General features: G+C 42.6%; 2 long non-coding RNA genes across 5 annotated transcripts; one reads left to right on the top strand and one right to left on the bottom strand.

Annotated features, from left to right (window-relative positions):
* Positions 1-20,093: 20,093 nt before the first annotated feature.
* Positions 20,094-50,941, bottom strand: LOC140617642 (uncharacterized). 4 transcript variants are annotated; one of them, XR_012017826.1, is made up of 7 exons: positions 50,843-50,941; positions 39,164-39,363; positions 31,335-31,515; positions 29,776-29,829; positions 23,060-23,165; positions 21,580-21,763; positions 20,094-20,416 (listed from the first exon to the last, which is right to left on the bottom strand). It is a non-coding gene; the product is annotated as an uncharacterized lncRNA (long non-coding RNA). The 4 variants fall into 4 exon arrangements; XR_012017825.1 differs by lacking the exon at positions 29,776-29,829 and adding an exon at positions 45,795-45,867 and having other exon boundaries at positions 20,095-20,416; positions 50,843-50,937; XR_012017824.1 differs by lacking the exon at positions 29,776-29,829 and having other exon boundaries at positions 20,107-20,416.
* Positions 50,942-52,167: 1,226 nt separating this feature from the next.
* On the top strand, positions 52,168-55,837 carry LOC140617643 (uncharacterized). The gene is made up of 2 exons (XR_012017828.1): positions 52,168-52,283; positions 54,886-55,837. It is a non-coding gene; the product is annotated as an uncharacterized lncRNA (long non-coding RNA).
* The last annotated feature ends 4,015 nt before the right edge of the window (positions 55,838-59,852 follow it).

The raw sequence follows: 59,852 nt of genomic DNA on the forward strand, positions 1-59,852 counted from the left end.
GGGGACCTGATATGAGATGTGTGGGTGGGACAGATAGGGAGACAAGCCAGTGTGGCCAAACCCCAACACTCAGCTCAATTCCTCGGCCAGTCAGAACAAGGCATGGTGCCCTCTGAATGAGCTGGTTTCAGCCCAGTCCTCCCTGACTGTGGAAGGGTGAAGTCCATCTTCTAAGGATGTCCCTTTACTCAGTGCCCCCCAGGTCTTGACCCTGCATTCCCAAACCTACTTCGAGGTCACCTTAACATGTAAAGTGTAGCCTCTAGGATCTCCCTATGGAAAGCAAGGGCTTTCCCTGTCCTCCTCATCTTCACAGCCCCAGTGCAGTGGCTTCCTAATGACTCAAGTTTTGCAAGGGCTTGTCTGGAGTCTGTATTTCCAACACACTCCCTTACATGCTGATTCTGGTACCCCACTGGCTTGTGTGAACCACTGCCCCTCAGGACCTGGCACTTGGCCTGCCATGCAGTGGGAGTTCAATCAACAACCACTGAGGGATGAGTCCTCCAGAGTCCTAGAGATGATCTTTGACCATATTAATATATGATCCTATCCAGGAGATTTTACTTCTCTCCCCTATCAGATTGTAAACTCTGAACAAGAAGGTATGGGTTTTTTGTTACTTGGTTTCATTTTCTCTGAAATGCCAGCAAAACTAACATTCTGCCCATTGATATACAGGACTCCTGAACAAATCTGACATATCTGGCCTCTCTTCCTGCCCCACCTAGAGATGCTTGCTTCTCAGGTCTTTAGGTATTTCTACAGCAGCTTCTAGGGGAGCTGGTGCTTCCCCAAAGTGACCAAGGCTATGGTGCTCATTCTCCTTTGCCCTTAGCAGTCCCCAAAATCAACCAGTTTTGCAATCCAGAGGGCTCCACCTACCTGAGAGGCCTGGCTCCAGAAGCCCAGCCCAGGGAGATAGGAGTCCTGGGAGGAGACCTGGAAAACACCAGACCCAGTTTCTAAGCCTGAGTGATGTGGGAGACCACCAGAGGGAATTGTTTGTGAAACCAGGAGTTTCCAGGCCATGCTGCTGCCCTTTACATTACAATCTCTGAAATGTGGGCTCTTCGTACCAGTGGAAGGATCAGAGTGCTGAAAGTGACCAAAAGGGCCACCTTGCCAGCCTCTGGCCCTGGCCAGGGGGATCCCAGCCCAGGGCAGCTTCCACGACACCACTCAGGATACAAGCTCTTGAATCTATCTGGTGGGGAAAATTAAAAACCAGAATGGCCAGAAATAACTTTTAAGTTCCACTTCAGACTCTTCTAAAATTTCCCAATAAGTTCTCTCCTCGTGGCGTATGAATGAAACCAAGAGGAAAAGGATAACAATTTTCTCAGGTCCACTGTCTAGAAGTCAAACAGACCTGGTACTTTCTTCTTAAAGAAAGACTGCAGGTCACAGGGAAGAGGTTTTCATCTTAGCAGTCATTAATAATTTGGACTTGGTGTTCTGCAGCATATTTATGTGGAAAAGATACATCTATCTTCTCCACTCCCCAACTGCCAGACAGAAAAATATGGCCACGGTTTTCTCATGAAATGCCAGGAGGCACTGTAGATCAACGTGACGACTGGGATAAGGAAATTAGCAACATCAGAGCAACCCAGTTAAGGCAGTTCCCATGGAAAATGTTCCAGAGGCTTCCCTTAAGTGAGCTATAGAGAGAGGCGCAAAGTGGAAATGTGGAGTCCTTAAGTAATCATATTGTGAGGTGACCTAATTGAGTGGAAAAATCCACATAGTCTCTTGGTTAACCAACCCCGTAGGGGTTCTGACTGTTAGAGCACAAAGGCATAACTAAGCACCTCTGTACACCTGGTAACCAATTAGAATAATTGTAGGTCAAGCAACTGGAGAAAACAGGCAGCCTCCCTGATGTTGGCTGAGCAAAAAAGCCCAGAAATGTAAGCCATCAGTAAATATGCCAACAGTAATACAACGTTGTTTACCCTATTAACAAGGGTCCTTTTGCAGATGGGTTTGTGCAAGACACCACTTAAGACTGTTTAATGGGGGGAAGGGGGTTGGAAGAGCACTGGACTGGGAATCAGAAGACCTGGGTTCTAGGTCTGGCTCTGTCACAACCAGCTATGGGACTCTGGGTGAGTTACTTCCCCTTTCTGGGCCAAAGTATGCTGGTCTGTAAATGGAAGGGGCTAGATTAGACCACCACTGAGGGCCCTTCCAGCCTGAAACCTTGAATCCATGACTATTTCCTTGGCAATTCATGAGCTAATCATATAACCAAAGCTCCTCCTTTCTCAAGGCTGGCTCTTGGAGTAGTTTCATTTCATGATCAAAGTAAAGCAACATCAGTTAGACTAGCAATGTGGTCTGTTTGCCCCTGAACCCCAAAACTCAGGGTCGATGAGATCAAAATTATTTTCATAATAAAACTAAGATGTTATTTGCCCCTGTCACTGTATTGACGCTTGTGCTGATGGTGCAAAAGCTGTGAGGAGTAAGCTGTGCCTTTGCACAATAGAGGCAGCGCTTGTCACCATGTTTTTCACATTTGGGGACCTACACAACAGAAAAAACAGAGTGTCACTTGGGAACGTTCTTGATGAAGCAGTAAACAATCTAGTGAAACCTCAGATTCCTGGGTACAGTTTTTAAAATATACTCTGACAAATAAGAGAGGTACATATAAAATACCTTGGTTACATATCAGAATAAGATGGTTGTCTTGAGGAAAAGCATACATGCAATTGAGTTGCAGGTTAAACTAGCCATTTCTTACATGAAACATTAGTTTTTGAAAGGACAATTTATAATCCAAATACATAGGCTTTGGTATTTGGTAGCCTTTTATTTTTTCCAAAAATAAGTAAACCAGTCACTTCAAGGAAAACAGTTGATAGTATTTTTTGCCAGTGACAAAATTTGAGCTTTCAAGAGGAAATTAGAATTTTGGAAAACTTGTACCTTTCATTGTGACCTTCATAACATCCCAGTATTTAAAACTTTACTAAGAAGAGTAATATTAACAAATGTAATTTATTTTCTATTGTGCAATGAGATATGTCAACATGTAAAAGAAGTATGTAAACATTTTCCAAGTAACTAATGGATGATGTTATAAAATCTCACATGACTGAGAGGGCCATTTAAAGCTTAAGGTCAACTAATATATTTTAATGTAACAGAGTAGGAAAAGTTCATTAATGTGGTTTCAGATTCCAAATTACAACTAACCTTTAAGAAATTACCACTTGTGGAGTTTTGGCATAGTATCAAAGAAGCCTATGCACACTTAATTTAAAAGCTATTAAAATATTTACCCTTCTCTAGCTACCTATCTGGGTACAGCTAATATTTCACCATATACTTCAACCAAAACAACATATTGTAGTGGACTGAATGCAGAAGCAGATATAAGAATCCAGCTGTCTTCTATAAATCAAGGCACTAAAAAGATTTGCAGAAATCTAATACAGTGGTTCTCAACCAGGGTGATGTTGTCCACCCACTCCCCCAGCCCCAAGGGGACATTAGGAAATGTTTTGGTTGTCATCACTAGGAGGTGAGAGTGAAGCTAACATTCAGTGGATGGAGGCCAGAGATGCTCCTAAACATCCTACAATGCACAGGACAGCATCCTACCACAAAGAATTATCTGGTCCAGGATTTCAATAGTGCCAAGGTTGAGAAACTAGTCTAAAATAATACCACTGTTCTAAATCTCTTGCTTCAGAAACATTTGTTAACATGCAATGGGTTTATTACTGTTATTTTTAAATGAGTTAATAGGGTTTTTTTAATTTTACAATTTTAATTTATAATATAACTATCAATAGATATAACCCACATAAACAAAAGCTCTTTGGTGTCCTCAATAATTTTAAGATAATAAAGAGGTTCTGAGACCAGAAAGTTCACAAATTATTGATATAGATTATTACTAAGTTTGTTGAGCATCCCTATGCATTAGCCATTCTAAAAATAAGAACATTTTATGGCAGGTATGCCCACAGACAATTTAGTTTCTTCAAAAAAAAAAAAAAAAGGAAAGTATCTAGAGTGAGGAAAAAGAGGTCAGGGAAGGAGAAGACAACAGCAATGTAAGCATCTAGTATGTGTCAGAGCTTGTGACCACTGGGAGGAATGCAACCATAACTAAAATCCATCCATTGTTCCCAAAAAGCTTACTGTCTAGAAGGGAAGAGAGACACATCAACTGAAATTTTAATTAAAATATGGGAAGGAAGAAGGAAATATATGCATGGAGTATGTGAGATCAGTACAGAGGAGCCCTAGGGTTGGGGTGGGGGTGAGGTAAGGGAGACAGGGAAGGCTCCCCAGAGAAAGTAGTGTCTGAGTTGAATCTTGAAGAATTAGTAGGAATGTGGTTACTTAGAGTGGGAGGGGCACTGAGGAGAAGGTGGTCTTACAGACTGTGGGAACAGCATTAGCAAAGGCACAGAGGTATAAAAAGAGCATGGCATATTTGGAGAAGATATGAAAGGTTGTAGAGAAAATGAAAAATACACTAGGTATGCACCCCAACAAAATTAACTTATGCCTCCAATAAAATTAAGATATTTTAAGGTCAAGAAATAACAACTCCAGTAACACCACATGTATCTCTAGTTTTGGAAGAGGATAGACTGATTCATAATTTAGGTATACTGATAAAAAGAACCCACTTTGGAAAACAAAAGTGAGACCTCACTCTCTTATCCTAATGCAACATCAAATGCTCTGCACACACTTCCCTCTCTTACACGCTCTTCTCTGTCTTTACACTATTTCTATCTCTGGCTCATGAGGGCTGCACAGGAAGCTCATTGTGGGTCAACACATTCTGCTGGAAATGGACAAGGGGAGTCCATTTCCATTTCTTGGCTTATTAGCATGAACCCTCACCCTTGAATTCACTCTACATTGTACAGAAAGGGTTTTGTGTTCAGTTCATATAAAGAGACATAATGTTTTTCCTACCAAGGAAGTTAGTCAAGGTGGTTGAATGTTTTGGTTCAGAAGCAGTTTATTAACACCATTCTGGAAAGCTGGGGCCAGTATGCTATACTAAAGCATACTGGAGTGGGAGGAGGCCCTCCTGAGTTACATAAAATAAAAGGAAGAGAGAAGACACATTTTCTAACAGTAATCACTGTCCATCTATTCCTACCAACAGCCTTCATCAGAGGTTGAACTAATCCGAAGGACACTCTGGCATTTGCCCAGGATCCCCAGGGAAAGCCTGCCCTTTCCATTGTTAGACTGCAGAAGAAGCCTGTTTAACACACATTTGGGGCTCTGCTTTCAAGTAGAAGTCTGATTGACTGATATTCCACGCATTAAGGAGGGCCAGTCAAGTCCCCAGCCTGGGGCCTTGGCTCTCAGAGTCCCCTCAGAGGGCCTGTGCAAGCTGGCATTCAATCAGGATGAGTGTTCTACCAGAATAACATGCAGCTAAAGCAGCACAGCCAGAGTGAGACAGTGCACAGTGGTCAGGATGGGGGGCTAAGATAGTGGGCAGGAGAGCTGGTGGTGCCCATGAAAGTGATTGTATAAACAGGAGAAGGAAACTATCTGGAGAAGCAGGAGGCCCAGGGGCATGTTGAGTTGGAGTTCTTAGAGCAGACCAGGGGCAAACAGCAAAGGAGTGAGGATACCAGCAAGTGAGTGGGTGCGTAGATCCTTAAACCTACCTACCTGTTCAGGGGCAGGTAACCTAAGCTAAAAGGAGCTTACCTTAGGGACCTTGGCTTGTACCCCTCCTGCCAGTAAGCCGGTGGTTGAGAATCACTCCTGAACTTCATGAACGTCTCTGGGCCAAGGCTCAGGAGGGCAGTGCGTGTGCCTGAGGAGGTGAGCATGGTGAGAAGTGTGCCATATGTCCTCAGGATGGACTTGGTCTTCCCCTCCCTCCTGGTCCAGGATGCAGGCCTGGAGGGAAGGCTTACCAGTCAAGTCTTTAAACCCAAGTGGAGTTATGGGGGACCCCTATTGGTGGGGCCAGGAGGTAGATGACTCTAAGTAGGCACTGACCCCAATAAATGCTGCCCTGGTGTGTTCTCCACCATTGCAAACCAGTAGGCTCCAGTTTCACTGACAAGAGGTACAGCTTGCACACATCCTAGAGCATATGCATGTGGATGGAAGCCACGGCTCAAGAGAGATGGACTTGGCTGTAAAGCATGTACAGAAGACACCAGAGTCAGATAATATCAGTCAAAACAAAGATCTGTATGCACCAACCTCGACCTTCTCTCCTCTTTGCCTATTAAGCCCATCTGGCAGGCAAACTGAACCAGTCAGCACTGCCCTGATCTCCCTTTGGGGAATCGTGAAAAGTGTTTGTTGATACAGGCCATCAGCATTCAGAAGTTGAAATGTCGGAGCTGCAATAATGATTTTTTTTAAAGTACTGTACTAAGCTCTTCACAAACATTAACTCATTTAACTAGCAGGAGTTGATATAGCTTTTTACTAGCAACTGAAATCAACACAGTGACTTTATAGAAGTCAGCGTTTGGTGACCAATAATAAAGTAAAAAGGTAATGTCACTGACTCAGGATGGCTCCCTGCTCTGAGCAGCTTGCCCCGCAGCACCAAGAGGATGAGCATTCCCTCTTTCGATGCTTGTTTTGTGTCAGCAGCCATGACAATGAGAACATGTGAATGTATCTCTGGTTTTATTATTTACACTCCTGATCTGATTCAAAGCAGGACTGGGAGGTCAGCACCCATGTGGGAGTGCTCTCCACCCTATGGTACCAAATAACCCTGTTATGGTTACACTTTATGCACAGTTGCCCCTTTGCAACAATCATGCATTTTTGTGGTATAAAGCTCTCCCTCCACTATCTCCCCCAACTTTTCCCAAAAAGAATTAAGGGGTCCACTGATGGTGGCCATGCTTTTGAAGACCATGTGTTTCCTCCACCCATGGTCTTCCCTTGCAATGCCCAAGTATGAGGCAAGAGCCAGTTGCTGGGACCATCATTGAGGCAGCACGTGCAGGTCAGCTTCAACATTCCTTCTGCTCACCACGTTGATCCTCTTCACTCTTGCCTTTGGAAGAAGGCACACCCACCACTAACCTGCCTGAGTTTTCTCCTTGTTTTGTTCTCTTATCCCATGAGTTCCTGCAGCCTGCACAATTTCCCTGAAATGTGCTAGCCTGGCTCCTTTAATCAGAATTGTACTAACTGGCGTAACTGTCTGCCTTTCCCTTCCCACTCATAGAGAGTTGACCTCTAAATTGCCCCTCTGGCCCAAGGCTTTCACTCAATATTTACTGATCACACACACAAAAAAATATTGTCTAGAGGAAACTGAGAAGATGGCAGAAAAATCAGATTTTGCAAAAAAAAAAAAAAGACTGAATGTAGCTCATGTTGGAAGAAAGCTGCTTGCCTCCTGAAGACTTTGCCCTAGGGAAGCTATTTCCAGAACTGCCAGGGACAGTGGTCCCAAGATTGGTATCCAAACTCGGTATCCTTTCCCTTGTCCCCATTCCCTCAAGGCCCACAGGCCAAAATAGTACAAATAGCAAAATGACAGAGCCAGAATGGAGAAGATGTCTGGGAGGATGATTGTCAGGTATAGAGACATGAGGTCCAGAAAGGCACAGCATGCAGGGTAGGAGCATTTACCAACATCTGGGAATAGTACTTTCTTTGATCCCACATGGCTGGGAAAAGAGCTCTATAGCACATCTGATAAGAAAGGAAATTAACCCAAATCCTTGTTTGGGTTCCAGGCTAAGGAGGAATAGGACGATGAACCACTCATTATTGGCTGCTTCCATAGATGTATGGAAATGCATGGAGACTTTTAGATCTCCCTGTTCATTAATATATTGAAACTATAATAGGGAGCTGTGGTAGAGTGAGGGTGGCACCCTGAATTGAGTTCAAAGAGATGATGTTTAAGCTGAAATCACACCATTAGAAAAGATGCAATTATAAGAAGACTTGGGGGCAGGCATCACAGAAAAGGATGCTAATGCAGGTCTCTAAGGTATGAATAAAGATGGAGATCAGAAAAAAAAAAAAAGGTTATTGTGGCCAAGCATACTGTGTGAGTGGGGATAGTGACAAGCCCTGAAGAGATGGACAGGGGCCAGTTTCTGTGGAGCCTTCCAGGCAAGGAAAGGATATGATGGACAGCCTGGAAAGTTTTAACCAGGCGAGTGATGAGGTCAGTTTACACTTAGATAACTCCAGATGGTCCTTGGAGAACACCTGAAGTAGGAACAAGAAGAAGCATGAACCCCATGCTAAGAGGCTGCTGTAGCATTTCTTGTGTGCAAGAAATTATGATGGATTTGACCTGGGTGGAAGTAGTGGAGGGAGAGAGAACACTGTGTCAATTGGGGAAGAGCCTTGGAAGCAGTCTTGACTTTATATTGACTGGATGTAAGTCAGGAGGGGAGAAGAGAATCAAGGGTAACCCCTGGCATACTGGCTTGAGAAGCTGTCTGCATATGATCGGGCCATTTAGGGGGACAGAAGACGTGGTGAAGCGGGTCTGGGAGTTCTCACTAAGAGTTCTGGTTTTGGGCATGCTAAACTTGAGAATTCATAGCTTATAAAATGTAATGCTATCCTAGGACCTATAATGCCTCCTGGAGCTTGGCTTTTTCCCTGGGCTTTTAAGTTCTACTGAGAGGACCATCTGTAGAGTCTACAGGGTTATAGGTCACCTTCAAGGTCCTCAAACATTGGCTTTGTCCTTGGTCTGCTCATTCATTCATTCATTCATCCCACAAACACACACCTGTGTGTCCCAGAAGTAAAGTCTGCACTTCCCTCAATCTGCATAATAATCCAACCCATAGAGGCCTTTAAATCCAAACTGTCATTTTACTGTTTAAAAATTATATTGGATGGTAACAAGCACAGAACATTACAAACAAGGCCAAACAGAGCCAATCTTCCAGTAGAGGATTCCTCCAAGGGGTGGTGGCCCCCAGCCTGGCTTACATAGACTCAGCTCCAGGCCCAGCCCTGGGACGACAGCCACCTTGTGGTCTGGATGGGAGTTTCCTATTTCCCATCCCCAAGAAACCGGGTAGGCACACTGGAAGAGACTGGACTGTTCACATGGTGGGGTGACAGATCCTGAGTAGGAGGTTGCTCAGGAGCCCAGGCCAAAGCTGCCATCAGCTTCCTGTATCTCCATCTTCCAATATTCTGGAAGACAGGCTCTGAAAAGTCATTTCCTCTATGATCTGGGTTGCTGGCCTCTTTTCCTCATTTCTAATCTTGTATCTCTGCCTTCTCTGCTTAAAAGAAAAAAATAATAACCACCCTATAATTAGCTTTTGCATGATTTTATCAAGTCTTCAGATTTTCCAAGTTCTAAAATATTTGTTTCTATTTTATTTCCATTGTTCTGCTTTCCTTGTATTTCTTCCATTTCTAACTTTTTTAGCTAGATGTTTAATTGTCTAGTTTAATTCCACACTTTTTGTTTTAAGTGTTAAATGCTACGAATTTTCCTCTTTGTATAATCCTGGCTATCTTCCACAGATTTTGATATAAAGTGTTAGTATTTTCTAAACAATTGTGCAGTTTGGGTTTCTTCTGATTTTCTCATGCAAAATTTACTAAGGAGAGTTTTAAAATATCCACGGTTTTTTTCACTTTGATTTTTGTTACTTGTTCCTAAATTTCCTGAAATGTAGTTACAGAAAATAATCTCTATCAGATAATTTTTTCAAACAATAATGAGGTTTTCTTTGTAGTTCAAAAGGTGAATTTTGAGGAATGGTTCATGATCACCCCCATGTTGAACATTTGTTAAATATTTTTTATTATATTATGCAAATATTTTTACACCCATAGGAATTTTAAACTCCCTGTATGAAACCATCTGCTGAACCAGCAGAATATTGTGTGTGGATCTTGAGAGATGGTCAAAGATGTCTTTTTCCCTCCTTCACTTATTCATTCCACAAACATTTGGAAAACCAAACACCCACTCTGTGCCTCTGAGAACACATGAGTGATGAGACCCAATGGTATGGATGGACATGCGCTTGCCACATAGGCAGTAAGAGCAAAGGCTTTCTGGGTGGAAGAGATGGCAAATACAAAGGATGGAGTGGTTGGTTCCTCGAGGTCTGTTAAAAGAGTTCAAGTAGAGGGAAGAGGAGCCCTTGGCAGGGTTGAGGATATGTGAAGTCCTTCACTGTTTTTTTCATTCCACTTCCTTCCCCCACTTTCTCCAGGCATATTTTAGCCTGCTCACCTTGTACAGGCTTGGCTCTGGGTAGATGTGGTAGTGCAGATGGCCTGGGTGGCCAGAGGGCACTTCCTCTGTGGCAGCATGGAGCCCTGTGGCATAACTTTGCCCTGTAGGTGAACTCAGGAGACACCATATGCAAAGTTTCATGGAAAAAGTATCTTACAAGGGCATCAAGGCCTGCTCTCTGGGTATCAAGGACAGATGATGGAGTATGCCGTGATAGTTTGTGCATTTCTTGGTTGTAGGCAAAAAAGATTTGCTGTATAAAAAGACAAGGAACACATCACTAGCAGTTGAGCACTTGTTCTAGTAAAATGTAAAGCTCTCAAGTTTCATTCCATGATGAGAAAAGACTAAAACTCTGGACACACACACCCCACCCTGTGATTTGGTCCATCACATGTTTTGTAGCAAACCAGCTGGCAAAAGAGGAACCTAGATGCTCAGATCAAAAAAGGGCAGATATCTGACTCTTCAAAAAAGTTCTAAGTTCTCAAAGAAAAATCCATCAGAATAAGAAACTAAAACACTCTTAAAATTGTTACAGGCACTAAAGAAAACACAAGGTCTCCATACTGATCTCTACAACCTGTGTGGAAAGGCAGACCAAGTCCCTGCAGGAACATTCTTTAAAGATAAAAGAGCCAGCAGCTTCCCTTGGAGAGGAGACATGGGGGAGGATTTGGGATCAGGAGGTGGAGAGCATGTAAATGACATCTCCTCCTCTTGGAGCCAGAAAACTGACTGAAGTGGCAAAGTGAAGTGCACATCTAAACACCCAGGGTGAGAAGAAAAACCCACCTGTACCAACTCTGCTGAAGAAGAGGACAGAGAACTTTAAGCCTCGATTAGAAGTGCAGATCAGAATGTTCGGGAGACAGTATATGGAGTGACTGAAACTTAAGAAGAAAAAATGGAGCTTCTTGGAATGTTAGCTGTGAATGGAGACTGTGACTTAGAAAAAGAGGAGTACTCAGAACAAATGACAAGATGAAGAGCAGGAGACCTGCAGAAATTGATTCAAAGACTTTGGAGAAGCTGCAAAGAAGCATTTCTTCTTCTCAAAGCCAGATTCTGCCTCTTGAGCTGAAAAGCTCTTGCTCATGGTTGAGAGTTTGGGAGGCTGACAGAAACCTCATTGCCTCCAGACAGGAGGTTGCAGACCTGAGAATAAGAGCCACTGAAACAGTGGTTAAAGTGAAGCTTCTAGAAGTGGATTTGATAGTTTAGGCAGAGCATCCAACAGAGAACATCGCTCTCCGCTCCCTGGGCAATGGGGTGAGGCTACCTCTGAAACAGAAGGACTCAGTCCTCTCTCTTGAGAACATCCTCTTGGCCACCATGATTTCCTCTTCTTCCCTCCTTCCACTCTTCCTCCCCTCCATTCATCCCCAAATCCCGTATTTCCAGTGGAGACAAACAAGGAGTTCATGGCAAGAGGACTCCTTCCTTCCAGGAAGGCTAGGTGGACCACCACTTGCCTAGCAGCAGGCTCCTGCCCAGGCTCTGTCCTTCTCTTTGTCTTCTCTTTGGGTCCTGCTCTTTCCCTGGATATCCTCATCCAAAAATAGAGGAGTGAGTCACCTCCTGGGATCACCAAGCCTCCACATGGCCCTGCTAGTCAAAATCAAAAAATGCCAAGAAGGCCACGTGACACTTGTTTCCCAAAATATTCTTGAACTATTTACATTTATTTTTAAACAGCAATTGTACTTTTGGTCTACCTGCGTCTTGATCGTATTATAAATTTCAGGACAGTTTTAGAATATAGAGATTTAAAAGTTGCTCCCATTATAATAAGTTCTTAGAAAATGTAAACAATAAATTCTCATTTAATGATTTATCCTAGTACTCCCTGAGAAATCTATAGCATTTATCTATCACAGCTCAGCCATGAGGGACATTCAAAATAACAAAGACTGCATCATTTTGTTAATATTTCTGTGGTCCACAGTGATAAAAAGCTAGAAGTTATTTGTTGGTCTCAACGAATCATGAATGATCTTTTAAAAATTAATATTGGGGGCACTTGGGTGGCTCAATAAAATATCTGACTCTTGGTTTCAACTCAGGTCGTGATCTCAGGGTTGTGAAATCAAGCCCCAAGCCAGGCTCTGTGGTGGGTACAGAGCCTGCTTCAGGGTCTCTGCTCTCTCCCTCAGCTTGAATTCTCTCTCTCCTCTCCTCCTCCTAAAAAATAAAAATTAACATTGGATGTTAGATCCTGACATATCCCCCAAACATTTCTTCCTATAATTGTGACCTGACTTCTGAAGGAAATCCTATAGAAAACATCATGGCCAGAAGATTATTCCACAGTCACCAAATCCACATCCTTACCCTTCTTTTATTGGATATCAATAAAAATACTACAGCATACCCCCAAATGTATATCTCATTATGTATAAATCAAATGGATGTACTTCAGTACTAATATGTTCATTGTAAAGCAAACAAAAAATAGACTTTTTGAAAAGATGTCATAAAAATTTTAAAATATTCCCAATATATTTAAATCTAGTTAATTATGCAAATTTTGTTCTCATTAAAATACTGTCCGTTATATTTTTAGTGAGAGCAATGTGGTATAATTTGCATCGTTTTAAAAAAACTTTAGTATTATACTTTGAGATACCTCAATTTAAATATCTCAAATATCAAACTTTTGATACAATTCATACATTTAATGATCTTCCAAGCTTAGAAAGTTACCTCACGAAGGCACAATGGACACACCACACAAAGTGTATCATTGATAAGAAGGAGTAACTCCATGTACTGAAGGCCAAGAGAATTTGGGATTTTTAAGTCAACTTCTTTTCTGATCCAATCAGATCTTTCATTGTTTTTCATAATGATACTGATGGAAAGACTGTTCCAGGTGCAGAAGGGTGGATTCTGCTGCTTTTCTTGCTGTTGTCCTTACAGAATTGTTATCTTTATGCATTTCCTTGCAGGAATCTTTAAGTTATTCATCCTTTCTATGAGGGTTAATTTGGTTCAAACTATCTAATACATGACCATGGGGCATGGGTAGATTGCAGAACATTACAGTATGCTGACAGCTCACAAACCAATAAGGAGGCCACTGCCAATACCTCTCCATAATGAACCTGCACATTCTCTCAGTATGGTGCTGAGGACGTAAGCACCCGACATAGGGCACCAGTCACTAACCAGGTAATTTTTAAAGACTAAGTACAATGTCTAATATCTTCATTTTTATACCTCAGTGATTTGTATGGGCATTCCATGTTAGAGAACAACTTTTTTTTTTTTCCAGATGAAGAAAGGTGGGGCACAGAGGAGTGATGACTTGCTCCAGGTCACACAAGTAAACCTCACAGGATAAGTGCCTGCTGGACCAAACACCCAGTCCTCTCCCCACATTACCACAATGCCTCAAACTTCTGGCACAGCCAGCCTCTCTGTCCCTGGCCCTGTTTGTGACCCTTCATTCCCCCTAAAAACCATGAATGCTCTAAAATTTAAGCAGCAACTTTGCGCATGACAATAGATAGGTAGATGAGAGCGAGTTTATCTAGCAGAAAGGGTGTTATGGAAGGCACCATTTTTTTTTTCATTATCAGATTAATGTCAGGTCCCAGAGATTCAATCCCTTCTTTGTTTCCCATGTGAATCACTGAGTCAGTAACCACAGCCCTAGTGAAGGGAAGTTACAACAGACTGTATTAGAGTCTACTGAAAAGTGTAAATGTAGTCCCTGATGTTAAGCATGAACATAGTAACCGTGAGCTAATAATGGACTTTTATGCTAACAAGTCAACCAGGAAAACACTGAGCTGTAAGCTGAGAGGGGAATCTAAGGTTTTAGAAAAATAGAAAACTTATTAGAAAACATGTATTTTTAAAATAGATCACAGAACGGTAGACCATGAAGCCAACTGTGTCAGTGACATCTCTCAAGCTTACATGAGGTGTGCTACAAGAGGACTGCTGAGCATATTCCATTGAGACCAATGGTACCCAGGAGGAACAGGGAGAGAGACTATCTAGAATAGTGTTCTACATTCTCAGATTTTACAATAATGAAAATTCTAAAAGTTTGGGACTCCATATGGGATTGTCTATTTTTTAAATCATTCAAATAAGGACATAAAAATAATTAAGGGAGAAACCAATAAATTTAAGAAGTAATGATATTTAAATGAAAAAATCATACAAATTTGAGATAAAATTTTTTTATCTCGGCTTTTATCACCAAAATTGCAAAAAGATTTGGATATGAATACATAAAAATGTAAACTACACATGGAGAGCATGATACATAAATTAATTGACATGTGACAAGTTGTGAGTTTTTGCAAATATTTTCCTTAGGGGTTAATGTTTTTAAAATGTAGAATAAATTACAAAGCAATATAAAAAACATGAGCAGCCAGTGGAAATATGGGCAAAGTTCTTGGACAGAATAATCACAGAAACTAAAATATCACTGAAAATTAAATGTTTCCATTTATCAAAAAAAGAAAGGACTGCCATTTTGAAAAAGATGTTTTAATGCCAAAAAGGTAATCTATCTAATCTGACAGAGTAAAATGCAGTCCTTTAAGTATGCATAGATTTATGAAAACTCACCACTGTTATTTTTCTCATTTTACCATGAATCAACTACTAAAACCAGTATATGCCCCACTATTTGAGCCACTGACCTAGAAAAAGTCTGAGTACAAAGATAAGCTTGTGCAAATTGTTGGAGGGGCCTAATCTGCATAAACACCCAGTGTCAGTGGAGGCCATCAGGGATGCATTTGTCTGATGGCTCTGGAGCCTCCAGAGAGAAATAGCAAAAAGATTTTGGGACAATCTGACTGGCTTCTGGCCCCTGGAATGAAGAGACTCAACATCAAATCATGTCAACATCTTGGCGTCTGGGGAGCCAGTCTATGAACATGAGTGAGATAAGACAATGTTCCAACTTGAGACCTGATCTGCAGGATGCAGGGGGCTGACACCCAGACCCCATGTGTTCTAAGTTCTTCAACAAGGAGGACTGATAATACAAGACTAGTTTTATGGCACTCGCATGTTCTAATCACTAAAATTGAGGCCATCTAGGTAAATAATGACAATCTTTATTTATTGGAGAAATGCCAGTGGCTGCAGTCCTTCACACAGGTGGTGGTAGTGGCTACAGCAGCTGACATATGGCAGAGCACAGAGTCCCTGGCATCGTTACTGAGTCAGAGAGGATCCTTGCATGAGGACCTTGCAGAAGACCCCTCCATTTCTCTGAACACAATGTGCCCTCCGAGAACCCTTAAAGGTGTGCAGCTCACAGAGCAGAAGCAGGAGGTCCACCTCCTTCCTGGGGCTTCCCAGGGACACCCCCCCTCCCAGGCTCTACCTCTCAAAGGAGGCTGCATCTTTATCTGCAGATGTTGTACAGTTGGCATAACCTGGATCTGTATTTCTCCAATGACTTCTTCCTTAGAGCCGCGGACCATGTAGTCCTATCCTCCCATTACAGCAGTGAGAAATCTGGCAAAACAGGGAAGACTCCTGAACCTGGAGTTACTGCTTACATGTTTTAGACACTCATGTGTCAGACCCTTCATTCCATCTTCACCACGTCACCCCAAACTGTTTGCTGTCACCATATTGTAGTGGAAGACATTGACGCTGGAGTAACTTGGAGAACATCCATAAGGTCACATAGTAAATGGCAAAGCTGAGATTCAAACCTCAGTCTGTCTACTTCCTGTTTTAGGCACACTCTACTCCCAGAAAGAGTATCTGGGCAGAAAGCTAGAAATAATAGCAACGACTAAAGACACATTATGCAATACTCATAATATGTAATGGTATGCAGCTATTGATAAGAAGTGAGCTAGATTTATAGATGTGTTAGTCTAGAAACTTTCTGTGTTGTGTGGTTAAGCAAGAAAAAAAGAAGCCAAGAAAAAACACTGTATTGTGTCATTTTTATTTTGTAATACTCCTGCCTGTGTGAACATATAGCATAGAAAAGCTAAAGAAGCATATGGTGCAAACTCAACATTGGCTACTCCTGGGAGGTGGGGTTAAAAGGAGAATGACCTTCTAGCTTATCATTTGAATTGTTAGAACAAGAATATTTAATATAATTTAAAAGAAAGAAGACCCTTGCTTCTGTATACTTTGAGCACACAGTAAGAGTTGAGTAAATGTTTGCTGAATTGAATCAAACTGAACCAATTGAACCTTCCTCACCCTCTAGAACCCCACCAGCAGGGTAGGCTGTCAAGAGCAAGAATGTGGAGTCTGTACTTTAGAGATAAAAGCAAGGGCACTGGTGGGGAGATGGAGCAGCCTTGCCTGCTAAATCCAGCTCTCCTAACACCCAGGCCTCAAAGCTGGTGGGAAGGTGCTGTGATTGATCAGTGGGGAATAACTCCACCTTGATGTTTAACTCATTGCTGTATTTTGCATTTCAGGGTAGCACAATCCTATTAGCAGCCCCCTAACCCAGTGATGGCCACATACCCAGCAGAAACTTCTTGATGTGAAAGGGGACAGCTGAGCCTGGTTGGCTACATTACTGCCTCCTTTTAGAAAAATCACCAGCAGCATGAAATCTTTAGTCTATTAATAGAGATCTCCTGCACCCTGATAATAGCAGCTCAAAAAGAGAAAGTGGTGATCTGGGTTCTTATGGCTGAAACCAGAGCTTTGTCACAGTAGCTCAGCCCCTGGCTTACCTCGGGTTGCTGACATTGAAAAGGTGGAGAGGGTTCGCCTTTCAAAGGTATGAACTTGAAAGTTGCCCAGTGTTCCTGTGGTAAATGTATTAAGGTGTTTTAAAAGCAAGTGAGTGAAATAAGTCAATCGGAGAAGGACAAACATTATATAGTCTCATTCATTTGGGGAATATAAAAAATAGTGAAAGGGAATAAAGGGGAAAGGAGAAAAAATGAGTGGGAAATATCAGGGAGGGAGAGAGAACATGAGAGATTCCTAACTCTGGGAAACGAACTACGGGTGGTGGAAGGGGAGGTGGGCAGGGGGTGGGGGTGACTGGGTGACGGGCCACTGAGGTGGGCATTTGACGGGATGAGCACTGGGTGTTATTCTATATGTTGACAAATTGAACAAATAAAAAATAAACTTATTTTAAAAAAAAAAGCAAGTGAGTGTCAAAGACAAATGTGATAGAGATATGTGACAAGAAAAGGCAAGTATTTCTCCAGGACTTTGAGATAAACTCAGTGAATAAGTGGATCCTACCCATCTTCACCAGATCATTACTTTTTTTTTTTAATTAGGTAAAGGGGGACACCAGTAGTCCAGTAACCTTCACACAAAGTCACACAGCAGCCAAGGCCACATCTTAAACCAACCTCACCACCACAGGTGTGGACTCTTCATCTTGAACCCATACCACCCTGAACCCATACCTTTCCAATAAGCAAGGAGAAAACAATTTGATATTGAGCTTCACTTGCCTTGCTGACACAGGAAGGTATCTGGGACTGATCCCTGGATTTCCTGTAAATGAAATGTAAGAAGCTTAATCCCCCTGCCAGGACTTAGAAAGAACCCCAAGACTGTGAGTTAGAGAAGGTATAGATGAAAACACATTGTGTTATTGTAGGAAGAATAAAAATTATTTTCTATGGCCATATAGCACGTTATGGTTTTGAAAGCATCTTGCAGGTTGAACCTCATGAACCTCATACACAGTGCACCCCTCTTCCCCCCCCCCCACTCCTGCCCCAGCAGGGTAGGTGGGACTGACCTAATTATCACTGCTTAATACATGACGAAGCTCTCACGCAGCTAGCAACAGGCAGAATCAAGACTAGGGACTCTTCTGCTACCCAGCCCCATGCTCTTTCTGCAGGACTTAAAGAGCAAAGTGAAGAAAACCTCTCCTGTGGGCAAATGTGTCTCTACCTGTGACACATTTGCCCAGCCCAGGAATGAGTAATTCCGCCAGCCATAGCAATCTAGCACCAAACTGAGTGCTTTCCCTAAGGGCCAGCCCTGCCTTTTCAGCATGGCTTTGTGTAAACCTCTGGCCCATTTGGAAATCTCAGCTGGAATGTGAGTTATTAAAAAGAAATAAAGATAGAAATTTATCCATGTTTATCATTCCCCCAAAACAACCCCACCCAACCCCCCCACACACACAGCCCCATCACACCTGAACACCTGCTTCTACACATTAGTGTCTGAAACAGCTCCTGCCATCAGCTTAATTTTCCAGGAAGCTCCTTCTATAACTTCATATATCAACCATGTCCCACTGTGAGAGGGAAAAAAAAATGCCCATGAAACTGTAGAGAATCTGGAAGTGATGCCATTTGATGACGTGTGTGTGTGTGAGAGAGAAAGAGAGGGATTTTAAATAGCTTTTACTCCCTAATTTCATGTTGCTTAGGGTTATGTTAAAATTAGTATATCCAGGAAATAGCAATGCGGAAAGGTGGCCCAGAAACCTTTTTAGATTGCAAGGAGAACATTGGCCTGCTTTTAATTTTGTACATGTGGATAAATTACAAAGTGAATGGTAATCAACAAAATCTTTATTTCCCTACTATCTTTTCTTGCTTGTGCCTGGTAGTCTTCAGTGAGTGGGGTTGATGTAGGGGCCTTTCTGGGACACCACACTGTCAGCCTTCTTTCTAAGCTATACATTGTCCTTAGTTCCTCAACTGTCCCAAATGTGTTTTTAATGTCTGGACCTCAAGTACTAAGTTCATTATGCCCTCCAGATCAACATAGATGACATCATTGTTCTGTGCAAGGCCCCCCATTTTTCCTTTCATCCTTGTTCCCATTGTAGGAACCCACTGAAATATCCTTGCACATATACTCCTTCACTGAAGGATATCTGATGGTTTTGGTGAATACAAAGGTCTACATTACAAGGTCTATCATGTTCTGCAGCCCACTTTTTTACTCAGCTCTGTTTTTTACAATCTTGTCCTAAATCTAGCTCCTGGTTTCTGACTACCACAAGGTGTTCCACTATATTCACCTACCATATTCTGAATCTTCCACTTACTAGCTGTGTGACCTTGGGCAAATTCCTTAACTACTCTGAGCCTCGGATTCCTCACATATAAAATGAGATACTAACAGTAACTATATATTTGTGTTATGAGGATTAAATACGTTTTTGGCGTATCTGAAGAGCTTTGAAACATGCTTGGCGCAGAAAAACTGCTAAAAAAAAAAAAAAGAGCTAGCTAATAATAATTACTATCATTAACTAGTTCCCCAGTCCCCCAGTGTAGGGTGTGTTGATGAAACAGCTGGCTCTCTGACACCATAAACAATGCCTCAAAGGCCATGCTTACCCATATTTTCTCCTAGAATTGCTCGTATATGTCTCCAGGCTACATACCCAAAAGTGAGATTCCTGAATTACAGAATAATGTCACAAAGCAATACGAGGACATGAACATGGACAATGGATAGCTCTCTAGGATGTCCAGTTTTATACTCCCACCAGTGGTCTTGAGAGTCCTCATTCCCCACATCCTCTCCAGTACTTGGTAGCACCTCACTTTCCAGTGGTTGCTAATGTTATGGATGGAAAATGGCATCTTGTTCTGTTTTGCTTGTCCTTAATCACTGACGTTGAGCATCTCTTTTATATTTGTTAACCTCCTGTGAGTTCATATATTTTGCCTAATTTTCTAAAAAAATTTCCTATTTTCCTTTGTTGTGGTAGTTCTTGGCACATTCTAGAAATTGATTCCTTTCCATTTTAAAAATAACAAATATCTTCAAGTCTATCACCAATCTGTCACATTCATCTATGGTGCCATTTACTTAACAGAAATTCTTAATGTGGTCACGTCCACCAGTTTTTTCCCCTTACGATCTGTGCTATTTATGTATTGTTTAAGAACCTTTTTTCCATCCCAAGTCACACACACAGATACACAAAATCTTTTTATCATCTTAATATCATAATTTTATCTTTCACATTTAGAACTACAATTCATTTGTTTCCCATGGATCCACTAAGTCTACAATTAATTAGAGTTTATTTTCGTATTTGGTAGAAGTTAGAAATCTGAATTTTCTTAATAATATAACAGGGCAGCCTGGGTGGCTCAGCGGTTTAGTGCTGCCCTCGGCCCAGGGCCTGATCCTGAAGACCCAGGATGGAGTCCCACGTCGGGCTCCCTGCATGGAGCCTGCTTCTCCCTCTGTCTGTGTCTCTGCCTCTCTCTTGCTCTCTCTCTATCATGAATAAATAAATAAATAAACAAACAAATAAATAAATAATAAAAAATACATATAACAATTTCATATACATTTTCAAATCATTTGTTAAGCTAATCCCAAAGTTCTTTCTTAATTCTTGCTGGAATTTCACTGAATTTATGGATTAGTTTGCAAAGAGTTTACATTTTCAACATGAAGTCATGGACATGGTAACTTCTCTAGTTACCCAAGTCTTATAACGATCTTTAACAAAACTTAAAATTTTTGTTCTTAAAGGTCTTATACATTCTTTGTTAGATACTTTCCTAGGTACTTCACAATTTTTGTTGCCCCTGAAAATATTTTTTTTCCTATCTGATATTCCATTTAGTTATAAGAGAACATTATTGATTTCTGTAAGTTGGCCTTACATCCAATAATTCTGCTGGCATTTCTTATTAGTTCTAATAGCCTATTGGGCTATTAGATACTTGATACTGTTGGGTTTCCCAGATAGGTTATACAAGCACTAACTTTTGTCCCTCTCTATAATTCTTTTTATTCATTTTTTCATGTATTATCACATTAGTCAGTACCTCCAGTAGTAAACTGAATGGTAAAAGTGTTTTGTAAGCATCTTGTCCTATTCCACATTTTCAATAATTTATTCTTTCTCTGTTAATATATATGTCTGCAGTAAATTCTTGATATATAGCCTTTATTAAATTAAACAAGTTCTATTTCTAGTTTCATAGCCATTTACTTTGAGGACCTTTATGATTTTTAGTCATTCTTGCATTTCTGGAGTAAATCTACTTGTCCATTATGCATTTTTTTAAATTTATTTTTTATTGGTGTTCAATTTACCAACATACAGAATAACCCCCAGTGCCCGTCACCCATTCACTCCCACCCCCCGCCCTCCTCCCCTTCTACCACCCCTAGTTCGTTTCCCAGAGTTAGCAGTCTTTACATTCTGTCTCCCTTTCTGATATTTCCCACACATTTCTTCTCCTTTCCCTTATATTCCCTTTCACTATTATTTATATTCCCCACATGAACGAGAACATATAATGTTTGTCCTTCTCCGACTGACTTACTTCACTCAGCATTATGCTCTTGGATTAAGTGAGTTAATGTTTATTCAGGAAATCCAAATGAAATAAGACCATAACTTTCTTTAATTTTATAGTACTTACCTAATCTTAAAGCCCAGGGTATATACTAGCATCATAAAAGTAAATCAGGTGGAATTCTCCCTTGTTCAATTTTCTGAAATAATTTGTATAGAGATATTCTTGGTTCTTTGTCTATAAAACTCTGGATCCTTTCCTTAGGGGTGATAGTGATGATGATTATTCTGTCTTCTTGAAACCAGTGTTCCTATTGAAAAGATGGATACCAATTTAATTCTTATTCTTTTATAGGTTATTTTTTCTCTCTGAAAGTTTTGATGTACTTAAATTTTACCATTGATATGTCTAATGATGATTTATTAATTTTTGTATTTTTAACCTATGTAGTCCAGCATTCTACATAAATTGTCCAGTTCTTCGTTAACTACTTGTTTCTACTTCAGGCTTACAACAACTTGCTATATTTCCTTGAAGATATAATGTTTATTTTAAATTCTTGTTCACTTGCTACACTAATTCTGCCCATTCCAACATAATGTACTCAATATGTTAAACCTTTTCCACTAGTGATCATTCTCTTTGGATATCTGATAATTTTCCCCCGATAGTCCTTAAAACTGTCAACTATGTAGGCAAGTAATATAAACTCCAGGAAGAAATGGGATCCTTGTGTCCCTGCTGGTGAACTAGAGGGAGGAAAGCCCTGCTTCAGGGCACAAAGCCTCTGGCAGGACAATCTGGGCCCAACCCAGCCAGGAGACCCTACCCCTAGAGGAATCTACCTGGGTACTTCTCTTTTTAAGAGTTGCTTTTTCCCTCGGCTAATTGTCCAGCCCACTCCCCTCTATGACTGGGGAGGAGAGAAGGCCACTCTAGGGGAGACTAACAACCACCTTTACCTTCACACTAGCCTAGTCTGGCTTGCCTCTCTCCTAATGGTAACCTCCCTCCTCTGGCTGGCACTGGGTGGGGGTGTGCTGTTTTCACACCTTGCGGCAAAGCAGAAAGCAATTATCCAGCCAGGGCAACAATGGGGATAGAACGTGACTCATCTGAAAGTAGCATCAGTAGCATCTGACTTTCTAACTATCATTTCCAACTTCTCCCCCAGTGACATCCAATTTCCTGATGTCTCCCCCAGAATTTCTTGGACCCAGTCACCTCCCCCTGGCTTCTCCACCATCTCCAAGTTGGTTTTGGATAGGAGGCCAGCATTTATCCTGCTTCATCATTTCTTCTGGGAGTGGAATGATTTCTCTCCATATGCTGATTCAGTGTTCCTACTCTAGTTCTAATCCATCTCCATACTTTCACCACCTTACTTCATGACTGAATTACTTTAAGCAAAATGAAACCAAAAAAGAATTATTTCCCAGAATTAGAAACCAAACAGGATCGTATGAATAATCTATAAAGATGACAACCTGGAGTGGAAGGCCAAGTAGGCCCTGAGGCCTGTAGACACTCATCAGAAGAGCCTTTCTCATCCTTTCTATTGCAACACAGTCCCCTGAGCAGTTTCCCTCCCTCCAGTTCTTCCTACCTCCCTCCTTTCAGGTCTTTCTTTCAGGAATCTCAAGTGCTCTCCATTGTCTTGGGATTAGGTAAAGATGTATGTCACCTCCTTTGCATTCTGACCCATCTTTCCCCTGGAAAACATACATTGATTTGGTTATTTCAAAGTCTGTCCACTCTGTACCAACTAGATGGTCAGGTCTGTAAGAGACGATCTTCCTCTGCAGTTGTCCAGTATGTTGGATGACAGAATCACAATCTAAGAACATCTCAATAAACCAGAATGATGATGGACTGACTTTTGCTTTCTTCAAGATGGAAAATAAAACCAATGGAAAATCAGGAGCCCCATCTGGTAGTGGCGCCTACCATGAACATGCCTGTCATCTCTGATACCACCATCATCTCAGCTATGTTAGGCCCTTGCCCGAAACCCTCTTCAATGTGGGCCTTCTGTTTTAATTGGGAACCCTTCTCTGAAACCCTAAGGTTGTTACATTCCCTTGCATCCCATCCTAGGGAACTACCCCCACAGGCTGTGAAGGAAGCCTTGAATTCTTTAAATTCTGTGGCACATTCCAGACTCTTCCAACCTTACATCAAAATCCCTGCTTTTTTAATAGCCACATGACCTGCCCAAAGCATTACCTACCCCTCCTCATTGCTGCCAGCCAGTAACCTACCACTTACTCTCATTTCTCCTGGTTTCCCTATAAGTACATTAATATGCTCAAGCTTCCCTCCTCTGCCCCCACCCTGGTGAGCAACCCTGGGTATGACCCAATGCCTCATTTTCTCTGAGATACAAGCTTCTTGATCAATGCAAATTTTGCCCACTCCTATTAGCTACACAATGGTTGGCTCAGACCATCCAGGGAGATGGTTTCTTGCCAATATCACTGGTGGCCTTGACTATGGTCATGTTTCAGCCCTAATCTTGCTTGACTGCAGCCTTTGATACTTTATCTCTCCTTCTTGAAGCTTGATCTTTCTTTGTTCTCTGGGACACCACTCATTGGTGGTTTTTAATCCTCTCCAGTCTGCTCTCCTCCGCCAACCATCAAAGAGGAATTTTCCTCAAATCCAAACTCAGCCTTGCCCCTCTCTGATTCCTTCATCCTGACCTCCCAAGCTCCCCACCATGGTGAATGACATCAGATTCAGAGGCCTCTGCCTTGTGGATTCTTTCTGAGTCATTGCTCTTCCATAAGCTCCATGTTCAAATGGTCACCAAGAGCTAGCAATTCCACCTTCATCCCCTCTCTGACATGGGCCTCTCTCTCCATGCCCACTGTCACTGCATTGATCAGGCCCCCATCCTTGCCAAGCTGAACCACTGCTGTGACTTCACACGTGGTTTCTCTGCCTCTAGTCTTATGTTCTCCCAACCCATTCTCTGGCATGCAGGCAAAGGGATCTTTCTTGAATAAAAATCTATGTCAGTCCCCTGTTTAAGGCCACCCACTAACTTTAAAATCAAATCTAAATTCCTTGGCATGGTGCAAAGACCTGCAGGACTGGGCATTCTTAGTCTTGAAGGCCTCAAGGTTCTCTGACTCATTTCACCCCTCAAGAATCAGAGGACCCCACTTCTAAGACACTCCCTGGCTAGAAGCTCTTCCTTCATGTTCCAGGAGGCCACCTGGGCTCACAACTTTCTAGTACTTCTGATAGTGTGTTAGATTTTCTGCCCCACAAGGCTATAAACTCCTTATCTTTTGCTTCTGTGTTTTCCCATGCATATTACAGTGCCTGAGCCCTAGAAAATTGCTCTGGGAATATCAAGGAGATAGGTAGATGGGTGAATGAATGTTCTATCCTGCCTCAAGTATATTATACTATGGCTAGTTCTTGGTGCCAAACTGGAAAGGTTTGGATAATGTCAACCAGTACAATGAAGTGACTTAAAACTATGTCACTTGACAAATTTAAAAGGGATAGGGAGTAGGGTAAGGGAAAGGGACCTATGTTTATTGGGTAGTTACTCATGGCTTCCTAGTAGGCATTAAAAAAATGTTATCTCTTTCAAATCCATAATAATAATCTGAAATCAATATTATCTTTATTTTATAGATCAAGAAATAAGGCATAGAAAGATTAACTTGGCTGAGGCTACCCAAATAAGTAACAAAGCTTAGATTTAAACATGGGTCTCTGTCTAACTCCAAACCCCATGCTCTCTCCATGACATTTTCACCCAAGGACTGACTACTGGTAACAGTGGAGGTCAAACTGCAGGGGGAGGATGACTACCATCTTGGTCCTGGTGAGAGATGCCAACGTGGAGATGGTGAGGTGGCGTGGATTTTAGAGAATTTTCCTCCTGTGAGAAACATTACACAGTCTGATGTCCAGATGAGACAAGAAGAGTGAGTGTGATTTCTTTCTTCTTTTTTTTAAAAAAAAGATTAGATTTATTTATGAAAGATATAGAGAGAGAGGCAGAGACACAGGCAGAGGGAGAAGTAGGTTCCATGCAGGAAGTCTGATGTGGGACTCGATCCTGGGACTCCGGGATCACACCCTGAACTAAAGGAAGATGCTCAACTGCTGAGCTACCCAAGCATCCCGTGAGTGTGATTTCTGGAGCTAGTGGATAGACTAAAGTGTCACTGCAGAGAGATTTGTTTTCCATGACTTTTAGAAGGATGTGACAGGGAGGCAGTTTCCTGCTCTCTGTAAGGAAGGGCTTTCCAGCCAGGATGAAAGCAGCTACTTGCAGAAGTGCAGAAGCTCTTCTTGCCCCTTGGCAGGGGTGGTGGACAGTGAGGTACAAGCATCAACAAGAGATGACTGAACTGTAAAATCTCAACAGACACAGCCTTCCCTGCAAGTCCATGATCTAATTCACTCCAACAGGTGTTGAACAGGCGACAAAAACAATGCTTCTTCTCTAGCCTTGCCTCAATCTACATAAAGGTAACAAGGCTGGTGGGGGATGTGGAGCGGAGGTGGTTAATGCAGTTTGAGAGGATGGATAAATTTATTTTTTTAAAGATTTTATTTATTTATTCATAGAGATACACAGGGTTGGTGGGGGGGGGAGAGGCAGAGGGAGAAGCAGGCCCCATGTAGGGAGCCCAACGTGGGACTCCAGGATCACACCCCAGGCTGCAGGAGTCACTAAACCGCTGCACCACCGGGGCTGCCCAGGATGGATGAATTTAAAAGGTGAACTACCAGATCTCAGGCAAATCTGGCCACGACTTCCTTCCCCTTCACATGTACTGTCTGTCTGGCACCAACAACACGCTTTATATCATCTGGCTTTTTGCTTGGAAGGAAACATATGAACTTTCATATTAGCTTCCTTTAAATTCAATCAAATAAACTTATTTGGTTAAAATGGATTATTTTTTTTTCTTTTTTTTTAAATTTTTATTTATTTATGATAGTCACAGAGAGAGAGAGAGGCGCAGAGACACAGGCAGAGGGAGAAGCAGGCTCCATGCACCGGGAGCCCGACGTGGGATTCGATCCCGGGTCTCCAGGATCGCGCTCTGGGCCAAAGGCAGGCGCCAAACCGCTGCGCCACCCAGGGATCCCAAAATGGATTATTTTTGGAACAGCTTCTAGGGGTTTTGTTTCTACTATATATATATATATATATATTTTTTTTTTTTTTTAAGCAAATTGCCCTTCTTTGCTGCCTTGCATTTTGATGGTCTGATGCTGGGATCCATGGACAGTGTGACTTTTCCCTGGTCCTCCCATCAATTTGGTTTGAGATAATAGTAGGTGGCCAGTTAATTCTCAGGTAGGACAACCAGGGACCTGCTGCTCCAGCTTTCCTTGCTTATTACCAAGATAAACCCATGTCATTCCAGAGAGGCATTCCCCATGAGGCAGTGGGATATTTGTCCAGTGACCCATGGGGGACAACAGCTTTTGCACATTGTAATGGATGATAAGGGAGAGAATGGCTGTAGCCCAAACCCTGAACCTCAGCCCAGCCTCTGACACATCAGAGGCTTGGGGGAAACACATAGCCACCAAAAAAAAAGCTAGCTAGAAATGAGCTTGGCAATCATCAAGCCTTCCTCCCTCATTTTACAGATGAGGAAACCAAAGTCCCAGAAGCTAAAGAGAGTGCTGACTATAGGGCTGCTCCATTACTCCAGAGCCCAAGTCCAGACCCTGTCTCCCCACAACTCCACCTGAACCTCGGCCCCCAAAGAACCTGAAGACTAGAAACTAAACTGGAAGAGAAAGCACGAAGAACAGACACCATATTGCCCTCAGCAAGCACCTACCCAGGCTAGCAATTGGCATTTCTCTGCAGATATAGAGAGATCATGCAAACTCCCCTCAGTAGCTGTTATGGTCTGAATCCACTTGGTTATTGCACTGAGTTCTTTGTGAGGGTAATAGCTCTGTTTTCACTTAAGTCTGCCTGACAACTTGCTCTTTCAAATGTAAGAAAAAAATTAAACACTATAAGTTTTGTACCTTCAAAGTGCCTCCTTCCCAGAAATGGTAGTTAAGGGGGATGGGTCCCATGAGTTGGGGCTCAATAGCATATTTTTTCTGTCCCCAGGGGCATGTTTCAGGCTCTTGTGCCTGAATGTTTTCCAAACTAGAGGAAACAGCGGTTTTGGGGCAACAGGGGTATGAAACCACCACATCTTACACAACCAGCCCAAACCAGTTAGTGTGGAAAATTGCCTAGAGCCTGGCCTCCTGCTGTCCTGGCACTTGCTTTCTTAGGATCCAGGAGCAGAACAAACAGTCATGAGCTCAGGGATCCTTTCTGGGCAGGGCAGGAAGCCTGGGGGTCAAGCTATTTGGGGGAGTGCCCCCTCAAGTGAAGCCCAGACCATCACAGGCTTCTGTTGCCAGAGGAAGCCTGTACCCACGGCTTTCAGGGTGTCTGTCCAGCTTTCCACACCACCAGAGAAAATGACAGCAAAGTTTGCTGGAACTGGACTCTTGATCCTGGAGGACCGGGTACAGGAAATCAGTGTCTGCTCCTCGGTGCTGACAGTGTACTTTTGAAATGGACCTCTGCCTCTCTCCATCTTTTTTGCACAATTATGTTTTTAAGCTAAATTTAAAACATCGAGGAGGAGGAGTGGGAGGGCTCTCTATTGGTAAGATAAGGAGAGTGTCTTAGATGTTCCTTGTCCTTTGCAAAGCTTATTCACAATATCTCATCACTACAATGAAATACCTGATGTTGGTTATGGGCTTGACCCATATCAGAGTAGTGACCATTTTTTAAAGCATGGGTACAGTAGACCCTCTTATCCCAGGCCCCAACTCCCACTACTACCCCCTACAATTGAGATGCGCTCTACTGAAGTCCCAACTAACAGTCCTGTGTTATCCTAGTCGTGCCATGAAGGAGGTGGGTTAAGCTTCAGTTCCATCCACAGAAATTGGCTTGCCAGCTGAACATGAATGGAATTCACTGAGAGGAAATCAGGCAGGTCTCAGCACTGACTAGAAGGCACAGAGGAAAGGCAGCAAGGTCATGTTGCAAGGAGAATCCTGTCTGGACCCTCTGAGGCCACCTCCACTGTCTATGTCACTGGGACTCCATTGCCTCTACTGGAAGGACTCTCAACTGGGGGGCGGCATCCACATTATTCTCAGGGTACAAAGACCTAGGCAGGAGCGTCTCTCTCCCTAGCTGCCAGGGGCTGATCACAATGCATAGCTTTTTCAGTTTCCCAGTTGGAGACACATACCTTCCCTTCCACAGAGGCTCACACAATGGAGGATTTCCCAAAAGAAGAAGGTAGTTCACAGGTTGCACAGCCAAAAGGAAGAAGAAAAGAAGAAGAAGGAGAAGACATCTACATAGTAGGACAGCTGTCATTCCCATTTCACAAATGAGGAAACCAAGGCTCGCAGCCTCATTACTTTAAATGACTAGCTCATTGTCACGTAGCCAGTTAGAAATGTCAAGCCTCTTAAGGGTGACTGTGTTTGCTCACAAATGAGGACATACTGTCTGGAGAGAGGAAGCTTTAGTTTGCAGGCTTGCTTTGATAAATCCTACCCACCTTTTGAATCTGACAACAGTGCTCTGTAGTTGAGAAAATCCCATACAAAGGCAGTACTTCAGTGCGGGCAAATAGTTCAGTACGGCCCAGGCCCAGGTTTTAAGCCTTCCTCTCTCTCTCTCTCTCTCTCCCTACATATTTCTGTGATCTTTCTCTATCTCCTTCTGGCCCTATTGGCAAAATACCCACAGCAGGACAAGCTCAGGGAACATCAGTTCATTCTGGAACTTGGAGTACAATGTGAAACAGAGCAGTGGATCCAGTGGTCTGGATCTCAGGAATCTTGTGATACTGTGTCTGTCTGGGCTTTATTCTGAGGTCATTGGGAGCCTCAGCAGGAGAGAGACCTGAAAAAGTTTTAGAAACAGGGGAGTGAGTAGGAAAGAATAAAGAGTGGGTATGGAGAGGCAATTAGTAGGCTGATATGGTAGACAGGTGGTCAGAATGGAGATGGAGATGTGGGGGGATTCAAGAAATATTAAACAGATGGAATCAAAAGGTCTTGGTGATTATGTAAACACCGTGTGGGTGGGGAGCGAGCAAAAGGGAAAAGCCAAATTGCTCAGGCAACTGGGTGGTCGGTGGGGCCATTCTGCAAGAGAGAGAACACTGGTGGATGAGCAGGCAAAAGACATGAGACTCCAGGGGTTGAAGATCCAGGCAGGAGGTTTTGAAGCTGAAAGGTCAAATATAGCCTCTTGGTTGGTCAGTGTGGATCACAACCCTTTCCACCTACCTGGTCCTGATCTGAAGGCTGCGACCAATCAGCTTTGGCACCCCTCACTGGGCACTGAAAGGCAAGTTAATCAAGCAAAGTTCAAGTCCCTTCCAGTAGCAGCTTGATGCACAGAGACTGGGGCTCTCCTGTCAGCTCTACAGCAAACTAGTTTAGTGACCTTGAGCAAATCATTTGTCTCCCTTAGGTCTTGGTTTCCTGGCCATCACTAACACTCCAGGGTTTATGGATGAATATTTGAGGAGGTGAAGTGCTATGTAAATGTTTACTGCTAATAACAAATCGTCCACAGAATGTCTGTGTATCGCCTGGGCAACCCAACGGCTTTAAAACTCTTAAGTGGCTCTTGTTCTGATTCATCACATTCTATGCATTTAACTTCCAGAACAAATTTAGCCCTCAAAATATCTTGGTACATTTTCTACCCACCCCTTAACATTTAACTCCTCCATCTTCCATACCACTTCACCATTTCTACATCACCTGTTCCCCCAGCACACTCTCATCCTTTTCCTTTTCACACAAGGAGCCCAGCCCCACCCACCCTTCCTCCAGAGAAGACAAAAGCCACCAGGGACACTACTTCAGTGGGTCTACACCAACCACCTCCAGAAAGAAAAACCAGCAGGGCATCTAAACAAAAAGGAAGGGTGCCTGGGTGGCTCAGTTGGTTAAGCATCTGGCTTTGGCTTGGGTCATGATCTCAGGATCCTGCATTGGGCTCCCTACTCAGCGGGGAGCCTCCTTTTCCCTCTCCCTCTACCTACAGCTCCCCTTGCTTATGCTCTCTCTCTACCTCTCTCAAACAAAAGTCTTTTTTAAAAGTAAACAAAAGAGAGCATGGGCAGAGGACAAACCTGGAAGTTAGGGCCCAGTGAAGGGAAGGGAGAGGGAGTTATTTATTTTTAGTATGCTCCATGCCCAGCATGGAGCCCAGCACGGGGTTTGAACCCCATGACTCTGAGATCAAGACCTGAACTGAGATCAGGAGTCTGATGCTTAACTGATTAGGCCATGCAGGTGCCCCAGGGAGTTAGATTTAAACTTGACAAATTAGAGTACACTTCTCCACACTCACTACACACATACACACACACACACTGTGAGCTTAAAGTGGCAGGATCTGGAGAAGGTCTCCACAGGATACCAATTTCAGCAGACGTTCCAAGCTGTTCTGGTCACTGGATAGAGCACTGGCATCACCAGCAGTGACCCTGGATTGGCCTGGAGTTCCAGTTCTTCCTATTGCTCATTTGGACCAGCAGCTCATCAAGGAACCAAGGCTGTCAGAAGTATCTGTCTTAACCACACTCAGTTCACACCACCTTTTTAAAGCAACACTGCCTCTGTGGCATCCAGCACTGCCAACATCTTAAACACAGGGTCATAGAAAGAGCCAGGAAGAAAGAAGTTTAACAACCCCTTCATTCACTGATGGCCAGATCTGATGTGTAAGTTTTTGTTCCAAGGAAACTTCTTTGAAAACTACTCAGTCCAGCTTCCCTTATCCTGTAACCTATTGGTTTATTTGCTCTTCCTTCCCTCTTCTGCCTACTTACCCTGTCTCCATGATAGTTCTTCCATTATAGGTGCCGAAGAGCATTTCAAAGAGTTTGCAGTTGAGAAACGGGGAACTCACAACCAATGACTTCCTCTTGCTCCCGCCATGGGCTCCTTCACACCTGGCTGGGAGCTGGATGGGCACATCCCTTAGAACTGCAGGAGCCACCATGCTGAAAGCTGATAAGCATAATGTTAGAAATGTTTACTAAGGACTTACTGGACACCAGGAATTGTTGTGTCTCACGTGTATTAGCTCATCTAATTCTCACAACCACCCTGGGAAGTAGATACTATTCTTACTTTCATTTTACAGATAGGGAAATCGAAGCACACTGAGTCAAGTAACTGGCCCTAAGGCCCCCAGCTAGTAAGCAGCAGAACTGGGATCTGAAACCAGGCAAACAGTGACAAATAGGGCCTCTCTGAAAACAAACCATACCCAAGGTTGCTCTGGAGGCAAAAGAAGTCAAGTGGGTAGAATTTTCATCTTCTGTTCCCACCTTCACTCTTTCCAGGTGCTGTTTGGAGTTCCTGGGGAATTCTGCAAACCACTCAAGTGAAGTGGGGGCAACGGAGTGGAGTGAAGGCCTTTGGGTGAAATACAAGCCCTGTGCCTGAGCTAATGTGAGCTGGGATCAGATCATCAGGCCCTTTTAGATGAGGTTCTCTGATAGGTTAAAGTTCATCCTGCCTTAGTTCCTCCTCCCTCACACTCCTCAGACATATCACTGAAATGGAACACTTTGGGTATCCTTCAAAAGCTACTTCCAAAGCCATAGGGACCTTATTTGTTTGTAAATAATGTGAGAGCTGGATGCAATTTCTTGAATTAGTTTATGTTGCTTGACTAGTTTTCTGAAAGGAAACTCCTTTGAGCCTAGGCTCTGAACATTCATCCAAATCCCACAAGCAAAGTAAAGACATTGCTCCATTCCTATGCTACCGGCTGACATCTGATTGTTATATCAGCTACTTCTAATAAACTACAAAGCCTTTCCCCCAACAAACCTCATTGCTCCAAAGAAGAGACCCCAAAATTTATGGACTTCAAATCTCTCAAGACGTCCTTGGTTTATAAATCTCCTAGACTCCCCATTCATTTACACACCTCTGCTCAAGTACCTAATGGAAGCCATCAAAAACCTGAGAAACTCTGGCTTCAGATCAATATAATAGTTCCCTTGGTAAGGCTGCCTTTGCAAAAGAACTGGAAGTATTCCTCTTCCAAACCCCCAAATACATTGGCTTATCATTATTTGACACCAAAACTCACATACTGTTTGTTCGTGGTCCAAACTGATATTTCAGTTCTTTGTTCAGGAGGCCAGCTTACCTCATGCCTGAGAAAATGTGTTCGAACTGCAGAGGTCCATCCCTTTCCAGGCAGTCCCCACCCCCACCCCCGACCTCTCCAGATTTGGATTCGCATTACATTGCTTCCTCTTCATCTTTACCTCAAACAGTACAACTCATTTTTCTCCTTCCAATATCTGTTCCCTCCCAACCTGGGGTCCTTTCATGTCTTTCTGAAGCTGACACCAGAATCAAGGGAAGAAAGAAAAGCCAGCAGAAAGCTTTTGCCAAGCTCTGATAATGAGCTCTCTGCTGCCCACCCTTCTGCTGGCTGCTCATCGAAATTCTTTGTCAATTCCTTCTAGATCTGCCCCAGCCTCTCACAAACACATTTCTTTCAAACTGCTCACCACTTGCTCCTTGCATATTTACTGAGTGCCCACCTTATGCAAGACCCTGTCTTTTGTTCCAGGGAAGATGCCAGGATATGGAGAAATGATCCTTATCTTCCAGAATTTATAGTCTCAATAAGAAGGTCTGACAATTAGCAAAAAAGAAATGCAAAGCCTAAAGAATCCATTCCAAATGAGAGGCATGGACTCTACCCACTGAAGAAGTTGACAACTTTAGTTAAATCTGGAAGGGCAGATAGAATTAGGATAAGAGAATCGGAATGGGAAAGAGGTTTTCTATAGGGGACCATGTGAGCAAAGACACAAATATACTTGAGGACAGCAAGTTCACTATTCATCATGGAATGGCCAGAATAGTGTCATAAGACTTTAGAGCAGTTGTACAAAAGGCCAAAGAAGTATATGGGGGGAGGGAGACCTGGGAAGACCAAGGAAGCTTTCAAATGCAAAGCTTAGAAATGTGTCTTGTAGAAAGGGCCAACCCCTATTGAGGCTAATTACCAACAAAATCAAAGCCAGAGGAAAGACAACATGGCCTCCCATTGACAGCCACCACTCTGCCTGAGAAGGTCTGGCTGAGGCAAGCTGACTTCTTGACTTTCAGCTCTGGCCCCAGGCTGGGGCCCAGGCTGGCAGGGAGGAACATGTGACTCTGGCAGCCCATATTTACTCAACAAAGTCCTCTGGAAAGAGCTTACACCTCTCCAGCAGACCAGCTCCTGACCAGTGCTGTCTCCACCTGGATGGTAAGCCGTGCTGCCTCATGGGCTCTGATTTCCTCATCTGGACCATGAGGGGTTTAAATAAGATGAGCTAAGCCCCTCCCAGCTATCTCTTGGGGCCCAAACTTCCTTCTTCCGTGATTCCGGGGTTTCATTTTTCCCTCTGGTGTTCCTTTGTCTATTATTTTCTGGCCATTGTCTTTCTCCAAAATAGCTTTTTTTAAAACATGAAGAAACTCATTTATCATAGAAAATTTGGAAAACACAGAAAGGCATAGAGACAATATGAAGTCATCTATAAACCAGTCATCCAGGAAAGAACCACCATTAACAACTGGAGTTCTATCCCTACGCACATACTCTTATTTTTAACCAAGTTAGCACCATACAGCACATACTGTTTTGAAAACTGCTTTTCTTTTTCACACACACACACACACACACACACATTGTTGAGAGTTCTATTCTGTTACTGATTGATTGGGTTGGGCTTGGACCAACTCTCCCTCTGGGAACTAGAAAAACTGGAGAGGGGATTCCTGGGTTGCTCAGCAGTTTAGCACCTGCCTTTGGCCTAGGGCATGATCCTGAAGTCCCGGAATCAAGTCCCACATCGGGCTCCTGCATGGGGCCTGCTTCTCCCTCTGCCTGTGTCTCTGCCTCTCTCTCTCTCTCTCTCTCTCTCTTTCTCATGAATAAATAAATAAAATCTAAAAAAAAAAAAAAACTGGAGAGCATATAACAAAATCTGAAGTCCTGTGAAACATGGTCAAGGCAGTGAAATTTTGTGGTGCTATCATCTGAAAGAGTAAGGAAATCAAGAGAAAGGAACTCAGAATGTGGGGCTTCTTTACCCCCAGGAAGCAATAGCTAGAGTCTCTAAACAAAAGCAATGATGGAGAGGCTGAGAAATCAGTGAGCAGTCTTTTGGGGGTAGTAAAACCATAATTCAGTCCAGGGTCCACTAGGAAGGAGGGGGCCTGGTAAACACCCCAGGAACTCAGAGGGGACCCCAAAGGGCTGTGCTCTGATGACAAAGACAGAAGCCCAGCTTTGAATTATGTCAATTCCTAATGGAATCAAAGTGACCTACCCTCAGATTAGCTAACAGCCAGAAGCAAGCTTATATCCCCTCTGGAGGAAGATAACAACACCCAGAACCTCAATTTATCTCTATAATTTTTCAAAACAAAATGTGTGGCATTCAGAAACATGTATATGGTAATGAGTCCTGGAGGACTTTCACTACTGGGTAGGATGGAAAGCTGTGGCAGACCAATGCCCCACAGAGTGCAATTAGAAAAGCAGATAAAATGCAAACATCTTGTTTAAAGGCGTCATAGAGCCTGTGGACCAGTGAGGATGACACAGGATATGATTCCAGAGAGGGGAAAGCTGCAGAGAGGAAGCTGCTGACCTGCAGCTGCTGGTTCTCTGAGGGCCTTTGTCAATCCTGTGGACAGGAAATAGTTGAGAATATTTTCCCAGGTGTTGGTCACTGCAGGAGACCAAGAAATCATCAGAGCTCCAGAAGTCTCAGGGAATTTAAGTGACAAAAATTAGAGATCAGAGGACATTCAAAAATATGTCTGAGTTTTGCCACAATACATTTGCCAAATTCTTTTAACTGCAGAAGGCGGGAGTCTAAGATTCCTGGCAGAGGATTTCTGGCAGTTTCGCGGTACTGAGGAGACAAAGATTAGAGTTTGGGAGAAGGGCCCCAGTGAACATTCCAGGACTAGATTGGAAACCGTGGAGGTTTAAGCCCATGGGCCAGGAGCAAACCAGGTTTAGACAGAACTTTACCAAACTGTAGCAACAACCTTGACTGTTGCTTCATCCTAGCCCCTGGATAGAGCCAGGCAATCAGCATCCACTCTGCCCGTCTAAGAGAAGAAAGGTGAACCCTTCCTAATGTCAGTAACAACTTCTGGAGTCTTTAAAAACTGTTATAAGTAACAGTCCAGAATTCAATAAAATGTTAAAAGACACACCAAAAAGTAGGATGATGGCATCAAAAACCATGAATAAAAGCAAATGAGAGAAATAGAACAATAGTTACCCAGATACTGTAGTTAACCAGCATAGACTAAAAAATAAATATGATTTGCTCCTTTAAGGAAACAGAAGGGAAGATGACACTAGCATGGAGCCCAATGCAGGGCTTGAGCCCAGAATCCATAAGGTCAAGACCTGAGTGGAGATCAAGAGTCAGACACTCAACTGAGCCACCCAGGTGCCCCAAAGAAGACAATTTTTTAAATGCAAAATATACAAAAGAGGATAAAACACTGGGAACTATGATCAAAAGAGTTAACATACCTGAAAATATAGTCCCACAAAGAAAAAGAAGAAATAATTTTTGAAAAGATAATGGTCAAGAACTGATAAAAAGTGTCAACTCACAGATTCAAGAATATATTTGAATCCCATAAATAAAGTCATCCCTAGGTGTATCACAGGAAAACTAGTGAAAACAAAAGAGGAAAAAAAATCTTAAATGCATTAGACACATTACCTCCAAAGTAGCAACAATAAGACTTATGTTTGATTTCCCACAGAGATGATGGAAGCCACAAGACAATGGAACACAAACCTGAAAGTGCTAAAGTGAAGCTAACTGCAAACCCAGAAATCTATACAAACCAAAACTAGTTCTCAAAAATGAAGGCAACAGAAAAACATTTTTAGACAAATAAAAAATGGAGAACTTATTACCATTGGGTCTGCCTTAAAAGTTATCTAAAAGTTTATTCAAGCAGAAGGAAGATGATCCCAGATGAAAATACAAAATGAAAAAAAGAAAAGAAAATACAGAAATGTATGAAGGAAAGAAGAATAACAGAAGAAGTAAAAATGTAGGAAGACATAGTGAATATTGACTTTATAAAATTAAGTAATATGAACATATTATGGGGCTTAGCATATATGTAGAATTGAAATGCATGAAGATGATGTAAAAGGTAGAAGTGAATATACATAAAATATTCTAAGGTCTAGTGTTGTTAGGGATATGGTAAAAATAATAGTTTCTGTTAGACTGTAAGTCAAAGGCGCATGTTTTCTAGCCTAACTACTAAAAGAACAAAGAATATATAATCCCCAAGTTAATATAGGGGAAAAATGAAATACTCAAATATTTACTTGCTCCAAAAGATGGCATACAAATAGGAAAAAATGAACATGGACATAGGTAGGTCAAATAGAAAGCAAATACAGTAATGGTAATAAGAACCCAAGTCCTTATCTCATGGGACGCCTGGGTGTCTCAGTGGTTGAGCGTCTACCTTTGGCTCAGGTGGTGAGCCCGGGGTCCAGGATCGAGTCCCACGTCGGGCTCCCTGCACAGAGCCTGATCTCCCTCTGTCTGTGTCTCTGCCTCTCTCTCTCTCTCTCTCTGTGTCTCTCATGAATAAATGAATAAAATCTTTAAAAATAAAAAAAAGAACCCAAGTATCCCAGTAATTGCATTACATGTAAATGGGCAGAACACTAAATAAAAATAGGTTAAATGCAAATACAAATATAAAACTAAAGTTGTAAAAATGGATTTTTAAAATCCAGCTGTATGCTACTTACCAGAAGCATTCTTTACATATGAGTAAACAGAAAGGAAGTGAATACAAGAATAAGAATAGAAAAGATATGCAAGCACTAACCGGATGAAAGCTAGGGTAGCTACTCTAATAGTAGAGAAAGTAAACTTCACAGCAAAATCATTATCTGGTGAAGATTTATTTAATTATAAAGGAGTCAGTTCACCAGAAAGCTACCTAAATTCATATTAGGTATTATCTAAATTTTATCTAAATATCTAAATGCATATTATCTAAATTCATATGCATGTGATAACATAACTTTAAAGCATTTAAGGCAGAAACTGACAGAAATATAAGGAGAAACAACAAATCCACACTTACAGTGAAGCTGATACATCTCTCTCTATGGCTAATAACAGACCCAAAAAAGTCGGTAAGAAAAGAGAAGATTTGAACAACATAATTAACAAATGAGCTAACTGGCGAATGTAGAACACCATGTTTCCCTTTATATAATGCTCAAAAACAGGCCAGATGATGTTATTAGAAATATGACCGTGGCTACTTTTGGAGAGGAAAATAGTACATAGTTGTTGGAAGAGGGTATGACGGAGAGTTTCTGGGGTACAGGCAATGCTCTTTCTTGACTTGAGTGGTAGTTAGATGGGTGTGTTCTCTTAGAGATGACTCATGGAACTGGTATAATCTGACCAAAAAGAAGTTTATTAAGTATATTTGTGTAGTTAAAACACTATCTAGAACAATAAAAAAAATCTCATCAGTATCATCAAAATGAGTAAATCTTCAAAATTGTGGTGAGTGAAAATAGCACATTACAGGATATTGCAATTTTTATAAATCATAAAAAATATGCTTTATATTTTTATGGAGATATATAGTACAAGCATAATTTCTGGATGGGAAGATTCATACAAATTTCAGGAAACGAGTCACCTCTGAAGAAGTAAGGAAGAAAGGAATGTAAGAGGCTTCAATGGTACCTTTTATTTCTTAAAAGCTTTTATTTATTAAAAAGTTATTTTTTCTTTTTAAGTGTACTTTTAAAAAAGATTTTACTTATTTATTTGAGAAAGAGAGAGCATGAGCAGGGGAGGAACAGAGGGAGAAACAGGCTCTCCACTGACCAGGAAGCCCAACATGGGGCTCAATCCCAGGACCTTGAGATCATGACCTGAGACAAAGGCAGACGCTTAACTCACTGAGCCACCCAGGCACCCATCTTAAAAAGTTCTTAAATAAATACGGAAAATGTTAACATTTATTAAACATGGCTGCAGTGGATATAGATATCTGTTATATTTGCTCTAATTTTCTATATAAATTATTTCTGAAATTTAAAAAATTGTAAATATGTCCTATGTCAACAAATATTCTGAAATAGCAATTTTTAATGGCTGCATTTTTTATTACTATAAATAGTACTGTGATAATAAATATTCTTATTTTCAATATTTGTGGTTCTTCTAATTTCTTTGGAGACATTCCTAGATGTTAAATTTTTAGGTCAATGGTTACAAGCATTTTTTAAAGTCTTTAACAAATATTGACAGTTATCCATTAACCCTAACGGAAGGATGGAAACCAAAAAAATCTTTTCTATCTGGGCCTGGAGAGAAACCCATTTTCAATCCAACTCATGAGTCCACCCTCAGCTGTGCCCTTTCCCAAACACTTATAGTTAATTTTTGTAATCTGACTCCATGATGAGCGTTCTATTGTTTGTCTGGAAGGAGTTAATAAGGAAGGGCCAACCCAGCTAATGTCTCAGTATCCACACCACATGTACATAATGAGCCTGGACTACCAGAGGACCCCGAGATAATGAAAGAGTGATTACCCTGACTGCACTGTGAGGAAAGCCACAGTTGACAACCATGACGCTGACTGGACTCATCCAAGTGTGTCGTTCTTTATTGAGTTCTGCTCCTCGTGTGGTTTCCATCCATGGCAGGTTCACGAAGTCCCCGAGTCCCTGCAGCCCAGCTCTCTCCCACCTTGGCAAACCAGCTGGTCCTCAGCCGAGGACGACACGCTTTCCTTCACAAAATACAGTGGAAAGGGCACTGGGAATTACTGGTAGAAGTTTCTCCCTCCACTCCCCCAAATTGCTTGAAAGCTTGTGTTTCTCCCAGCCATGCTATTCCTGCTCCTGCCTCAGCTCCCCCAACTCCTGACCTGAAAAGCCATGTGGTCATCTGCTGCTGTGTTTTGTGGGTTCAAGATACTGAAGTGTGCTGTCAAGGGACAATTACAGGCAGGGATCCTAGGTTGCAAACACACTGGGGAGCTGTGGTTGGCCAGCTGGGTAACGAGGCAGCAGTAGGTATGGGACGTGGGGACCAAGGATCCCTTGCAGCTAACCTGGAAAGACTAAATTGGAGCAAAAAGGTGACAGCATGGGACAGCCTGATAGCACAGAGTTGGAGCAGGAAGGTGGTAGCCTTGGTCTCCAGCCTAAGGACAAGCCCATTCCCTCAAAGGAATGGCTGACAACTCTCAACTCAGCTGTACTCCCATCTCCATTTTATTTATTTATTTTTTAATATTTTATTTATTTACCTATGAGAGATACAGAGAGGCAGAGATATAGGCAGAGGGAGAAGCAGGCTCCCCAGGAGGAACCCAATACGGGACTCAATCCCAGAATCATGCCCTGAGCCAAAGGCAAGATGCTCAACCACTGAGCCACCCAGGCGTCCCAACCCATCTCCATTTTAAAAGGGCTTCCGAGGAGCACCTGGGTGGCTCAGTCAGTTGGGCATCTGTCTTTGGCTCAGGTCATGATCTCGGGATCCTGAGATTGAGCCCTATGCCAGGCTCCCCACTCAGCGGGGAGTCTGCTTCTCCCTCTCCTCCCTCCCCTCCACTTCTGCTCCCTGCTCACTCTCTTTCTCTCAAATAAATAAAATCTTAAAAAAAAAAAATCAACAATAAAAGGGCTTCCTGGAAGGCCATTTCCCCACCACCGACAGCACCTCTGCCCACAACAGTTAGAGGCCTGAATAGTTCAAAGCTTGACCTGTCAAATGGTGCCTTTGCACTCCCCCTCCTGGCTGAGAAGGAGAAGCCTCAGCTCCACCTTTCTAGAAGGAACACCTCAATCATTGTGACTAATGCCTTGTTTCAGGACTAGATAGCAGTGGAGCAGCACACCATGCAGGGGTAGAGCAGGTCATGTCAACTTCAACAACCTCCCTCAGCCCAGGAGAAAAAATTAAATAACCCCGGGAGCCTTATAGCTGATGGATTTTTACATAAGGGCGGGTGGGTTGGATGAGCGGCATAATGAAACCATAGCTGGTCCTGAGCTGGACACGGGTACCTGTGGAACATACCTGAGTAACTGCTACCTTTTTCACTGTGCAGTGTCAGAAGCCCTTCCCCCCACCCCCACCCCCCAGACGGACTCTTTCCTTCTGCACAAAGAGCCTGCACAAGCTTGCCCAGACATCATTCTTGGCATGGTCTGCTGCCTGCTTTGGCTACAAGCCATGATCCAGTTAACAGCCAAAACCTAATGAGCTGAATCCCACCCTCCGAAATGGATTCACATACCTGTAAAATCTTGCGATGGCTCCCCATTGCCTTCAGTCCAAAATCCACCCTTGTTAGCTAGACACACAAGTCATTATGCGATCTGGCCCAAGTCTGTAATTCTGGCCTCCTATCCCGCTATGAGCCTCCTCTCATCCTGTGCTCCAGAAACATTTAACTATTCAGTGTTTTCTCAATTTGTCCTGCACCCTCATACCTCCAAACCTTTGCTCCTGTCCCTTGTTCAGCCTAATAAACTTTTTCTTTTCCCTTAAGCTAGGGAAAGTCTTTCATTCTTCCTGGTCTAGATGAAAAAGGCACCTGCCCCATAAAACATCCCTCTGTCATCCAGTCAGAATGTATGGATCCTTCCCCTGGGCCTCTCTTTGCACTGTGATTTAGGTTGGTTCATTCTGTTCTGTATTTTTTGTGTGTTTATTCATTTGATAGCAATGTATTGAAACATCTGCTTTATGCCAGGTGCTGTGCTCAGCATTGGGACTATATATATGATCCCAACTTTGGGATGTAGAAGGGAAGATAGATACACATATAAGTAACATTATGGAATAACAGGGAAAGTCAGATTATGTCCTTTGTTAAAATCCTCCAGTGGTTTCCTGCTTCACTCAGAGCAAAGGCCAGGGTCATGACTTAGATCTAGAGGACTTGAGATCTAGAACAGCCTGACTACAATTGTTTCTTGAACTGTCTCCCATCACTTCCCTCTCACTCATTGTTCCTCTAACCCCTGGCCTCCCCATTGTTCCTCTAACATCTAGCATGATTTTGCCCCAGGACATTTGCACCTGCTGCCTGGAAAGCTCCTTCCCTCATTATTTGCAGGGCTTTCCTTCTTTCTTCCTTCCAATATATAGTCAAATATCACCTTCTCACTGAGGCCTTTACTAGTCATCTATCTAAAATTTTCACTCTCTTTCTGACACATCATACTCTCCTTCATAAGCATCTATTCCATTGCACATACGGCATTATTTGACTTGTTTATTGTTTGTCTATTCCATTGGATTGCAAGCTCCATGTGAGAAAGAATTTTTATCTGTCTTGCTTACTCCTCTACCTGAAACAGTACCTGGTATGTCATAGATGTTCATTAAATATCTGCTGAATAAATCAATCAAAGCATGAGTGGGTGCTATAGGAGGTAAAAGTAAGGGCAAAGGAAGGAATAGCTCTGGTGAATCTCCCCGCAACCTACCCCCCTCCCAACTTAAGAGAGCTCACACACTGAGAAATGGAGATCAGAGAAAGCCTGATTTCATTGGCTTCTCCTGCAAAATGTGAAATAGACTCTGTGGTCTGATCCTTTGCTAGTCAGTCACCCCAAAATACATATTAAACATCTACAATGTGCTGAGGACAGTATTAGGCTCTGGTGATCCAATGGTGAACAAAATGGCCATCCCCTTCCTTCATGGAGTTTCTCAGCTAAAAACAACAAAGTGAATGAACAACGTAATCACTCGGTGTAACAAGCACTAGCACTCCTGCCTGAGCTACGTCTTCCTGGGACTAGAAGCAATGTGGCTGAGTGGGCATGGGTGTGGGCTCCGGAATCACACTGCCCGATTCAGTCCCAGTTGCACAATTCCTTAGCTGTGTGACCTTGGGCAAGTTACGTACCCTTTCTAAGCTTTGGTTTCTTCCTGTACAAAATAGGAACCCTTGTATTGCCTAATTGTTTGGGGTACTGTGAGGATTAAATAGGTAATCTGTGTAAATAAATTAAAGCACCTGGGCACAGTAAAATGTCATTTAATTGTCACTGTTTTTGCTGACTATCGTTAAGGCAAAAAGGGCATGGAGAGGTCCAGCACAGCCCAAGGCCATGCTGTATGAAGTCATTACATCAACTCACTGATAGGGATGCAGCTGTTTTCTAATTGGCCCGAATTATGCAGTGTGTCAGCGGCCCAAGCAGAAAAATGACAGCCAGAACTTGTCCCTGCCTGTGTATACCTTGGTCTAATCAGCGCAGCAGACTCCTTCCTTCCAGCTTGTGATGTGATTATTCCCTTGGACAGAATGAGATTCAGACTGTTTAGATTCCATAACTAAATGTCCATTATGCGGTGTACTGAGCAGCAAGCAGGAAGATCACAGGGCCCTTACACAGCTGGAGCTGCAATTAGTGCTCTCAGGGCCACTTTGTCCCTGCTCCTCAGCATCCTCACCACTTCCTTCCCTGGTTCCCTCCCCCACCCTACTCCCGTGCCTACAACACAAATGGCAGTGGACACGGGGCAGCAATGGAGGATGCTTAAGCTCATATCTAAACCCTTGAACTGAGCCGAGCTGATAACCAGCAGTAGGTTTCTGATGGCCAGAGACAGTTGCAACCATCCCCAGCCACGCAAGTACTGCTGAGTCTATGGTAGGGTGTGTTTCTGGGTACCTTCCAGAATCCTCTCATCGCATGTCTACCAATCTCTTCCCCGCCTTTCCTTTCCTTCTCATACTTTCTTCCCTTCCCTTTGGAAGGCCTATCTTCCCCAGCAACCTCCCCCATGCCCACACAAATTCAAGGCATCCTTCCCTTTTCTATGTCCCCGGAGTAGCAAATGAACAGTAATTACTGTAATACTTGGCACATAGTAGCATGGTTGTTGAATTGTATTTCCCCCATACCTAATTGTGATCTCCTTCAAGGCTGACATTGTTTGTTTTTGCTGCGTACCCCTATGCCCAGGGATCTGGCACACAGCTGGGGAGAAGTTCACTGTAATCATCCTATGGATTTCTGCAGGGGTCTTTCTCACTCCTGAATGGACCACTGCCATATGTAACTGCATCCATCACAGTGAGGTACTGGCAGCCATCGAGGTCCTGGACACCCTGCATCAACCAAGGCAGAATTCCATAGTCTAGGGACAATTGGACAAAAACATGACTCATTCACTGTGGTTCAGGTAATAGAAAAAGGTGAATTGAAAGGCATCAGGCTTCAGCAAGAAAAAAAAATACTTAGAGAATAAAGAGAAGAGACTCAAGCTAAAATAAATTGTGTCTTCTGTGATCTTAAATATCACTTTTTCTGGTCTTGCCTGAAGCAAAAGAGATGAGATCTCTCCCTCCAGATGGTATAGTGCAGTAAGTAGTAAGAGTAGAGGCCAAGACTGAAAATCCAGTCTGTGGGTACTTGGGTACCCACAAGTACCCAACTGTGGGTACTTGGGCAGGTTTCTTCATCTCTCTGAGACTCAGTTTCCTCACTGCAAAAATATGGGTAATAGTATCTACCTCACTGGGTTGTTATGTGCGTTTGAAAAGATAATGTGTAATTATCATCAGTGAATACTAAAAGTGTTGGATGAAAGAGTGACGGGGGATATTTATACAACCTCAAAGTATTGCCCTGCAGATTACTTATGAATTACAAAGGAAGATGGTATCTTCACAGTGTGGGAATCATGCAAACACTGCCTTAACCCAGTGATCATAACATCACCAATGACGAGACAAAATGACATTTTCTGCCCCCTGATGTGACACACTGAGAAACACATAGTATCATTTATGTAATTATTTTTGCCAACAATATTTATTCCAAATCTTTCCATGAGGAAACATCAAAAAAAATCCAAAATTGAGGGACGCTTTGAAAAATAACTAGCTTGGATTCTTCAAAACTGTCAATGGCATGAAAGGAAAAAAAGGCTGAGAAAGTGTTCTAGATTAAAGGAGACTGAAGAAGTATGAAATGTAAATGCAATATGTGATCCTTATTTAGATCCTAGATAGGTGGAAGGAAGAAAGAGAGGGAGGGAGAGAAGGGCGGGAGGAAGGATTACTATTAGGAAAATCAGAAAAATTTGAATAATGACTGTATAATAGATAATGGAATTGTTTTAATGTTAAATTTCCTCAGTGCAATAATTTTATTTTAGTAATGTAGAAGGAGGCTCTTGTTCTGAGGAGATATATGATGGAATATTTAGGAGTGAAGTGTCACAATGTCTGCAAGTAACTCAAATGATTCAAAAATAGAGAGGGAGGGAGGGAGGGAGAAAGAGAAGGAGGGAGAGAGTTAAAGCAAAAATGTGAACCGGTATAAGAAAGTAGGTGTAAGAATTAAAGCAATTAGTGAAACTTGATGTTTCATTGTACATTCTTACTATTTCTTATGGATTTGAAATGTTATCAAAGGAAAGATTTTGGGGGAAAGATAATGCATATAAAATTCTTGGCACTTAATAAGAGGTCATAAATAGTGAATATAATATGATGGTGATGATATCTAGATTTGACTATTAAAATTTAAAAATGACGGTTTTCTCCCCATATCTCAGTCCCTGATGTGCCATGTGAGATGGCCCAAGTCACTAAGCCATCTCTAAGGCAGGAGGGACATCAGATCCATATATGGGGAAAGCCTGAGTGGCCCAGGGGCTGAGTGTCTGCCTTCAGCTCAGGTCATGATCTCGGAGTACCAGGATTGAGTCCCACATCGGGCTTCCTGCATGGAGCCTGCTTTTCCTTCTGCCTATGTCTCTGCCTTTCTCTCTGTGTGTCTCTCATGAATAAATAAAAGTCTTTTAAAAAATTTTTTTAAAGATCCATATGTGGAACACTAGAGAGAAAAGGGGCACCCAAAAGGTGATAAAGATTACATGTAGAATGAAGCAATCAAATTCCACCCAGGGCTGGGATAAATCCATCTACATTACCACAGTCATGAGGATGACACTCCCTGATTATTCTGATTATTCCTGGTTATTCCTGAACACTTTCCTGACTTTTTTTTCCCTCTTTTTGTATCTGCTTTCAGACTCTGGTAAAATTATTGTCTCTCTGTACTTTTTGAATGTCCTATGAAACTTGAAAGCAGAAAGAAAGGTCTGTTTAAGAAGACTTGAAGAGAAGACAGGCACCATGGGATGGATAATACAATTCTACAAACATTGATTGAATACCTTCTTCTATGTCAGGTACTTGGCACAGATAGCAATAAGACCTTTTCTTGTTCTTGCTTGAAGGGCTCATAGCCTATCAGAGGAAAAAACAAGAAACTAAACAAGCCACATGAACTCTTTGTAAAGAGTAAAATGTAGTAGGGTCATTGTAAGTAGGCATTTAATAAGTAACTGTTGAATGAAAGAATAATTTAATGGATGGATGAATGGAAGAAAAAGTAGACCAGAGAATAGAGAGGTTGGTTGTGAATAACTCAACACAGGCAAAATAGAATTGCCCAGAGAACTGCCTCCTTCAGGCTGTATGTACAAGAAAGCTGCCAGTGGCTGGTTTGGTTTCCTGGAAGCCTTGTACAGGCAAGATAGTTTTACAGTGGAAACCCTGGAATCACTGAGAAAAATATAAAAGAGTAAAGAAAGCCAAAGCTTAAATAAGGAGTAACTGAAAACAGTACTTGAGTGGGACAACTTATACTCACTGCCATATTTTAATTTTGTCCTAATCATATCTTTCTGTAAGAACTGTAAGCCCTAGGTTATAATTAAGACATAGCCTAATAGTTACACTGTTGTTTTAATAAGGAGTTTTCTTTTTAGAAAAAGCAAAATAATATGGCTGAATCATGTTCTTCACCTCTTAGCCCTTCTCAGTCATGGAAAACTAGAATGAATGGATTCATCTTCCCTCCACATTTCCTCCAATTGGTAGGGAGACACCAACATTGTAGGCACACCTAAGAGAAATTGCCTGGCCTTTGGAGAATGTCTCCCTAATCCATCCAGAATAGATGACAGCAAAAGAAAGCAAAGGCTTATCTTACTGGGGAAGTGGTATGGTGTAGTAGCTAGTTGTGCTGATTTTAGAATCAGGCCCTGGCACTTTCCTTAATCTTTCTAAGCCTCAATTTCCTGATCTACAAAATGGAGGCAATGAAAGTATCTATTTAATAAAGTTGTTATAGCAATTAAAATTTAAAAAGATAAAAGTCAATTAGTAAGTACTCTGTCTCTTAGCAAGCACTCAATAACTATTAGATATCACTGAGACATTAGAAATAAAAGAAAAGCTGGTAATTGAGAGCTCCATATGTAGTGTTCAACTGACCCAGTCCCGGCTTGGTCAATTACTAGCTCACTTTGAACAAATTACTTCCCCATTCTGGGCTTCAGTGTCTTCACCTATAAAATAATTTTCATTATCTCCAAAGTGCCTTCCACTCTTAATTGTTTTACTATTAGAACAAGAGCCCAGAGAGAAAACAAAGTCAGCGCGGTTAAGAACAAGTACTATTTCCCATTGCAGGCTCTCACCATATGGCCAGAGTTGGTATTAAGTCTGGGCCCATGTTGCTACCTTGGAGGCATCTGATGGCAGAAAAACTAAATCCCACTAGACTTGGAGACCCTGGGAGAGATGTTGAGACCTCTTTGGATCCAATTATAATGCTTCTGATTCCACCTGCAGATGCTCTTTCTCCTCTAATGGCTGACACCATTGGCTCTGGTTATCTATACTCAACAGCCATTTCCTCCTTTCTGAAGATTTGACAAGGTAAGAGAGGACTTCATCACTGAGAGCAAATCATGATTGATTTAAAGTGATGTTCTCCTGCTCCCCAGGGAAGGTTTGAAAGAAGCTATCACAGTGCCAGGAGGGCTCCAAGGGCACTTAGTAATTCAGGGGAAAATTTCATAAATCTGATAAAATCATCCACAAAAATATCTATAGCTAACAATATACTTAGTGGTGAAAGACCACATACTTCTATCCAAAATCAAGAACAAATAAGGATGCCCTCTATCATCCCTCCTATTCACCGTAATACTGGAAGTTCTCCTCAGTATGACAAGACCAGAACAGGAAATAAAAAGATAAAGTTGGATCCTTACCTCACACCACACACACAAATAATTCAAAACAGATCAAGGACCTAAATGTAAAACCTAAAACAACAAAATTCTTAGAAGAAAACATAAGACAAACACTTCACAGCAATGGACGTGGCAATGATTTCTTGGATTTGACACCAAATGCACAGGTAACAAAAGAAAAAAAATAGACAAATCGGACCTCATGACAATTTTTTTAATGTGTACATTTGAAGACACTATCTACACAGTACAAATGCAGCCCATAGCATGGGAGGAAATATTTGTAAATCACGCATCTGATAAGGGACGAATATCCAGAATCTATACAGAACTCCTACAACTTAACAACAAAAAGAAACTCAAGGCAAAATTGGGCCAAAGATTCATGCAGATTTTTCTCCAAAGATACACAAATGGCCAATAAGCACATGAAAAGATGTTCACATCACTCATCATTAAGGAACTACAAATCAAAACTACAGTGGGATATCACCTCACACCCACTAGGAAGGATGCTGTCAAGAAAACAGAAAAACAAGTGTTGGCGAGCATGTGGAAAAATTGGAACCTCATGCACTGTTGTTGGGAACATCAAACGTTGCAGCCACTGTGGAAACCAGTTTAGACATTCTTCAAAAAATTAAAAATAGAATTACAGTATGACACAGTGCTTCTGGGTATAATGGTATAATCCAAAAGAATTAAAAGCATGATCTCGAAGAGATATTTGTACACCCATGTTCATAGCAACACTATTCACAATAGCTAAAACGTGGAAGCTGCCCAAGTGCCCATCAACAGATGAATAGAGGGATGCCTGGGTGGCTCAGTGGTTGAGCATCTGCCTTTGGCTTAGGGCGATATCCCAGTTGAGGGATCAAGTCCCACATCAGGCTCCCTGTGAGAAGCCTGCTTCTCTGCTTCTCTCTCTGTGTGTCTCTCATGAATAAATAAATAAAATCTTTTTTAAAAAAGATGAAAAGGTTAGCAAAATGTGATATAAACATACAATGGAATATTATTAGCATGAAAATATATCAACACTAAAGGAAGGAAAATCTGCAGAATACTATAACATGGATGAAATTCGGGGATATTAAACTAGGTGGATTAAGCCAATCACAGAAAAACAAATACTGTATGATTCCATTTAAATGAGGTACTTAGAGTAATCAAAATCATAAGGACCGACAGGAAGATGGTAGCTTGTAGGAGGCTGGAGGAGGAGAGAACAGGGAATTAGTGTTTAATAGGCATAGGGTTTCAGTTTTCCAAAAGGAAACGAGTTCTGGGGACAGATGGTGGTAATGGCTGCAGAGTAGTATGAGTATATTTAATACCACTGAACTATACACTTAAAAATGGTTAAGATGGTAAACTGTGTATTTTAGCACAATTTTTTAAACACAATTTTTTAAAAGGCGGAGAAGGCATACAGACTGGAAAGTAGAAAATAAAACACTCCTTATTGTATCCTAAGTGATTTTTTATGTAGATAATTCCAAAACATCTACAAAGAACCATTAGAATTAGTAAGTGTGTTGGGCAATGTTGGCAGACACAGAAAACACAAAATTCTGTTATATTTCTATATACTAGCAATGGATACATAAATACCAAAATTAAAAATACATTACCATCTATAATCACTCAAAAATGATAAGTATTTGGGCTTAAATATAACAAAACATGTACAGGACATGCATGCTTAAAGCTACAAAGCACTATTGCAATAAATCAAAAATCTAAATAAGTGAAAAGGCTTAGTGCTTGCATGGTTTGGAAGTCTCAACATAGTAAAGATGTTAATAATCCCTCAAATATATATACAGGTTAAAACAATTGCAATCAAATTCCAGCAAGATTTTTGTATGTACTCTTTGTAGACAAGAGTATTTTAAAATTTACATGGAAGAGGAAGAATCTAGAATAGGTAAAACAATGTTTGAAATGGAAGAATAAAGTGGGAAGAATCAGTCTACTCAATTCCAAGACATTGTATCATAATATATAGCAAAAGTAATCAAGACCATAGGGTATTAGTGAAGGGATAGACACATAGATCACTGAAATAGGAACGAGAACACAGAAACAGGCTGGCACAAATATGTTCCAGTGATTTTTGACAAACGCACAAAAACAGTTCAGTGGAGAAAAGATAGCCTTCCTCACAAATCGTGCTAGAGAAATTGGACATCTGCAGAGGGGAAAACGTACCTTGCCCTAAGCCCTACACAGCATACAAAAATTAACTCAAAATGTATTACAGACTTAAAGGTAAAACTATAAACCTTTCAGGAAAAAAAGCACAGGAGAAAATCATGGGATCCAGAGTTAGGGAAAGAATGCTTAGACTTGATGCCAAAAATATGATCCATAAAAGGAAAATTGATCAACTGGACTCCATCAAGATTTAAAACTTTTGTTTTGCAGAAGACCCTCCCAAGAGGATGAAAAAAAGAAAACAACTCATAAGAGGGAGACAATATTTGCAAACCACATATCCAACAAAGAGCTAGCATCTAGAATATATAAGAACTCTCAAAACTCAGTAGTAAAAACCAAACAACCCTATTAGAAAATAGGCAAAAATAGCAGACAAACATTTCAGCAAAGAAGATATACAGATGGCAAATAAGCACATGAAAAAGCGTGCAATGTCACTAGCCACTAGGGAAATGCAAATTGAAATCCCATTCAGATATCACGCACGCTTATCAGAATGACTAAGATAAAGTGTTGTGGCCACATCTGGTGCAGGTGAGGATTAGAGATGACCACTCACACATTGTCAGTGCCCATGTAAAATGGTACAACCACACTGGAAAACAGTTTGGCAGTTTAAAAAAAACAACAACACTAAACACGCAACTACCATATGACCCAGCATTTGCACTCTGGGGCATTTATCCCAGAGAAATGAAAAATTTATGTTCACACAAAAGCCTGTGCACAACTGTTCATAGCAGCTTTATTGACATTAGCCAAAAACTGGAAGCAACCCGGGTGCATCGGATGAGAGTTACCGTGGTATACCCACATAATGGTATCCTGCTCAGCAGTAAGACAAAACTCTGGATACTTACAACTACTTGGATACATACAACAACATAACTAAGCAGAATTATGCTGAGTGAGACAAAGGAAAAAATATCCAATCCCATAAGGTTACATACTGTGTGATTCCATTTATATAGCTTTCTTCAAATGATAGAATTTGAGAGATGAAGAACAGGTTAGTGGTTGCCAAGGGTGAAGGAGGGGAGTGACAGGAGGGAAGGATGTGGTGAGGCTATAAAATAGCAACCTCAGAGATTCTCATAATGGAAATGTTCTATATCTTTATGTGTCAATGTCAACATTCTGGTTGTGCAATTGTATGGAATCTCTGTGTATGAATTCTTACAATTCCATATACAGCTACGGTTAGCTCAAAATAAAAAGTTTAATTTTAAAAAATTGCACCAGCCTGCACTCGATAAATCTTCCTAGTGCCCCAGGAAGCCCCATAGCAGGATGGTGAATATTGAAAACAGCAAGAACCAGCCCTAAAGATGAGTAAGAGGAAAAAAGCCACTGGCTCCACATGCGGTCCAGAAGAATGTGCCCAGATATTTCACTTGCAGAAAGAAGAAAGGCAAATAATTACCATAAGGCTAATTTACGAAAGAAACCCCTTGCAGCCAGAATCCAAATGAAGCCAGAGGCTCCCTGCAGCCTGGCACACACTCAAATGGCGAGTCCTCACCATCCACGGCACAAAATTCCACCCCACCAACACAGACTTGGAGATTTGATCCATTTACGCCAAGTCAGCAGTTTGGACATATGGTTGCAATCTGAGACTTCCTGTGAGGTGCACAGGCCCTTAATATTTCTTATGGGAACTTTGTGGTTTGGGGTGCCAGGCCAGGGTGGGATTGAATTGAAGCTGGGTTGTGCAGAAACAAGAGTTTTCAAGGTCAGTTCTCTAGCCAGCAGGCTTTTGGTGTTGGGGGGGAGGGGGCTGCTCTCCATGGGTTTCCTCAGGAAAAGATCATTTGCGTGTGTTTCCCTCCTGTCAGAGAAGAAATGCCCCTCAGAAGCTTTCCACTTCTCTTCTGCCTCTGCTGGGAGCCAGAGGAGATGGCACAAAGCCCACCCCTTCCCTCCCTTCCCAGTCCTCTATTTTCAACCCTCTGAGAGAAAGGGGACACCTGGATGGCTCAGCGGTTGAGTATCTGTCTTTGGCTCAAGTTGTGATCCTGGGGTCCTGGGATCGAGTCCCACATTGGGCTCCCTGCAGGAAGCCTGCTTCTCCCTCTGCCTCTGTCTCTGCCTCTCTCTCTCTGTCTCTCATGAATAAATTTAAAAAAATGAAAGAAAGAAAGAAAGAAAGAAAGAAAGAAAGAAAGAAAGAAAGAAAGAAAGAAAGAGAAAAGAAAGAAAAGAAAAGAAAGAAAAGAAAAGAAAGAAAAGAAAAGAAAAAAAGAAAAGAAAAGAAAAGAAAAGAAAAGAAAAGAAGAGAAAGGCTAGCACGAACGGCCATGCATAAGACACAGCCACTGCCTCCCCTCCCTGCCCCTGGATGGCTGCTGTGCCCACTGGCCCTGGCTTCTGCATGGGGACCCCTTTCACGTGAGTTGCTCTCAAATGAGCCATTCTCTTCCTCTGGTGCTTCTTGGACATTTCAAGTGATTCCTTAAAACACACACTAAGAATTAATGTTGTAATGTATTGGTTTGACCAGTCTCCCGGGTCGTCTGTTTCTACTGTTCTCCATTGCTCTTCCCAAGCAGATAACAGAGATCTGGGGAATCCAGTTCCTTCTTACTTAAGACTAATATCCTTTCAACCATTGCTTCTCTTCCTTTAAGCTTCAGGAAGCAAAAAATGGGAGTTTAGGAGGGAACACTCCCTTAAGCTACAGGCACAAACCCTTCCCCTGTGCCATCTGGACCAGAGCCCTAGCCCTCCCCATTCCCCCATCCCTTGGTCTCCAGGAGGCTGTCGTCCAAGGCCAGGTTCCAAGGCAAAGGAAAGCTGACTGGCTAATTTGCAAGAGGCTCTTGACAAGAGAGTCCTCCTCTGCAAACTCTTTGCTCCACCACGTGCAGCCCCACATCCTGGAAGCCTGTGGGCGTCCTGGAAATCAGCAGGGAGCCCAGGAGAGGGGGAAGATGCAGTCTTCCCAACAGAGATGTCAAATGAGTCAAATGCGCTTGCTCCAGAGGGGATGGGGAAGGACACAGAGAGAAGGCAAGTGAGAAACTAGACAAGAAAACAAATTGCCTCCGTGACTGAGAAGCCTGTGGCAGAAGGCTGCGGAGCTCCCAGCTCACAGGGATGAATTTTGGGTCCCGGTGAAGGACAGGGCAGCGGCCTCCAGAGGAGGGGAAGGGGGCCAGGGTGTAACCGCAGTGCTGCCCATCATCCCTCTTAGCTACACCACAAAGGCCATGTCTATGGCAGGAAAAGCAATGGAACAGGTCAGGTTTGGAGCCAAGTCCAGCCCCCGAGTAGATTATAGGATCTATAGTCCATGTCCTTCTATGCTCTTGCTTCCCCTGTGCGTGATTATAGGATCTATAGTCCATGTCCTTCTATGCGTCAGGTTCCTTGCTAGTAAAATAGGGGTATTAATACCCATCTCAGGAGATGACTGTCAGGAGTCAACAGGAATGTTTTGCCAGAAGGAACAGAAAGCCTGACAGCCATGCCTAAAAGAATGAGCCTGAATGGCTGACTCGGTTAAGTGCCTGCCTTCGGCTCAGGTCATGATCTCAGGGTCCTAGGATTGAGCTCTGCATTGGGCTCCTCTCCACTCAGCAGGGAGGGAGCCTGCTTCTCTCTCTGCTGCTCCCCACTGCTTGTGCTCTCTCCTTCATGCTCTTTCAAATAAATAAAATCTTTTTTTTTTTTTTAAAGAATGTTTTTCTCATGTAAGTCTAGAGGCAGACTTGCCAGGGTTCAGACACATGTTCAAATCTCATCAATTTTAGGAACTTTTTATTTCCTTTTGCGTAATAACATCTGGGGAATTTGGATGTGCTTCACAAACAAATTATAATTTAATTAACAGCGTTTTATATTTCCTAATGGGACTTAAATAAGGATGTACTCTCTAATACTGATAGTGTTTCCAACGAGAGACAATATGTTATTACAAAGGGCCAGACAGTTCAGTGGCTTTCATCCTCACACTTTGCCTCATGGTTGCAAGGTGGCTGCTGTACCTTCGTGCATCACATCCACAGTACAAGCAAAAGGAAGAGAGGTGAGAAGGAGATAACAGGTTTTTTTCTTCATGAAACTTTATCTTTTTTAGTTAGGAAGAGATGTCCTTGCCAACAAATTTGCACTTATGTCTTATTGGCCAGGACTATGTTACATGGCCTTCTGTGGGGGTGCTGGGAAGTTGAGTTTTAGGTTCCCAGCCTCTATAAAAGAGGAAAGCAGAGGAGAAAGAAGGTGGTTGGGGCCTGAGTGCGCCAACCTGTCCTGCCTGCCTCAGTATGTAAAATAAGCAGCTCAGTCTCTGGCACATATAGAAGCTCACCAAATAGCAGCTCTTTACCTCCACACACAAAAATACAAGTGATTTCTGTCTAGGCTGAGGTAAGCCAGCCCACCAAGCAACTCCATTTCTTACTTGGAGCCCTGTAATCGAGACTCTCTAGGAATGCAAATGTGGTGTGCTCAGGAAAAAGTGATTAACACTTCTCTCCTTTCCAGCTCTGCAGAGCCATCTCTAAGCTTATGCACCAGAAGTTTCTAGTGCAAAATAGAAACTTCTGGTGCATGTTTTGCTTTTTCTCACAAATGGGGGTGTTTGCGGGCTTTTTGTTTTTGTTTTTGTTTTCCTTTACCACGCTAAGCCACCTTGCACTTTTGCTGCAGCTCCTTCTGGCCTCTGTGAGAATAAGCTGCAGGAGGGCATCTGAAACCTAGGCACTAGGTCATTCCTGTGAACATGCCCAGGTTTTCAAAGATAATGGGAGGGAGCTGACCTCTCTTCAGTTTCATGTCTGTTAACTCACAGGATCCTCACTGCGTATCTGCAAGCCAAGTATAAGCATTTCTCTTTGCCAAAACTACAACTCAGGGCAAATGTCCAGGGTTATCCAGCTGGTAGACAAGGAGCTGGGATGCAAATCCAGCTCTGTCTGGTGCCTATACCCTTCCTAGTGCAACCCCTTGCCTCCAGAAGTATTACTTTCTGTTTTCTTCTCCACTTTAGGTCCCAAACAGTCAGGCATCTCCTCCAACATCAGGAGCAGGTGGAAAGGTTGTCAGTTATGATGGAAAGCATGGGTGTTGTGGCTGCAGCTACCCCAAGACCTCTGCTCCTCAAGGAAGCTGGCCTCTGACTACTATGTGCTCGCAGGGCAGCGCGCTGAAGTGGCAAAGACTATCAGAATGTGACCTCTGGGATCCCTGGGTGGCGCAGCGGTTTGGCGCCTGCCTTTGGCCCAGGGCGCGATCCTGGAGACCCGGGATCGAATCCCACATCAGGCTCCCAGTGCATGGAGCCTGCTTCTCCCTCTGCCTGTGTCTCTGCCTCTCTCTCTCTCTCTCTCTGTGACTATCATAAATAAAAAAAAAAAAAAAAAGAATGTGACCTCTGAGGTCACTCAGTCCAACGCCCTCAGGGGACAGATGAGGAAGCGGGCCCTGAGAGACAGGTGAATGGCAACAGTAAGAAGAGAGACTAGAACTCAAGCCTCTAAACTTGTAGGCCATTTGCTTTCTCCAGTGAAACAAGCTCCTGATGGTTTTCAGGCTCTAAGGTGGCCTCTCCCAGTCAATCAACAGGCCAGGCTGGAACGCCACCCCAATGAGCCTACTTAGAGACTTTAATGCATTCGCTTAATATTTCTAGAGCACTTATCACAGGCCAAACACTAGAGATATAGCAAAGAACAACAAAGATAATGATCCAAGACTCATGGAGCTTGTATCCTAGTGGTGCAGACAGAGCAGAAGCAAATAAATGGAAACAAGAAGATAGCTGATATCAGATAGTGACAAATTCCACAGAAAACAACCCAGAAAGAAGACACAAGAGAGTGACCGGGGTGTGCTTCAGAGCTGGGGTCAAGGTCAAGCTCTCCAGGGGCTGATGTCTAAGCTGAGACCTGAATGACAGGAAGAAGGAGCAGGTGTAGATCTCGGAGGGAGAGCTGTCCTCACAGAGTTCACAGCAGGTGCAAAACCACTGAGTGGGGGTGGGGGAGGAGCTTGACTAAGAGGAGCCCACTGGGGCCTGAGTTTAGGGAGAGAGAAAAGCGACAAGGTAAGAGATGCAGGCCAAGGGCTCCCTCAGGCCAGGGAGAGAATTTGTTTTTGCTCTCAATACAATAAGAGGTCACCGGACGGTTTTAAGTACATAGGTGCCATGGTCTCACTTAAGTGTTGAATAGATCATTCTGGATGCCCTGGAAAGAAGAAGAAAGGGGGCAAGAATAGGAAGAGGAAGATGAGTGGTCAAGCAATGACAGCAGTCTTCTAGGGCATACGCCTGTCAAACCATAGAGCTGGGGTTCTCCTAAGGCAGCTGAGCAGGCTGCACCCAAAGCCAAGCATGCCTTTCAGGTATCCTCTGAAGTTATGCATTGTGGGTCTGGCTTTTCACTCCCTTGTGATTCTTAAAGACACACCCTTATGTACTCAAGTCAAAGGAGCAAAATAGAAATCCCTTCACACTATTTTCTGCCTGAAAGGAAGACAAACAAACCACAAATCACTACGTCTAGGACTGGATCATTAATTATGCAGTGAAGTATGTGGAATAATAAAATCTAAAATACACTTGTACCTTTAAATAACTCATGTCCATTGGAAAATATATTAATCCTTTGGTTATTGGCCCTGGCACTTAGAAAAGAAATAATGGGTAATCCAAAAAAATCATCTTCATAATTTGTATTTGGGTTAAACATGCACTTAATGATGAGTATTCAGAGGCAAGTTGGAGCTATTCAATGGTCAGTGGTATTTTGGTTCATATCGTTGTCCAAATTGAATCATAAATGTTTTAAAAAATATTCCCTCTCTCATCATATATTTGTTGTATGCCCATTACACACCAGGCATACTGGGTCCTGGAGCAAACAACCAATATGTTCCCTGTCTTTGTGGAACTTACAATCTAATGGCTGGGCAGACATTGAGCAAGAAAAACACACAGAAATAGGCAGCTACAATTTTTAATAAGGCCTGTAATAGAAAAGAGCAAAGAGAGGGGCACCTGGGTGGCTCAGTGGTTGAGTGTCTGCCTTTGACTCAGGTTGTAATTCCAGGGTCCCGGGATCGAGTCCTGCATTGAGTTCCGCAAGGAAAGGCTGCTTCTCCTTCTGTCTATGTCTCTGACTCTGTCTCTCAGGAATAAATAAAATCTTAAAAAAAAAAAAAAGGCAGAATAATGTAGAGATTCTCATTTAGATCATGAGGGTCGGAGAAAGCTTCTATGTTGAAACTCTAAGATGGCCAGGGACCACTGTGGCAGTTGACACACTTCCACTGCTCCCCCACCTCATCCTTATTTCCTACCTCTCTTCCAACAAATACTTGCCCTGGGACTCAATCTCCTACCCCCTCATTCTTCTCTCCCAACGCCATGTCCTCTAAGCTCTGTGACCCCAAGTGCAAACAGACATCCCTCAGAGCCATCATATGGAATTGAGGGGCCAGGAGCCAGGCTGCTACACAGAAAGGATCATGGAACTTCTTGGTCTGATTCTCACACAGGGTCTCACTCCTTTTATGACTCTTGGGGATTGCTTCCTCTCTCCAGAAGTGTCAATGTCCCCCCGTCTGTCAAGTGGAAGGAAGTACACTGTCCCTGGAGTCCCCAGGGCAGCTCCCAGATGTCCTTGGAGGGTCCCAAAGCAGACTGGCAGCCCCCAGGCCAGACTGAGAGCAGAGAGTCTGAGAGCATGAAGGAAAAACCCTAATCCCTCTGGGTCCCCTACAGACTAAGCCTTGGGCAGGGCCAGATCCCATGCAAGGCTCCCAAAAGACTTCTTTTAAAAAGCTACCCGCTAGCCCCTGACATTTCTCCCTACCAGGTTTCAGAAACAAACCCTTGAGACCACAATGAGGAATGTGGTAGGAATAAAGTGATTGAAGAAAGTGTGTGGATTTCATTTCTGGATGCAGCGCTTGATATAAAGTCAGATATGAGTTGCTTACAGTCCTACACTTATCTCCTCACTCAGCCAGCCTTCCCCTCACCCTCAGCCTCTATCCTGTGAGTCTGGCCAGAAACACTCTTCATTAGCACAAAATCCTGCAGTGGCAATGTGACTTCTGCTGACAGAGACCCAGGCTAGCTGTAGGCAAGAAGAGGAGAAGATAAATCTTTTTTGCCATTTCCTATTGCCCGCCCCTCCCAGGCTCGGTTCTGCTATCTCTAGAGTAGGATTGGGGAACTGCCAAGGAAAGCAGCTGATGGAAGGAGAGGTCAGGGAGGGGAGCTACCATGGACCTGAATGAAAGGAAAGAATAGGGGGCATACACATGATTCACAGGAGGGAGGTAGCCCTAGTCTGGGCTCTGGTTGCTGTTCTACCAACACCGACTGGGTGATACCACATCCCTCTCCTGATGGGAAATGAGATCACCCTAGACAAACTTCAAGCCATCTTCCAGCTCTAAACTTTAAAATGCTCAGCGAATGCTAATTTCTACAGCTGTGCTCATCACACATGTACCATGAAGGAAATGGGACAGGCCACAGGCTGTGGGGATCACTGTTTGATAAAAAGGGCATGCACCGGTGCTGCTTTGCCTGCCTGTCAGGAGCAGTACACCTGATGAATGATGACTAAGAATTTGACACACTCCCAGGGACTTTGGTGGACTGTAGCACAGAGGTGAAGGATCCAGGGCTATTCATGACATTTGGGGACTGGGGCCAGGGCAGCCCACATCACTCCAGCATATCCAGTACACTTAAGAGCCACCACCTCAACTGACCAGATTTGAGAAATTTATTTTAACAGCGTTTTAGACTAAGCCTGAATCATATTGCAATGCTATCGGCAGAGTCTCTTGATTGTTTTATAATTCACATTTACTTCAGTCTATTATTGTCCATCACTGCACCAGGTGCTGGAGAAGTAAAGATGAATAGAATCCAGTCCTTGCTTTCCAGCAGTTCCCAACTGACCTGCTGGAGCACCCTGGGGTGTCCTGAACCATTAGTCTAAATGGTACCTTTTGCACAACCCCTTCTGGGCAGGCAGTCTGATGGGCACACAGTCTGATGACAGATTATAGCCAGTCATTGGTCTCCCTTTGTGTTTTCAGTTGAGCACCCTGGTACAGTGAACAATCTGCACAACTGATCCTGGTGGTCATGATGAGATGTCAAATTTCAATCAATGTCTCACATATACTTTTGCTCTAATGTGAAATGCACATTAGCAATGTCTGTCAAATGGAACCCAGGGCCCCAAAGTCACATGATAGTGGAGAGTGGAGGAAGCTGGCTATGAGAAGAGGTAAGAGCTATAAAACCTAGGCAACATGATGGCTTTTGGAACGCAAGAAAATGTAACATATGAGATATACAAGAGCAGGTATTCATAGCAGCAAACTAGTATTAGAGGGATAGCAAACGATAGTGTGGTAAGGGTGGATGCTTTCGAACTCACTGTAAGACCCAGTTATACTGCAGCAATAATTGCACTATAATTATTCTTGACTTATTTATTTATTTTTTTAGTATTTTAATGCCTTGAAGTGTGCCGCACACAATAAAATTAGTAAAGTAAACAAAAAAATAAAAAATAAAAAGGTTGGAAACTACCAAGCTCGTGGAAAAGAAATGTATAAGAAAATAATTCCAGCTCTGTGCTTGAGTTCTTACTGGATACATGAGATCAATAGGGGCAAGGCACTTAGTTCTACCTAGAGAGGTCAAGGAGGGACTCCAAGAAGTGGTGTAATAAAACAAGTTTTGAAGGTTGAGTAAGAGTTCACCAAGGATATAGGGCAAGAAAGGCTTCCAAGTCATGGGAACCTCTTGGGCAAATATGTGGAAGAATGAACAAATTTTGTGTGCTGAGCTGCATATGGTGGTATGGCTGGAGAGGGCAGAAAGAGTATAAGAGTGTCAAGAGCGGAGGTTGAAGCCAGCTCACAAAAGAATACTAAGAGTGTGACTCCTGTCTTATTCTTGTCTCAAATTCAAACTCTCAC

The sequence above is a fragment of the Canis lupus genome, chromosome 25 (genome assembly GCF_048164855.1).
Source record: "Canis lupus baileyi chromosome 25, mCanLup2.hap1, whole genome shotgun sequence".
Lineage (NCBI taxonomy): Eukaryota > Metazoa > Chordata > Mammalia > Carnivora > Canidae > Canis > Canis lupus.